Source organism: Vulpes lagopus, chromosome 7, assembly GCF_018345385.1.
Source record: "Vulpes lagopus strain Blue_001 chromosome 7, ASM1834538v1, whole genome shotgun sequence".
NCBI lineage: Eukaryota > Metazoa > Chordata > Mammalia > Carnivora > Canidae > Vulpes > Vulpes lagopus.
This window is the reverse complement of record NC_054830.1, coordinates 121,172,210-121,244,298: the sequence shown is the minus strand read 5'-3', so window position 1 is coordinate 121,244,298 and position 72,089 is coordinate 121,172,210.

The window sequence follows — 72,089 nt, the reverse complement described above, 5'->3', positions numbered from 1 at the left end:
TGTGCTTAGATGTAATTAAAATTAGCAGTATTTGTACATATGACTTTGAGATTAACATAGCCAAAAATGTAAGTTACCAATGCAATTCATTCTGGTTCCTTTTAAACTTCAATATCTATCAGCTGATGTCTTACTCTTTCACAAATGTTAATTTTTTTGCAGAGGATTGAATTTACAGTTTTGCAATTTAATTCTGCTTGGTTATTTTATTTAGGCTTAAAATTGGTGCCTATTTATTTGTGGCCACAGTCTTTGTTGATAGTTTATTTTTCTCACTGGTTATTAGGAATAGATTATCCTGATAATTTGTACAATGTGAAATATCTATAGTCTTAAATAAATCTGGCACCAATAGGTAGATATTACTTTGTCTTAAGAAGGTAAAATTAGTTAAGTGTAGGGTTTAACAAACTACTTTAATTAGTTATTATTTCACCATTTTTAGAGCAGATTTATCTATTTTACGATGTTATCTCTTTTATTTCTAAAAACTTGCATCTATCTTGAATATTTGTTATATTCTCTAAAGGTTTCTTTTGAGAGGTCATTATTTGACCAGGACATAAATGGAAGATTTGTACATCATTCTATTGCTTCACATTGTGTTTTATAAATAATACTTTTAGCATGTCTGATATAATCAAATATTTCATGATTTCAACATTTCACAGTAAATCTTGAGTTTCAACAACTTGCCAAAAGTTATCTTTACAGTGTATACATTTGCCACTAAATTTCAAAATAATCTTAACTCTGTTTATTATCTAGGGTAGAAAAAAAATATGGTCCTTAATCTGTTAAAAATTAGTAGAGTTGAGGACAAAAAATCTGGTCTTTAATTTGTTAAAAATTAGTAGAGTTGAGGACAATAGCATTAATCAGCACTAATGTGTGCATAACACCTTACTGTCCACCAGAATGATTCTTACTTGTGTAAATGCTTGACTTTAAATAGACTCTCAGTCAGGGATAAGAAACCAGGAGTACTGGTGGAGTCCTATATCAGGGTGGAAAACTTCCCTATTTTTTATGCCTTAGGATTTAGGATTTAGGAAGCTCTAATCTAATCTTAGCTTTTAGGAAGGCAAATCTTCCTGTTGGTTAAGAACAGTAGAAAAAAATGCAGTGGCATCAGTGATCCGGAAATATTGACACCATTGCTCTAAGCCTCAGTGAGCATAGAATTGGCTTTACACATTAGTTCAGTAGCTTGTTGGTGTGATTTCAGGCATAGTAAATCAATGCTTTCCTCAAATTACAGTCTTCTGCTCATTCCTTAGTTGTAATCACCAGAGAGACAGTGGATCAAAATATAAGACATAATGACTTGTTAAAATTTAAATATAACATACAGGTACTGTGTCTCTGCACTTCCTTATTTTGCTCCATTATTCATTTTCTTGTGTTGTCATTAACATAATCCTCAGCCACTGCTTTTGCTTTTCCTCTCATGATATCTTGATTTTCTCTGTCTATTCAGAAATTCCTAGAGATTCTATAGGACAGATATTTGCCCAAATAATAAAGATCTATAGCTTTATAAAAGAGCAGATGGTATGATTTCTGTCTCTTGACTTTTATAAGAAAAAAAATTTTGCTTGTGACAAAACTGCTTCTCAATCCCCCATTAATAATCTGTCATGTTCTTTTTCTCTACTTAAATGTAATAACTGTATCTTTTCTTTGATGAGATATACTGGCTAACAGGGCTCACGATTCACAGATGTGAAGTTAGGGGAAAATGATATGAATTTATTACTCGGAAAAAAATAAAACAATAGAACGATTTGGGAGAAGGGAGAAGGTGAGAGAAAATGCTCACTGACACTGCAGTGTACCCTCTTTTCCTTCCTTTGTCCCCAGATAAATTTAGGGATTGGTTATATTTAATAGCAATAGTTTTATAGTTTATCTATGGAGCTTTTGGTTTTGTGTTGGGAATTTTATTTTTAAACCACTTGAGCCTTTCTCAAACCTGAGATAATCTTTTTTTTTTTTTTTAAAGATTTTTGTTTATTTATTTTTTTGAGAGAGAAAGACAAATAACGAGAAAGAGCATAAGCAAGGAGAGGGAAAGGCAGACTCCCTGCTGAGCAGGGAGCCCAATGTGGGGCTTGATCCCAGGACCCTGAGATCATGACCTGAGCCAAAGGCTGACTTAACCATCTGAGCCCAGGTGCCCCAAAACCTGGGCTAATCTTTGCTGAACAGTTGCATTCAAGGAAACCTTGCAATGTATGCAATGGTCCTTAGATCTCTAACCTCTGTTTGTGCCACAATGAGCTCACACCTTGGTTTTTTATTTCACCTGCTAAGGACATTTTTCTTCACCGTATCCTTTGTTAATGTGAATTACACCCCAGGACCTGACTTGAGGCATCATCCTGCCCCTTTGACTGTGATATACCACCATGTTTATCTGCTCTTCTCTGATGATGTTTTATTGCTCTGTGGCAGATTTTTTTTTTTTTTCAGTTTAGGCACTATTAACATTTTGAGCCAGATAATTCTTTGCTGGGGTGGAAGGTGTGGAGCTCTCTTGTCTGTTGTAGGATGTTTACATACCTGGGCTCCCACCACTCCTCAAAAGTGGTACTCTCCCTTGCCTCACAGCCCCAGTTACAACAATAAAAAATATTGTTGGACATTGTTGCCAAATGTGCTCCTGAGGCGAAAAAAATTGTCCCTGGTTGAGAACCTATGCCCTGTGGTGTTATTGAAGTTTTTCCTTTTGCTTGGTTTATTCCATGCAGAAGCTTCTTATCTTGTAATTGAATTTCTTCCCTTAGCTCTTCCAATCTTTCTGCACCAAATTCTTCAAACACTAGATATGGCTGGGATGTTTTCTTCTCAGCTGGCCAGTGTTAAAGACTGTAGTAACCCACCCAGGAGTTCTGAGTTGGATAATTCAAGTGCGTACATCTTTTTTTTTTTTTTTTCCTAAAGGGTGGAACGGAATCCAAATAGATGACTGCTTTATTTTCATTAAACTGTAAAAGTAGTTATGCTAACAAATCACCTCAAGGTCTTAAGTCAAATTACCTCAAGTTACATCTTTAGTTTCAGACAAAACTCTTAGCATTATCTTTTTCCAAAGGACTTTATTTTGGAGGTACTTGGTGGTTCAGTCGGCTGAGTGGCCAATTCTTTATTTGGGGTCAGTTAATGATCTCGGGGTCCTGGGAGGAAGCCCTGTGTGTTGCTCTGCACTCAGTGGGGAATCTGCTCTAGGATTCTCTCTCTCTATATATATATATCTCTTTCTCTCTGCCCTCCCTCTGCTCGTGCTCTCTAATAATCTCAAAAAATTATTTTAAAAGGCTTTAGTTTTTAGATGTACCACAAAATTGAGAGAAAAGCACAGAGATTTTCCATATGCTCCTTGTCCCCCCACTCCCCGCCACACACACATAGCCTTCCCCATTATCAGCATCCTGCACCAGAGTGGTGCATCTTTTACCAAGGATGAACCTGCGCTTGCACATGGTAATCACCAAAAGTTCATAGTTTACCTTAGGATTCACTTTTGGTGTTGTACATTTTTTGAATTTGGACAAATGTATAATGACATATATCTATTATTATACAGACTATTTCACTGCCCTGGAAATCTCTTTACTTTGCCTGTTCTCACTTCACAGTCCTCCCCGCTGCCCCACCAGGGCTCTCCAGCAACCACTGGTCTTCTTGATTATCTACATGGTTTTGCCTTTTCTAGAATGTCATATAGTTGGAATCATACCATATGTAGCATTTTCAGATTGGCTTCTTTCACTTACTAATATGCATTTAAGTTTCTTCCACATCTTTTCATGGTTTAATAGCTATTTCTTTTTTTGTGCTCAATAATATTCAATTGTCTGGGTGCTCCATAGTTGATTGATCCATTCATATACTGAGGGACATCTTGGTTGCTTCCATGTTCTAGCAATCATAAAAGCAGCATCTTTTAAAGTATATAGATTGTGTTATTATCCTGTCTTGCCATATGAACAGTGGTTTGTTTTGTATGCCAAATGTTTGGGCTTGGATTTTACTGATCATTGATGCAGTTATGGGTCTTCTACTTTCAGAATATTTCTCAAAAACCAGTTTAAGTCATAGTCCACTTTTAGAGTTTTTAGAGATTTTAACTGCCACAGACTGAAATGCACCTAACAATTGGGATGCCAGCACTGTCTGTGTGCTAAGGGTGCAGGAGGCAGAGGTTCACAGGGCATGAAATCACTAGAGATGGTTCCTACAAAGATTTCTGAAGGGAAGAAAAGCTCTCTCTCTCTCTCTCTCTCTCTCTCTCTCTCTGTGTGTGTGTGTAGGGAGGAACAGAGGGAAGAGAGGCTTGTGCGTGTGTGTGTGTGTGTGTGTGTGTGTGAGCATGTGAGTATATGAAGGGACAGAGGGAAGGGAGGCTTATTTTTCCAAAGGATCTAAGCTTTTCTCTACTTCTTTTCCCTGCTGTCTCTTATATATTATGGGGTTTTTCTAATAATTATGATTGTGGCATGTCTTCCTGTACATAAATAATGGAGGAGGATGTATCTATATTTTAGAGGAGAGTGGCCAGTTTTCATTGCAGTAAAGGTTGGTCAAATATCTGGAGTGAAAAGCCAGAAAAGCCTCTGGATATGTAAGTGGGAAAGGAAAAAATGAGACTGAGGATGCAGAAAGAAGAAATTGTACCTAATAGCTATTGAATATGCTATAGGAAAATGGACCCAATTAGTTCTGACATTTAGAAAGAAATGCTTTCTTATTCTATTTTTTTAAAAGCATACAGAGTGTTTGAAATGAAGTTGTCTCACAGTCCAGGCTTTTAAATTTCATATATATCTCAGAATGTTATCCCTTAGGGAAATATCTTAAATACTCTAAAGAAATGAGTCAAAGCATCAAAACACATTACACACTGAAAACTTACGTCCTAGTTTAAAAACTGTGATTTTCAAATAAACTCTCGATTCTTCTGGATATAAGTTTTAAGATTAAGTCAAGCAGTTAGCAACATAAGAATTATCACTCTGTAAGTATCAAGAGTAACAATAATATACTCATCAGAAATGTAAATATTAACTCAAGTTCATCGGATTAATGTTTATCCTAGATCAAGTTCATTGGATTAATGTTTATCCTAGAGCTCTATAAAACAATTCAGTAGATAAAATAATGATCTTTAAAAAGTTGGGTCTGTTAGTGACCAACAAAACCAATTTACCATGAAAGGTTTTAATGAAAAGGTTTGTTTCAGATACCTCATGATTAATGTAATGAATTTTAAAATTAAGAATGAATATATGAAAGAAAAAGAATGAATATATGTGTGTACATATATTAAATATATTTTTCAACCAAAATAATTGAATACAGTCTTCTCTCATAGCAACCTATAACTTCCAGGAGATTAATAATAACAAGAACTCCATAATGTAATATTAAAAGATAATAAGCAGTAAATCAAAAGGAATCTTGTTATCAAATAAACCTAAGAGAAACCAAATTATAAAAGAGAAGAAGCATCAAATGAAAAAGTAATTCTGTAAGAAGACAAAATATAATAGATATAAGTGAACATTTGAAACAAATGTAAGGGATACTGGGGTGGATCAATGGTTAAGCATCTGCCTTTGGCCCAGGGCATGATCCTGGAGTCCCGGGATCGAGTCTCACATCAAGCTCCATGCATGGAGCCTACTTCTCCCTCTGCCTGTGTCTCTGCCTCTCTCTCTCTCTCTCTCTCTCACTCTGTGTCTCTCATAAATAAATAAAATATTTTTTTAAAAAGAAACAAATATAATTAGTAATCTCATAAAGATAAAAAATACGTAATATCCATAAAAGAAAGAAAGGCTACTAATAAAGAAAAAATTTGGAATCTTGAAAACTTTAAATTTTGCTGCAGGAGTAAAGAATGCAGTGAAATAAACTTTAGGAGAAGGATTAAATAGTGAAATGAAATAAAGATGTTATTAAACTGGAAGCCTGATCCAGGGAAATGCATTGAAACTGCCACTAGAATTTTTTCAGTCCAAACTGCAAGAGACTAGAAGGAATAAAAGGAACAAATTAACCAAGAAACAACAGAGGAAAATATCCTAATGCTTAAGAAAGACATACAAGGGCTTTCACTGGACAAGAAGGAGTAACAGCAAACATCCTCTACCATAATGAAAGTGATATTTCGGTACATCTGGAAAATATAATCAGAAAACTGAATAAATAGAAGACCTTATCAGCAAACATCAGGGAAATGTCAGAGCAGTTTCAAAGTGTTTATTGGTATTACCAGAATCTAAGAAAAAAAAAACAACAGAGCAGTAGCTTCCATAAGGGGTACCAAAAAATATAACACTAAATAATTATGCAAATATAACATAAAAGACAAAAACAAACAATCAAGAGAAAAACAAATATAAATACCTTCCTGACAATAGACTACGTAAATTTCTGTGTAAAATAGGATAATCACTCCACAAGGAAAAAAAAAAAAAGCGAATTACCAGAAACAAAACAAAACCCAACGGAACAAAACACTTGGAGAGAAAGTAGAATAGAGAGTAATAACAAATATAAAATAGAACTACAAATTAGTGATCCCAGTAAGTGGGTATTGGTGAAATCCTCTAAAGTCAGAGGTTCTCATTTCATTAAAGAATAGACACTTGCAACAGGTGTCACTCTGTGCTTTTTAAATGAGGCATACCAAAAAACAAATGAGTCAAAAGATTTTAAGATGATAGCACAGGAAAATGTAGGTATGAACAATGTTTGCAAAGTGATTAATTATGGGAATATTCATATTAATATATGAAAATCACTTAGAATATACAAAAGGAATCCAGATTCCATTCACAACTGAGTGAAGACACTAAGAGATTGTGTAAGATTCTTAAGAATTGTGCAGTCCCTGTTCCTGTGAGGAATTAACCAAATCTTCACTGAGGCACACAAGACAAGATTTGAGTAGATGATGATACTTATGGTACTGCTTATTGGGAGGATTAAATATATTGTCTTCCTAATGTACTGTATAACTTCAAATGTGCTCTCTAGCAAAAGTCTTTAGTGGACATATCAATGTGCTAATTCTTAATCTTATGTTGGAGACTGTGACCAAAAAGTAGATGCATGTTGTCTCCCAGATCAAAATGTACTATAATATTACCCAAAAGATAGGTTTGTGTTTGCTCAGACTCTAAATGTCCTTTTTTATTCTTTTGTTTTGTTTGACTCTATTTGAGTTCCCAAAGACAGATTCTGAGACAGTGTAGCTTGCAAGTTGTTTATTTAATACCCCGGAGATGAGCACTTGAGGAAGACGGCAGAATGAAGGAGCACTGGACAGAAGGAAATGGAGAAAGTGATACGAGCCCAACAATCGCCTCAGTCCACACCATGGAAAGTTCTGGAGACTGAGGGCTCTTCATAGTTGTCCTGACTTGTGTAGTAATGGTCTTTATCCTCTCAGTGGATAGGCTTTTGGTGCAGACTCCCCAGATGGGCCATGCCCTTGGGTGCTGCCGTCCTCTGTAGCTGAGGCAGCCTCCAAGGGCTGACATCTGATATTGCCTCCCTGCAGCTGGACAAGTACTTCCTTCACGCCATGTCTGGAAGGCACAGTATAGTGTCCTCATAGAATGTTAGTCACTTATTTGCCAAAATTGTACTATGTCCTTTCTTCTCCACTAGAAAGCATAAAAGACTTGTGCCCTATGAAGATTTTGTTCAAAATGTCTCTCCTTACTAGTGACTTAGGATGCTCATAGCTCATGTTGTGGTAACAACAAGCAATGTGCAGTCCCTATTATGAAAACCACTGCAGTCTCAATTTTTAAATTGCTTCATTCTATTTATAAAATAAACATAAGTTCAGTGAAGAAGATTAGCAAATGAAGGACAGAAAAGTCATCACAAAAAAGTAAAAATTCTTCCTATATACATTAATGGGAACGTTTTTCCGGAGTAGTTTCATCCATTCATCATATTTTCCTATAATACAGTTAGTTAACAATACAGGAAAATATTATTTGATGTTAATAAATAGATAAAATTTTTTCAACTTCTGTCCTGCATGTAGTATAAACAAGTATGTTTTATTTCATTAGTTCTTGTGTCAGGAATTGATTCTGCTGTTACAAATTTACAAATCAATAATTATGGGCATAGGTGTTTGCACCTAAGTCATATTATTATTTTATTTAAACTGGGAATGACCATTCTGTCCTTCTTCTTTTCTTTTTAAGATTTTATTTATTTCTTCATGAGAGGCACACACACAGAGAGGCAGAGATATAGGCAAAGGGAGAAGCAGGCTCCCTGCAGGGAGCCTGATGGGGGACTTGCTCCCAGGACCTCGGAATGATGCCTTAAGCCAAAGGCAGACGCTCAACCACTGAGCCACCCAGGTGCCCCTGTCCCTTTTCTTATTTAAGTGGCATGCTCAGGAGTGAGTTCATTTTATATCTTAGAACTAAAGCATGCAAAATAGACTCATGCCCAACCAGAAAACAGAAAAACTATTCACGGTCAAGGTGAGAGCCAAACAGAAGTATCATCACCTGCAGCCCTTTGGCTAAATAAAGCCTGTTCTAATCTTATGGAAATTGTCTATCTTTGGACTACCCATGTATTATTAACGAAGCCTAATGATTGTCACTGTGCTAAAATTGAAGCTTACTTGTATGGTTTTATGCATTACTTTTTCTTTTAAAACAGCAGAAGAGGAAAGAAAAAAAATCCAATTCCTTTTAAAAAAGATTTATTTATTTCAAAAAGAGAGAGAGAGAGAAAGCAGGGGGAGGGGCAGAGGGACAAAGAGAGGGACAAGGAGAGAATCCCAAGCAGATCTGCTGAGTGTTGAAGGCCTCACGGAGTGGATCACACAACCCATGAGATCATGACCTGAACTGAAATCACAAGTCAGATGCTTAACTGACTGAGCTACCCAGGCATCCTCCCTACCCCCCACAATTTCCATTTCCTTTTCATTCTGACAATGCATGATTTAAAACTCCCTTTTCTCTGTTCCTACTGTTATTCCTCACATCTGGTGTGTATTAAACAACTCTAGGTCCCTGGCCTCTAACTTTCTTGACAGAAATCTGATAGCTCATTCTTCTCTGAATTCTCCATTTATAGCAAATAAAGAAAAATAGCCAACTTCCCCTAACATTTTAGCAGTCTTTACTCTTCTTTCCACTGAAAAGTCACCTTGTTCCCGATGTTTACTTAAATGAACTATCTCATAGTTATCCAACTGTCATGGTCAAGAGTCCTGATGTCATAGTTCTTCCTATAGCAGGCATATAAAAAGGAGCAGGATATAAACAACTTCATAATGAAACATGAAGCTCCAACTGAGATAAAAAGAAATCCTATCTTAAAGGAGACAAAATAAATAATAGGATTTTTCTATTTGTTTCCACAAGTGATCTATCAGTTTACATACATGGTTGGTGATTATAGTTACTGTGTGTAATCTATTTGTCCTAATGGAAGTAATTTGAGTTGATGAAAAGGGGAAGGTTCTACTTTGATAATGATGAGATGTAGTTTAGAAATGACATTTGTTTTCAGAAACTGGGTTGATTCTGAGCCTTTCTGATAACAAGTGGTTGCTAACTTGTTTGCTGAAACCCATTGAATGGAAGTGCTTTAAAAGTGGGGTCAAATCACTGCATGCAGGTTAATGTTGTGGTTTTGGCAGCGGTGTAGGAAAATTAAGGCAGCCAATGTGTTCTTGTGATTTCTCCATGAATACAGGAAACCGGCTCCTGGCCATCGTGGTTTCACAAAATTTCCCAGGCTCTCCCTCCTCACCAGGAATCCAAGGATTGATGTCCTTGCTTATTTTGGCTCACTTGAGATTTTATCCCACAAGAAGGATTGAGGCCTCCAATTTTATGATTATCAAGGGCTCTGGGCTGCTTTTTATAACTCTCCACTCCACTCATTTTATTCTTCATGTCTCTTTTACACATTTCCCTCCTATTTATCTCATGTATCTTCATAATGTGGGCACATAATTTAGTTTCTCAGAAACAATGAGATAAACAGTGTTTACCAGTGGTTGGATCTCATCGCAGAGCACAAATATGGCAAGGGCTTAGTCCTGGCTTAGGCTCTGCCGCTAACCTGTGTCATTGTGGTCAGGACCCTTAAAGCTTTGGCACCCAAATGGGGAGCACCACAAAAAGCAACATATGAGCCTTATAGACTCTTTGTCTAATGCATATGCTTTTTGTGTTTTCTTTGTGCTTAGCATTTTAATGAAATGGAATAAATAGGAACGCTCTTTATTTTATCATACACTAGGAACTGTGAGTTTTATTTTTAATCCAGGACTTTGAGGGCAGCATTTATAATAGTTATCATAAAGCTCTTTGCTTTTGTAAGACCACAGGCAAATGATAATGTGACTGAGATAAGTTAGCCTTTAACCTTTTATCTCTTTCCGACTTCGAGATTTCATACTTCATATTAGTTCATTTCCCAGGGAACATAGTGCATGAAAAAGGGGCAATTGCCATGAGTTTAATAAGGGATTTAAGAAATATATCAGTGGAAATGAAGAGGGGAAGGTGAATAATTCTAGGGCTAGCTGCTCCTCTCCATAGACTAGAAGGAGAGTGAGAACCATCAGGTGGTTGCACAGGATAGGCGGCCTTTGGCAGAATTACACTAGCATTGGCAACCAGCTGCCTCACAGGAACTGAACTGGGGAGATAAGCTCCCCAAAGGTTTTCTCCTCCCACCCTTTGGTCTGTAACCAGGAGCTCACTGTTCAAACATAACCAGACTACAAAATGCGAGGGTCTGGTGGTTGTTCATAGAAAACATCCTCATCATACACAGAACATGGTTTAGATGATTAGAGAGGGGACATGAAGGGCCAAATGAGTAGTGGTCAATACATCTGTAAATTGAAGCTTTTAATCCTGAAGATCTCAAAGTTTCTTTCTCCTCTGTAATTCTACCTGTTTTCCTGTGTAGCTATGTGCTGCACCTCACATATGTTTATGCAGTTTCCTATATGGTCTTCTTTTAGCATATTAATTATGATTTACCATTTCCATAATGCTTTATTGAAAAACTGTTTTGAAGTTTTTGTGTCCTTTGCAATTTTTTTTTGTTTTTAATATGGATATCTCCCATGTAAATGAGAATACACAATACACAAACACTAACCCTGTAAGTTTGGATTAAGGATTGTTCAACTTTTTCTTTATGGTCAGAGAATAAACTGAGGATCTGATTCATTGTCCCATAGAATTGTTAAGATTGAAGCATTGTTATTTTATTTGACTCTATAAATCTGTACTGCAGGAATGAGTTTAAATTCTGGGAAAGACTGTACGGGTAAGTTATATATCTGAGAATTGGGGATGAATTCAACTTTTGAAAAACATTCCTTATCTGTAGATTTGTCTCTGGATACAGACACATACACACACACACACACACACACACACATATGTTTACATTTATATTCATATGTGTATATATTTAAATGCATAAATATATGTATATTTATACATATATATTACATATTTATGTTTATGTGTTTATCTATATAAAACAATGAGCCATCGACTCTTTGTTTTCTGATTAGTAGAAGTAGCAAATAGAGATTTTCTTCCATGGCATTTATGAGAACATTTTGCTAGATTGCTGTTCTGATGGGAAGGGAAAAATTAAGCAATTACATTTTTGATTATTGTAGGATATTCCACTGGACATGTTGCATATGGAGAGAATATACACTTAAGGAAAGGGCAAAAACAAAATGCTTAACTATATAGGGATTTCTATGCCATAGCAAACCAATTATTCACTCAGCTTTAATTTATACCCATATAGCTGTTACTCTCAACTCAGAAATTCCAGTAGAACTGCAGTCCAATGAAGACATGGTGGGAACTTTCACTGAAATGTTTGTGATTTGTTTCTGTTGGACCTGGTTATGAAGGCCCATTAACTCTGTGGCTATGTGTTCTATCAGGTTTTTCTACTTTGTGATTCAGGAAATTTCCCCCTTCAAAATGCCTCCATTTGTATTGTTTTGTCAGATCCTGCTGAGAGATTTTCATACACCCAAAATGGCAGTTGTTAGGATTAATTTTCAACATTAACCTAAAGAAGTTTGGGAGCTGTAGCTAGAAATTTTCACTTTGTTCAAAAGAATATGGTATTGGAGGCAAATCTAACTTTTTGAGACACCCTCTTAAAATTGGAGTTTCCACTTTTAACAATAGTCAGTTGTTCCTAATTACAAGTTAAACCAGTTGTAAAAAAAAATGCAAATATGAACCCCAAGTCTCAACCATGGTTCCTCAAACACCAGAGTAAAATTGCATTAACTTCTTGTTTGTTTGTTTTTTTCTATAAGGTGAACTCATGTTTTTTGATCATTGAGAACTGAATTAGTCTAGAATTATTGAAATATTTGATTGAATTAAAATTATTTCATTATTTTGACAGATGTATGTCATGAATTTTAAATGACAGCATTTTCTTTCAATTCATCACATATACTCAATCCTTAATTTCATAACTGCCACACAGTAAAAAAGTAAGTAGATATTTAGTGAAAAGATGACACTAAGTGACAAAAAATGAATGAATTTGGCTAAAAATGATATTCTTTATATTTCTTTTTTCTAAATATCAAAAAAATTAATGCTTAGAAAAAATACTACACAAAGCTAAGACACTGGAATAAGCATTTAAATTAAGCAGCCTTGTATGACTTAGAAAACGTCCTACACATTTATATATAACTGTATGTTTCATAAATATACCTTATGATTTAGGTTAAACATCAGATTTGGTCTTTGTTTTCTACTGGTGCTAAAAAATAATGGATATAATTAGTCTTGACCCAACTTGATCATTTTATTAATGAAACTTTAAATGATTTACTCACAAAAGAATGAATAAATATGCATATATTTCTTTTTTTGATTATTTTCCCCAGAATAAATGCAGAGGTGTAGAATTTAATTTGAACTCATAATTTTCTCCTTTGTCATATTTACTGTTTTGGTTAATAATAAGTTGATTTTGTTGCTATTTCTCCAGGGGCTCTCCTCTTTCACTGGGATAGAATTTGATTGGATAATATATGAAAAGTTAAAATATCTAAAACTAACCATGGCAAAAAGATCAATTTCCAGTATAATTATAATTACCAGAATTATGTTTTTCTCATTTATGTGTTCTTCTGTCATGTTTTCCTTTAAATTTTTATTAGTTAAGTACCATTTCTAACATTATCTTTTGACAGGATGAACAACAAAGTGTCTCATAGAGGGGGAAAATTGCAAATAAGCAAGTCTGTACTATATTTTTACTCTTATAAGAAATAATTACCTGAAAATAATAAAATAATATCCAATGAATACTGCTTTTTCATGATTATGACAAAGTGTTTTACCAGGTAAAGGCCAAAAATTCTGTAGTATAGTACAGACTGCAAATATAAATCAAATAAACCACAAAAATAGGACTGCTCCATGAGGATTTTCATATCACTTAGTGATACATTATGTCTATCTTTTGAACATGAAAATGACTATTTGTATATAAAACATTTTCAGTAAAGTCAATAATGAACCAAAAATACAACTTTTCCAAACCTATAATTTTACTGAATTACTTGATTTGAACTTTATACATAGATATAGTGGTATATTTTTCTAAAACTGGTAGCCAGTTAAACACTATTAAAAAAAAAAAAAAGCTAGAACATAAAAAAAAAAAGTTTCCACCTTTTAGGAAAAACAAGACTTGGGTCATTAGACTTTAATAGCTTTTAATGTCTTGGGACATTGAAACAATTACCACTTGGAGAAGATGATTTAGCTAGCTGTGAAAGCAATTCAGGAGTGGCTAAATAGTTACAAATGTTTTTCAGATTTGGTCCATGAGTTTAATGGCCATCTCTGGACAGATGATCAGCCTTGATATTGGAATTGCTCTGCATGGTACGAGGCTTGTCCTAGAAAAGCAAGCAGAATCTTTTGGTAGTACTCTTACCAAATGTAGAAATATTTAACACTGTCCCTTTGGATTTGGTCTGTGAGTTTAATGTCTGTCTCTGGACAGATGATCAGCCTTGATATTGGAATTGCTTTGCACGGTATGAGGCTTGTCATAGAAAAGCAGGCAAGATCTTTGGGCACTCTTACCAAATGTAGAAATGTTTAACAATGTGCCCTTCCATCCTCTCACATGAGCACATATTCAAAATATAGGAAAGCTCAGAAGCACAATTTCAGTTAGGTTAATGAATGTGATTCTAAATCCTTAAAAAGCTAGTTTCAGCGTGTGCCCTTGGTATATGAATCTCTCCAAAGGATAATCATTCTAGTTCAGTCAAAATCTGACATCTGGTGTGTTTTTTGGAGGGAACATTTCCTGAACATTCTGAGCCTCCTTCCAGTGTGGTGTCAACATACTACTTTGCCCCAAAAGTGGGTAATGCAGTAGCTTTCAATCAATTTCTGTTTGCAATTGAAAATCATGTATTTCTTACATGTTATATATAGCCAATCCCCCAGAATATTTTCTTAAGATAAATAATCAGATGCTAGAGATTAAAAGAGCAGTGGAAATCATCAAAAGATCCTCCCCCAAGGGGCTTGAAAAATATCAGAAAGGGAGACAGAACATGAAAGACTCCTAACTCTGGGAAACGAACTAGGGTGGAGGAAGGTGAGGTGGGCAGGGGGTGGGGGTGACTGGGTGACGGGCACTTAGGTGGGCACTTGATGGGATGACCATTGGGTGTTATTCTATATGTTGGCAAATTGAACACCAATAAAAAATAAATTTATAAAAAAAAAGCTAATGAGCACATCAGTGCCCCTAGATTGGAGGCTGCTGCAGTGGCCAGGTCCACATCACAAAGCTAAACATGTCAGTCTGCACTTAAGGGGAAACACCTGTTAAGGAAACTAAGCCACACCAATCATAATCCACCAACTCAGAATTAGTTAGTTTAGCCTTACCCTAGAAAATAGGACCTTGCTATCACTATAAGGAAATCCTAACATCCTAGCCAATCAAGCCCTGTTTCTGCATTATCTCTCCTAAACATTCTATAGAATTTGGTCTTGCCCAAAATCTTCAGGAGGAGTGTGCCATTATTTGTGAGGAACTGTACTCCCCCCAATCCATGGGTTGTTTTCCCTTAAATAAAGGACATCAAACTCATTACTCAATTGTTTTGGTTTTGTCATTGGATAGTTTTCCCAACCAGATAGGACCTTAAAGACAGCTATTAAAGATTTTGGAGCTGGCTCCTAAATGCAAGCAAATCTACCCACAGAGCCCTATTGGTTGGTGCCTCCTTGGCCCTTCTCCTGGATCTCTGGTAAACTCTCTTATTTTGCATTCTGAGCTCTTCGAGTTTTGTTTATCTTAATCCTCCTGGTGGAAAATTGGGGTGTGTGAGACCCTAGATTTTCACAGTGAGACCTAGAAGGCCACAGAGGAATTAAAACTCTTTGGGTCTATTAGTACATATGTGTCATGCCACACTGGAAAATTTACTATGAGGAATAATAATAGACTTCTAGAAATTACAAAATGTACTTATTTATACATTTGCCCACCCACAGAATGCTGGTATAAAAGACAATTCACAATTGCTTACTTTAGTGATTCTAAAGGTTAAGAATTTTAATCAAGGTGTGCCTGGGTGGCTCACTCAGTTAAGTGTCAGTATCAGATTATTGGTTTTGGTCCAGGTCATGATCCCGAGGTCCTGGTATCAAACCTTACATCAGGCTTCCTGCCACAACGGGGAGTCTGTTTCTCTCTCTGCTCCTCTCCTCTACTCATGGTCTTTCTGGCATTCTCTCTCAAATAAATAAAATAAAATCTTTAAAAAATAGAAGAGTGAAAAAAGAACTCTAATCAATACATGTGATTAAAACTACTTAGAAATAATAAGGGTGAAAGGAAACAACAGCATACGAAAAGTAGGAAGGAAAGTAAAATCACTGTTTTGGAATGAGAGGAGGAAAAATATAGGACAAAATCTGAATGGATATCAAAAAAGTTGTAGGAATTTTATGGAAAAATAATCTTGGCAAAGGGATTTTATGTGAGGCCAAGCTGAGATTGAATGGATTTCCTGGATTTAATTATTTCTTTTTAAAAAGAATGAATATTGAAGGTACACTGGTATAGAATTAGAATTGGGTTTTGTCAGGCAGCCCCGGTGGCGCAGCGGTTTAGTGCCGCCTGCAGCCCAGGGCGTGATCCTGCAGACCCTGGATGAGTCCCACGTCAGGCTCTCTGCATGGAGCCTGCTTCTCCTGCGTCTGTCTTTGCCTCTCTCTCTCTCTCTCTGCATCTCTATGAATAAATAAATAAAAAAATCTTTAAAAATTAAAAAAGAAAGAATTTGGTTTTGTCTGTGTCAAAAAGACAAATTTTTCTTAGATTGTTGGTCTCCCCTTCATATGAAATTGGATACAAAGGTTTTTTCTTTAACTTTTAAGTACTGTGCCTGGACACCAATACCAAAATAATGTAGTATGCTTCATGTTGGCTTTCTCACATCTTTGGTTACTGGGAAAACCCAGCCTTCTCAATATTAAAAAAGCACAGTTTTGTTCAGAGGCATATAGCCTTTCGTATTTGTCTCTAATATCTCTTGTCACTTTGGAACTTGCATCCTGTGAAAGCCAAAACAATGCTTCATTGACTTGTACACTCAAACCCATCTTCCAGCAAATATACTAATAACATTGGAAGATGAAATTTAGGTCAGAAAGGAAAACAAAAAACAAATGTGTATTTGTAAAATGTGTTTAAATGTAAGAAAAAAAATAACCAAGACCTGTACCAGTCTTGAGTTTTTTGTTTTTGGGCCTGTGGCAATAGTAGTGTACTGTCCTCTATACACTGGGACAGAATATATTTCTGGGGCCCAAATTCAGACAGTGGAGGAACTGACCCTCAGAGTTGGTACTGTGAGGATTGGTATCCTGAAGCTGATATAGGATAAAGAAACCTGAAGGAAAACCAGGAATAGGAATATTCTTCAGGGATAACAGCAGATTTGTGGAACCCTCCATCTTCCTTGGGCTACATCTAATTTCTGGCCCCAGCAGTGGGTGGTAGGAGAAGACAGGGTGACCCCTTGGAGCTGATGAGAACAGCACTTCCTCCCTGCTTTTGCTCCCGGTATTGCTGTAACTCTCAGATATAACTTGAGGATGCAAGAGCACGTTTTCTTCCTTAGGGGGCATTTGGTAGGCCAATCAAAATTTTAAGATATTTATGTGGCACTTTGTCAGGATTAAATCTTACGGACTGAGTAAGCAAACCAGAGATACTGTTGATACTGTTGAAAGTTGTAATAGTTTTGAGGAAATGGCTTTGTTCAGAAACACAAAGAAGTAAAGTTTCTGAGCTTTAAACATAGAGACATCGAATTGATTGGGTTTTCTTGCTTGCTTCCTTGCTTGCTTTTTATACTACAAGGTAGTAAATGGCACCTACTAGTTCTATGTTGTTATGAAGTATCTTGAAATTTCCCAATCCAGAAGGACTTATTAATAATCTCGATATAATGAAACACACAGTAAGGTGTCTTGGATTTGTTACCATGTGTATGTATGTGAATGTGTTCTCTTGTAATGAAAAAACAGTCTTTCCTCAAAATTCATTCCAAATTTCCACCTAATTCTTACCTAGCCTTGAAGTGAAAACATTGAAGAAGAGAATTTTAGCAAAAGTACTGCATGCAGGGCAGCCCCGGTGGCTCAGCGGTTTAGCGCCTGCCTTCAGCCCAGAGCGTGATCTTGGAGACCCGGGATCGTCCCACGTCAGGCTCCCTGCATGAAGCCTGTTTCTCCTTCTGCCTGTATCTCTGCCTCTCTCTCTCTCTCTCTCTCTCTCTCTTTCTCTCTCTGTGTGTCTCTCATGAATAAAAAAATAAAATCTTAAAAAAAAGTACTGCATGCATAGATTTTAAAAAGGGAATGTAATATATTTTAGTGGTTCAGTTCTCAAATGTTTAAGTCTTAGAAAATGAATGGGGAAATGCACAAGTTAAAAGTTCCTCCCCACATTACTATGACAAGAAGTAAAATTTAGCAAAAGCTGATAGATGTATGTCGTTATCACTAAATATTAAATACCACAATTACACTGAAAAGGCAGGAGTATAATGCTTGGTCCATAAAAGAATTGACTGTTATCATTAATGTGATTTCGAAGAGATCTGTCTCCTGGAAACTAAAGTCATTTGAACCCTAAATTTTTACAAAACAATTTTTACATGTCGAAATCCTAAATGCTCAGGATGCCTGGGTGGCTCAGTGGTTAAGCGTCTGCCTGCTTTTGGCCCAGGGCATGATTCTGGAGTCCCGGGATCGAGTCCGACATCGGGCTCCCAGCGTGGAGCCTGCTTCTCCCTCTGCCTGTGTCTCTGCCTCTCTCTCTGTCTCTCATGAATAAATAAATAAAATCTTAAAAAGAAAAAAAGAAATCCTAAATGCCCATGTAGCATTCTATGATAATTTATTCACAAAAATCTTATTTTATTAGAAACATATCAGACAGTATATAAGCAATTTTGTTAAAGATACCTTTCATCATAAAGGAATTTGATGTCAATTATTCAAATCGAAGAAAACAAAATACTTAGTTGATTAAAAAAAATGGAATCTTAATTGAAATTTGATTTGGACCTACAGTAATTAAGGGTAGCTTTAAAGGGGTGCCTTCATTGTCAGGAAGATCCCCTATGTAATCCACAGTACTTTTCAAATGTGTAAATACTTTCCTAGCCTTGTATGCACATTTATAAAATGCACTTGTAGGTGATTATCATATTGTAATGTGTTTATGAGGCATCTTTTAAAGTCATGTTTAAATATTTTCCATGAATGCATCCTTTGAAGAAATAGAGGTTTATGTTTTGGTTCATTTTCAAACAACTAAATGCTATTTTAGGACAAATTTATCTGAGACTCTGAAACTCTTATATCTTGTATTTCAATTTATTTTATACAATAGATTGAAGTCAAATTTTTTCCTTCCTGACTCATTTTATCACTCAGATTCCTGGAAAATCTCACCTATCCTCATGTTTGCAGTCAAAAGCTTAGTCCAGGAGAACATTTGACAAAAGGTATCATCAGATTAGAAGATCTTTCTGTCCTTGAAATTCATTTTACTCAACATTCTGCTAAGTATTGCCATCCTATTATCTCATAAGATTAAAATCAGCATCTCTGAAGGAGACCACATTATCTTTCCTCCAATGTAATGATATTTCCACCTTTACTCTTTAACCCTTATCACAGTGAATAATATCTTGAGGTCATCCTGGACTGTTTTTCTTCTTCACAGATAACATCTAAGCAGTCCTCATCTCTGTAGATTCCAACTTCCTTCCATGTGTCCTTTCTTTTTTTGCTTGAACCTTGTAGGTAGCTCATTATTTTTTAACTAGAATCCTGTTTTCTGTATGCCTGAGGCTAAGCATTGAGGTCACTGTTGGAGAAATTACACAGAAACATCCAACTGGATCCATAATTAGTTCATGGTCATCAGCTTTGGATCCCACAGTCTCTATAATCTGTGGCTACTGGTCAATTGTGCCTGTATATGTATGTCAACTATTTCTATCTCCAAATTTCAGACTTTCTTTGAACATTCATTTTACCATAACCCCAACTCTTCGTTTCTGACTTCACTACCTACTTATAGAGAAAAGAGAGGATATGTGCTAATAATTCTATCATTTTCATGGTACCAAACAAAAAAAACAAGGTATGTATTTATCCATCCTATTCTCCTTCCTATAAAAAAATCTATGCTCTTTTTATCATCTAGAATTGATAATTTTATTATCTCCCACCTTCTTGAAGGCCTTATACTCTCAATCCTCGATTTCCTAAATGCTAAGTTTTCCCATTATTTTAAAATTCATTCAAGGTTCTCCCAATAACAAAACAAAAACTCAATTTAAACTCTCATCCCTGTTCAGCTGAGCTCTTTCTTTCTTCACAGCATGCGTATTCAAAAGATACTCTGTTTTGAAATTTTTATCTCCTCACTTGACTTTCTCTTAACTGCCCTTAAATTTAGTGCTATTCTCATATTCAGTAGTTACTGAAACTGCTCTTGCCAGAGTGTTTATGATCTCCCGGATCCTCCCCATTCTCTACCTTTCAGTAGTGTCTAACCCAATTACCTGCTTCTTCACTTTGCTTCACTTCCCAGAAATCTCTTGACTCCTGCCAAACTGAGCATCTCTCTGTTTTCTCAAGCTCCTTAGGCCTTGGTACACAGTTTTCCTGAGCCTGGGAAAGAAAATCCACTTGTAGGGAAAACTTCAGCTATCATAAGAGGGCTAACACCATTATAAATTTTTATGATTGGTTTGGTGATAACAAGTATAGAGTCTGAGATAAATCACATCCCAACTCTGAAATCTTAACTACTAATAAAGACTATGAGCAATACATAGTCTAAGCTTGTTTAGCTGTCACTGGCATTTACCCAACAAGTGTTTATTAAAGTTTGGGCACTTGGCACAATGTGCATTAGGGTAGAGAGTCTCTATAAACAGACCCTGTGGGGCATCTGGCTGGCTCAGGTCATGATCCTGTGATCCTGGGATCGAGTCCTGCATCAGGTTCCCCATAGGGAACCTGCTTCTCCATCTGCCTATGTCTCTGCCTCTCTCTCTGTGTCTCTAATGAATAAATCAATAAAATCTTAAAAAAAAAAAAAAAAAGAAACAGACCCTGTGATTAGGATGGAATCCTGGGCAGCCCAGGTGGCTCAGCAGTTTAGCGCCGCCTTTAGCCCAGGGCCTGACCCTGGAGGCCAGGGATCTAGTCCCACGTCGGGCTCCCTGCGTGGAGCCTGCTTCTTCCTCTGCCTGTGTCCCTGCCTCTCCTTATGTCTCTCATGCATAAATAAATAAAATCTTAAAAAAAAAAAAAGATGGAATCCTTCCAGGAAGGAAAGCTATATTCATATGAACCAATTTTGTGTATGCTCAGATAACATGAAGTCCATTGTTCAAGACCATCTCAAGGGCAATGGTAACTCAGAAAAACCACTGGTCATGGTGTGTGTTGGAGTTATCTATCAACCCACATCTTTTGAATTTATAGTAATCTGAATTTGTAGTCCTCCTTACTTAGATCCCAGGATTTTGAAAGTGCTGCTTCATCTGTAAACATCCCTGGAATAATGAAGGGGCCCAGGGCTAGACTTTGAAGTCAGACAAATATGAGTTTTATTCTTGGCTCCCCCTGTATTGACTTTATGAGCTTGATCAAGTTTACTTAATCCTTGAGTATTGGTTCTTCTCCTATAAACCACTACATGTGATGAGCTCACTGGAAGGCTTCAGACACAGGTTATTTCATTGTGGTGAACTGGTTTCCTGAGTTGATCTCTTTCTTGCCATCCTTAGGCTTCTCTTGGTAGCTCCACGTGTGCCAACATCTGAAGCGGCATCAGCAGACATGCATTTTTTAAAAGATTTTATGTATTTATTCATGAGAGACAGAGAGAGAGAGAGAGGGAGAGAGAGAGAGAGGCAGAGACACAGGCAGAGGGAGAAGCAGGCTTCATGCAGGGAGCCTGACATGGGACCGGATCCCGGGTCTCCAGGATCAGGCCCTGGGCTGAAGGTGGTGCTAAACTGCTGAGCCACCCGGGCTGCCCAGCAGACATACATTTTAATTATAGATGCATATACATTTACATTCACACACACACACATATTAAGGAATTAGAGATTAAGAATTCTGGGTCTAATCCTTCCTCTTTGATTAATTAAATGCATGACATAATTTGAGGTATTTAGCAATCCTGAGTTTTCTGACATTTAAGTCTCAGAAACTGGATAACTACCAAAGGACTCTGCTAACCCTAATATGGTGTAAGTTATCAAATCTAAGTAGCTCATTTATGTAGGCACAGAAGAGAATTTTATATATAATGAGATCAAAAAGAAAAAAAGAAATCAAGTTTTCTATTGTTCTGCTATAATTACAATCTTGATTTCTATCCATATTGCACAAAGTATCATTGTAATTACAGATCTCCAAAACATTAAAAACAGTGATGCACACTCAATAAACTTCTGTTTATGAAATCTATCACAATGTTATTAGATTAAAATTTCATTGAAATTTTTCATTCGGTGATATTTTCATAAGTGGTAAATTGAAAATAACACCCATTATGTTAATTTGATTCTTAAGATTGGTTGTCTTTCTATAAAAATATAATAATGAAACACTTTACTTTAGAAAGTGAAAATAATGTATCTGACCTTCAATTTTATGATTATTTAATTCAAGTAACATCAAATTAAATTTAATGATCTTTGAAGAAAGTAGAAAATACATGTACTAAGAAGATACATTGCCATCTTTATTTATAATTACGTATTCCCTTGACAGCATCTCAGACAATAATTTTTATTTATTTTTATTTTTTTACAAAGATTTATTTATTTACTTATTCATGATATACAGAGAGCGAGAGAGAGAGGGAGAGAGAGAGAGAGGCGGAGACACAGGCAGAGGGAGAAGCAAGCTCCACGCTGGGAGCCGGATGCGGGACTCGATCCCGGGGACTCCAGGATTGCACCCTGGGCCAAAGGCAGGTGCCAAACCGCTGAGCCACCCAGGGATCCCTGACAATAATTTTTATATAGCATTTTATAAACATGGCATTGGAATTACTGTCTTTTTATTCTTTTCTATGCTATGCTCCCCTAAAATTATATCTAAAAATTGTATCAACTACTAGAGGCAGTTTCCATTAGATCATTATAGTTTGAAAAAAATTGTGGTGCCACATCTCATTATGTGATCACCAGCTATAGCTCTGAAGGGCTGAGAACTTTAACTCATACAAAGGCTAGCTCTGGGGGAGGCAGAGTAAGAAAAACTGTCTGCATGTTAGGATATGGAGGGGACCAGAATTAGCTTTATGTATTTATTACAAAAACAAAAGTTCTTCCAGAGTTGTTTGCTCCAAAGGATCTGTAGTAGATTTCTATTGCTACCGTAACTACTATAAACATAGCTGTTTACTACAAAGACAGTAGCTTAAAGCAACATAAATTTATTATTATTTTACCGTTTTCGAGGTCAGGAGCCTGAAAGGCTTCACTGGGCTAAAACCAAGATGTCATCTGATTTCCTTAGGGATGTTCTAGGGAGAATTGGTTCCTTGGTCTTTCCCAGCTGTGTTTCTTAGGTATTAGCTCCTTCTACTGTCCAACATGTAATGCCTTCAGATCTTTCTATGACTTTGGAGCTCTTTTTTTCCTTTTATACACTTTAGTTGCATTTGGCCACTAGAATAATCTAGGACAATTGCCCATCTCAAAATCTTTAACTTAATCACACCAGAAACTGCTTTTTCCCTTTTTATATCAATGGGTTTCAGTGATTAGGACATGGGCATCTTTGGTGGGCCATTACACCTGCCTAGAAATATGCATATCAAAATTTCAGTATCAGAAACACATATGTGCAGATATTTGAAAATGACAAAGGGCAACAATGAGGTATGGTGGAAAGAATATGGGCTGTAATGCCACTTACAGCAGGTTTAGACCGCAGGACTGTCATTTGCCAGCTATAGAAACTGTGGCAAATTGTTCATTGTCTCTAAGTAAGTTTCATCATTTCTGCATGGAGATAAAATATAAACTGAGAGATTCTTATGAGAACCACAAGTAGAATACCTAGAGCATTGTGAAGTGCTAGTTATTGATATTATTGTTACACAGATTAATCACAGTCATTCATACTGTGAATTACGGTTCACATTTACAAAATTTGACTTTAATAACTGTCCAAAATGACAAAAATTACCGTTCAGCTACTGTCCTTCTCGGTTCAATATTAGATACTGTTGTTGCTAGTTATTTAAGCATATCTGTACAATTTAAAATGAGTAAAGGGGTTAGCATTTAAATATGAAGATCAGGGGAAGGTCAGTGAAAACTATGACTTTTGGATAGTTAGGCTAACCCTGACTTTATCAGTAGGGCTTTTTATCAACGTATACGGTAGGAAAAGCTGTTCTAAGACATAAGGCAGCATGAAAAGTAGGCACACACGTATGAATGTACATACATGTGTGTCGTGTGTTCATTTTAGATTATCCAGTCCTAGATGAAAATGCTTTAGTTTTGGCTGATATTTAGATCATAAACTCATATAATTTGGAACTTACTCTTTTAATAAGAGTGGTGACTACAACATCTGACGCTGTATTAGTTCACATTTTATGTGGGCTCGGATTAAAATGTAAGCATGTTTTTGAAGCAGAGCACAGCTGCTTTGGGAATCCATAGATTTCTCTTTTCCTCAGAGCCACATGTTTTTATTTCGTAAATATCCACTAAGAAAAATGAGAATCATGGTTGAACTATTTAGTGTGTTACTTGAAGTAAAAACTACCCACACAAAAAAGGAAGAGGGAGAGTAGGAAGAGGAGGAGGAGGTAGTGGAGATGCAGAGGAGAAGAAAAAGCCAATACGCACACTAGGATTCATGTTTGCATCCACCCAGCCAGCTATCTGTTTTGGGCCTCTGTTCTATCCCAGTGTTCTAAGCATAGGAAGACTTAATAAACGAATGGACTCAAGAGGGGGGAAAACAGCATTGTTTGAGAAGGGGATTGCTGTTTGAAATGAGAAAGCCAATGTAGACACAACAGAAACAGAAAGGCCTGACGTGCAGGACACGTTTGTCATTTAATAGAACTAACATCCAGGTGACAGTAGAGGTCCTGCTGTGGAGGTAGGTGGAGTGCACGCTACAGAACATGCATAAGCCTTGCTAACCCGTTCACAGACTTGGTCCTGACTGGCAGCTCTCTCGTCCCACTATACCAGCTCATTCTTGAAGGCTTTCCTTTATTGCCTCTCTAGGCTAATCCCACCTGTCTTATCTGTTAAGCTTCCAGAACACCTAGCTTTACTTTCCCAGCTTTGGATCAGCACACCCGCTTGTCTTCCAGCCTCTCTGTATGGGTGCTCAGCACTGCAGGAGAAAGCCACATGATCTCGTGAAACTGTGCCTCTGGTCTCTGGTAACAGCTAGTTCCTAAATAATGCATTTGCTCTGCACATCACAGCAGGTTACTCTCAAATGCCTTGCTCTGTAGTCCTTACCCATGTTTTGCATGTGCTTTGTTGCACATTTTTTAAGAATGTGTGCATTTTTTAACGGGTGTGTGTAATATGCATACTGCTCAGTTATATCACCAGAGAATAGCTGTTTGTTCCTGACCTTCATGTATTAAATTTTATAGTATATATTCTTTTGTGTCTGACTTCTTTGGTATTTATGTAAGAGTGGCAATATTTTTTCACCCATGAATGTTTGGAAGAATTCATTAGTCCAGCATGCCCCGGACTATTTGTGCCTGGAGCTTTCTTTCTGGGAAGATTTTACTTTATTTTATTTATTTTATTTTATTTTATTTTATTTTATTTTATTTATTTTTTATTTATTTTCTGGGAAGGTTTTAAATTATGAATTCAAAACCTATAGTAGATATAGGATTATTTCCATTTCTTTTTCTGATGTAAAATTGTTTTCTTCAAAGAATGTATCTGTTTCATTTCTATTTTCCAATTGGCAAAAGTTTGAGGTGGATTACAGCTTTCCAAGACATGGTCCGTTCTGGTTACTGCATACTCTTTTATTTAGTTTCTTAATATCTTAAACATGGTTATTTTTAAGTCTTTAAGGTTTAAAGTTTGTATTCTCTGTGGGTCAGTTTGTATTTATTATCTTACCTCTTGATTGTCAGTCACTTTTTTCTTCCTTCCATATCTAGATGTTGTTGCTATTATTATTATTTGTTGTTGTTGTTGTTGTGTGCCTATCATTTCAAGAAATATGTTGGAGAGGCTGTAGATTATGTAATTTGCACCTTACATTGGCTGACATTTTTTTCTGATAGATAATTAAATTGCCCTTGGCACACCTGAATTCCAAGACTGGTTTTTAATGAGTTTGTTTCTGTTTTGTCCTATTTCTAAAGCATGTCTCTTGTAGGGCTTTGTATTTCTTTTTCTCTTGATTGAACGTCTGGGACGTTTACTAGAATTTCTCCATTTTGATGATGAGGTTTGAACCCCAGTGTCTCTTCTGTTTTGTTTTGTTTTGTTTGGGTTTTTGGCATTAATATCATACTATTTTAGCAACTATAGTTTTATAATAATACTACTTTATGATACTGAAAATGCACCTTTGTTCTTTGTTTTCAGTATTATTTTGGCTATTCTTGGCCTTTCAGTTTTCTTCTACATTTTAGAATCAGGTAATAAACTTCCCCATAACCCCCCCCCCCAAAAAAAAAAAAATTCTGCTGGAATTTTAATTGTTACTACAGTGGACTGGTAGCCCAATTTGGAGAGAATTGCCTTCTTTAAAATCTTCCACTCCATGGAAATGGTCTATCTTTTCATTTATTGTGTCTTTTCAAAAATTTCTAAGTAATTTTTACAGGTTTTCTGCAGTAATACTGGGTAGATTTTATTAAATTTATACCCAGTTTTGGATGGTTTTTAATGATAATAAATAAAAGTGATTTTTTTAAAATATCATTTTACAACTTCATGTGACTGGTACCTAGAAAGAAAATTGATGTGTATATATTGATTATGGATTCAACAACTCAAAAATTGTGAATTCTAACAGTTTTTCTGCAGGTTACTTTCCTTATTTTAATATATACATTTGTCCAGCTGAGTATGTTAAATATCTTTTTTCCTTTTAATTTTGCTAGTCATAGTTTGGACTTATTAATATTAAGCTCTGAATAGATTCTCCCATGTAATATTTGAACATAAGACACTTTTCTCTCATCCTCAAATCAATGTAAAAGCTTACAATATTTCTCATTTGTTAGGTTATATCATATAGTTTTTTATTTTATTTTTTTTTTGTTTTTCTTGTCAAGATTAGTTCATGAATATAAGGAATTTCACTTCTATTCCTAATAGCTAATCTAATTTTTTTAAATTTTATCATGTATATATATTGAATTATTTTAGAGGTTTTTATTATTTATTGGTATGACTATATTATTTTATTCTTTAGTTTCTTAATATGGTAAATCATTGATATTGGAAATGATGAACTTAGGGACTTGAAACAAACTTGCTCATGGTATGCTGTTAGATTTTTTTCAATAATACTTAATTTTAAATTTTGTCTATGAGAGAGATTGATATATTTACCTTTTGTTTTTTGTTAAAGATTTATTATTTATTTATTTATTTATTTATTTATTTATTTATTTATTTCAGAGAGAGAGAGAGAGAGAGAGACATATCAATCACACACACAGAGGGAGAGGGAGAAGCAGAGTCCTGGCTGAGGAAGGAGCCTGATCGGGCTCAGTCTCTCAGGACCCTAGGATCATGACCTGAGCCAAGGACAGATACTTAACTCCGTGAGCCACCCAGATGCCTCAAGGTTATCCTGTTTTCTTAATGCATTTGTCATTCTTTGATGTCATTGTTACAGTAACTTAATAAAAAAACTGGGAAACTTCCCCTCTCTTTATCTTTTTTAAAATTTAAATTAAATTAGTCCACATATTAGTCCATCATTAGTTTCAGATGTGGTTTTCAATAACTCACTAGTTGTGTATAACATCCAGTGTTCATATATTTGTCTTTCCAAGATTAAAAGATTGTGTATAATATTGGCATTCTGTTGCTGAAATATGAGATAAAAAACATAGAGAAGCCATTCACTTCTGGAGTTATACCTGTTGGCAAGCAATTAATTAGAGATTCTGTTCATTAGATAGAGGACAGTTGTGATTTCAAATTTTGGGTAACTTTTCATAAATTGTGTTTCTTAAGGTATTGAACTCTTTCACCTATGTTTTCAAAATTATTGGCATATGACTATTCACAAAGCACTCTCTTCATCTTTGGAAAGATCTGTCCTGATATTCATTTTTCATTCCTAGTATTATTTGTCTTTACCTTTTGAATTTTACTTTGATCATTCTTGGTAGGGAATTAGAAATTTTATTAGTTTTTCAAAGAAATAACATTGGTTTTGTGGTTTTTTCCCCTATATTACAAATTTTTACTTTTATCTTTATCATTTCTGTGTTTCAACCATCATGAGTACAGTTTTGTTTTCTAGTTCCTTGAACTCTGTCATTAAACCATTGTATATTGCCTGATTTACAAATGTAAGAGATTTTCTAGCTATTTTAAACATTGCTAGCTGAAATACAGTATGATCAAATTGATCAAAAGATAGTTCTGCATATTTTCAGTTCTTTGAAATATATTAAAGCTTATTTTATGGCCTACTATCTGGTGTATCCTGGTAAATGTTCAAATATCACATGAAAGTAATGTGTGTTCTGCAGTTATATGGTGAGTGTTCTACATATATCAATTAAGATATCATAATGTCTGTTTAGATACATTTTATAAGTTGATATTTTACCCTTGGGATGCCTGGCTGGCTCAGTTGGTAGAGCATGTAACTTTTGATTTTGGGGTCATGAGTTGAAGCCTCACAATGGAAATAGAAATTACTTTAAAAACAAAAGAAAGGGATGCCTGGGTGGTTCAGTGGTTAAACGTCTGCCTTCAGCTCAGGGCATGATCCTGGAGTCCCAGGATCGAGTCCCACATCAGGCTCCCTGCAAGGAGCCTGCTTCTCCCTCTGCCTATGTCTCTGCCTCTCTCTGTGTTTCTTGTGAACAAATAAATAAAATATTTAATCAAAATAATATCTGCTTTTTAAAATGTGTATTTGTTTCTCTCTTCTGTTTTGCCAATTTCAGCTTTATGTATTTTGATACTGCTATTCAGGGACCAGAAATTGATAATCTTTATATCTTCCTGATGACCTGGCATTTTTAAAAAATATTTTATTTTTTTATTCATGAAAGGCAGAGAAAGAGAGAGAGAGAGAGAGAGAGAGAGAGACAGGCAGAAGGAGAAGCAGGTTCCATGCAGGGAGCCGGATGTGGGACTCGATCCCGGGTCTCCAGGATCACATCCTGGGCTGAAGGTGGTGCTAAACCGCTGAGCCACCCGGGCTGCCCTGGTATTTTTAAAATTATAAATATATTTCTTGTTTTCTCTATAATTTTAAAAATCTAACTACAATATTCTGTCTAACACTTTTTGGCATATATTTTCCCAACTACTAACATTAAAATTTCTATTCTTCACATTTAGGTGAGTCTCTCTTCAGACATCTGTAGTTGCATTTTTAAATCTGTTGATTTTGGGATTTTAATTGGCATATTTACATTTAGCACAATCAACTGATGTATATATGATTTTGAAGCTACTACATAATATTTGTTTTCAGTTCAAATTTATTCCATTTTCTGTTTAAATTCTCTTTCTCTCTTTCTTTCTTTCTTTCTTTCTTTCTTTCTTTCTTTCTTTCTTTCTTTCTTTCTTTCTTTCTTTCTTCTTTCTCATCACAGTGTGATTGACACTGATGCAATGGGATAGCCCTTAATGAAGAACTTTGTTATAAGGTTTCTGGGACAGCTTTTGGCTGTTAACTCTTGTGACATGGCCTCAGCTGCAGAGAGCTACCTCCCCAGTTCATTATCCTTCCAGTGACAGCCACACCCAGTGACTAATGATGTAGGACAAAGACTTGGCCACCTCAGCTTAACTTGGGACATGGCTGAAAGATCATTCTAGCTCCAAAGTTCTTTGGGGTTCACAGTTGTCCTTGAGCCTTTAGTGAAGCTCAGATCCTGTCTGTCCACTTCTGCTTTTTCCGCCTTCCTCTCATGGCTGCTGTTCACTTCTCAATGAACAGCCTGCACACTAAAATCTACTCCAGGGTTGGCTTCCTAGGGAAGCAGGCAATTGGAATAAGCCATTTCAAAGATAGGGGTTTAGGAGAAATGAGAATACTTCATCCAGTCATATGTGAAGTATAGTTAGTCCCTGGAAAAAAAAGTAGTTGTGCTATTGTTGAATGGTCAACTCAAGGATATATTAGTTAGGCAAAGGGAATGGATTAGCTGGCGTAAGGTACCATGTGTTTGAGAAATATGAGGAGTGAAGTAGCTCCAAGGACATTGGAATTGGATACCTACTGAAAGAAGGTAACTAAAAACAACCATGAATCACCAACTTAAAGCAAGTTTGAAAGTCAAAGGACCTCTTTGGTTACTATCTACTGAAGCAGATTTAAAAGTTTGGTTACTGTGTACTGAAGAGAGAGGATGGAGGAAGCTGAGCATGTGGCCCAGAACACATAATTCCTAGAGTAGCTAAGCAACAAAACAGTTGTTCATTAAATGGTTAAAATTAACAAGCAAAGCAGGTCTGCTATGCCAACACCAGGATCTAGCTTCAGGAAGTGTGGGAGCCACTCAGGTGAATGCCCTGAAAATCACAAATCCTCAATTTCCACTGAGCCTTATAAAACTGCACAAGTAGTCCACCCCTCCCCATTAAAACCTGTCACCCAAGCTCTGGCACTATACTAGCACTCTGGCTTTGAGCTAGTATAGAAGTCTCTGCCCTACAGGAGGTGTCCCATTCAGGCTCTCTCTTTTCCTTCCCAGTTGGCCAACATAACCAAGCTTAGCATGACCAGCACCTGCTAAAAGAGGGAGTGGTGTGTCTATAAGTACAAAACAGTGCCTGATAGAGATAGAATGTGCCTATAGAAGCTGAGAGAGGACATTTAACATTGTTTTCAAGGGATCCAGCTTTTCATTTACTATGATCAGAAACATTTTGACATTTTCTGCTGTATCACCAAAAATGGATTTGTGGCCATTTTAAAATATTAAATATTCTAAATGTACAATAATAGATCTAGAACTATTTTTATTGTAGCTTACATATGAAAGTGCTCTTCTCTGTCCAGGTATTTAATGAGAAGGAAGTATATTTCTTGGTTTTGAAGAATCTACAGTGTGAAACTGAACAAAATGTACTTTGTAAGCCAAGAAAACATAGTAAGCTAATCTCAAGCTATTATTATTATTATTATTATTATTCATGAAAGACACACAGAGAGAGAAGCAGAGACACAGGCAGACGGAGAAGCAGGTTCCTTGCAGGGAGCCTGATGAGACCCTTGATCCCAGGACCCCGGGATCACGACCTGAGCCAAAGGCAGATGCTCCACCACTGAGCCTCCCCGCCCCCCCCGTTCCCCTAATCTCAAGATTTGAAAAAGATCTTTTGAAGTATTTGTCCTGTGACCCTGTGGCCTTGATAATAAAGGTTGAATTAGAGTCAGCCAGTTATCTCTTCTCACTTATGCCCCATCAATCAATCAATCATCAATCAATAAAAAGTTGGAAAACCATTGAGCACATAAATCTAATCTCAGAGAGAAATCTTCTTGTGAATTAGAGGTTAATTGACAGCACTCTGCAATCTGTCATCCCTACCATCCTGGCCCAGCATGGGAAATAAGTGTATTTCTATCCTGCAAAAACATCCTCAGAAAACTTACTTGTGAATTCTCCTTTCCTAAGTCTCCCAGAATTTAGAATTCAGAGATTCTGTCCCCTTAGGTATGATACATAACTTTTTAAAATTCAAACTGATATTCTTTCTTAAGTTTCCTGTATACATATTATATTTATATTGAAGCTGTCTTACCTAAATTTCCAAACATTGTGTAGTTTCTTTGTTAAGCTTTGGGCTTCCTGTCTTTTTTTTGTTATTTTTTAAAATTTATCTGAGAAAGATAGAAGGAGAGCAAGGGGAGGGGCAGAGAGAGAGGGGAGAGAGTCTTAAGCAGACTCCTTGCTGGGCTTGGAGTCCAATGTGGGGCTTAATCTCATGACCCTGAGAAGACGACCTGAGCCCGAAACCAAGAGTGGGATGCCCAACCAACTATTCCACCAAGGTACCCCTCTGTCCTTCTTTTTTTTTTTTTTAAACATAAAACTGTTTTTCATCACACTACACTGTTGGATTCCTTTTCAAACAGAGAAACAGAGCTTTAGTCTAGTCTCATCTGGTAGCACCATCAGAGATAATTCAATGATGCATTCTCATCAAATTTAAATTTTATCTTACTTTAACTTATCATTACCAGGAGGAGGGTGGGGATAAGATTTTAATCCAGTGCAAAGAAAAAAAAAATTTTCTGATCACACTCTCCATTTATTAAACCTTACCACTTATCCTTTGTTGATAATGTATTTTTAGAAATGTTATCTAAAAGAAACCATACTGATCTGAGGAAATCCCTTTGTATGTTACTTTAATTTCTTTGAATTCTGCCATCAATGAGATAGGTTATGTTATACTGAGTAATTAGATCCACTAATTATTGAGTATCAGTTGTTAGGAACTGTATGTGAGTCTTGATATGAAACAGCACTAATTTTTATAACCTAAGAGGGCATATCAGTATAATTCATTTTATAGATTAGAAAACATAGTTTCCTAAGTAACAGACTGATAAAAAGTAGCCATAAATGTGTCCAATGGAGCCAAACCCCTTTATCTTTCTACTTTTTCACTCCAATGATATCACAGCAAAAGTATCCTTGAGGCCCAATAATGCATGTGGCCAAGACTGAAATTTTTAATTAAATGTCACAGCTTCTAGTATATTTTATATTACGTTCTAATGAGATTGTGAAAATATGAGTAGCTTTCACCTTTTAAATCATTCCATCTATTTTTTTATTAACTTATCTTGATAATAGTAGAGCTTTTTTGAATCTTTTGTTAGATATAAATTGTAAATCAAAGATAGTCAGAGATGGAGGTAAGCTCTATATGTAGATAACCCTTTCAAAAATAAACAAATAAACCATCAATGTGTGTGTGCTGTTACCATGGAATAAAATGTGAGGTAAAGAGTGGGAAAAGATTAGATAAGTGTCCTTACATTCCAAGAGACATAGAGCTTAAATTTCATAGAAGAAACCAAGGGAGGCATTTGACAGAACCATAATATGGTAAGGGTTGCATTTTTAGAAAAGATTTTATTCATTTATTTCAGAGAGAGAGACAAAGTGCATGGGAGAGCACAAGCAGGGAGGAGAAGCAGAGGGAGAGAGAGAGAGAGAGAGAGAAGCAGACTCCCTCTGAGCAGGGAGCCTGATGTGGCGCTTGATCCTAGGACCCCAGAGATCATGATCTGAGTCAAAGGCAGATGCTTAACCAACTGAGCCACTCATGTGCCCCACAAGTTGCATTTTTGATGAAGTATTCTGACTGTACACTGGAATGGGTGGGGACATCAGTTGGGGATATTGCAATAGTCACGGTGAAAAATGAAAAGAATATGGAAAGTACTAATGTGTTTAAACACTATTCACAACAAATTCCTATTAAGGTGGAGACTGTGCCCTGAAATGCATGCCTTTTTAAAGGCATGTGAAGGGTAAATAAAAATTTAGTGTTCAGTTCTTCTCCAAAATGGAAAATAAAAATTGGCTTTAAATATCTCAGATCCTAGTCAGTTTGCTCTTATGGTGACAGCCTGAAAAAAAAGTCTGTAAACATAAAAGACTCTGGGTCAGAGAGAACTTACTTGAAAGGTGGTAGTTTGTAAGTTGGCTCCCAGGAGATGCATAGACAACAAAATTAATGCAGCATTTGCCTGGCATAAATAGTCATTTCCCCTGGGAAGTAGGCAGTTGTATATTTACAGGCTGTGTTTTCATAGACAGCAGTTCATCTCTTGGCACTACTTACTATCATCCATTCCAGTATGGAAGGGTCAGCATTGGATTTTAAACACCAGAATGTGACATTTGATTTTGGGTTTACAATGATTTCTTATTTTTTGAGATACTTGAATACAGTGTATTATTTCAGTGCCTTATGTGTTTAGGAGAGAATCCAAACATAAAACTCCAAAGAATTCTCCAAGATTTAAATGGGCACATTTCTAGTTCTTTGAAAGAACCACTTAAACGGTAAAGTCATTACTACCAAATAAAAGGCAAATAAGACATCTACTGATATAAATGGATTTCTTCAGTAAAACATCTATCTAATGCACTGAGATATTGTTACTGCAATTTTTTTTTAGATATGACAAGACAAGAAAAATAAGTTGGGGTTGAGAGAAGAGGTGAAAGGAAAGACACAAGGAATTCTCAAATATATACAACAATGAAAATTGATATAAATTTGAAATGATATTTTCTACCTTAGAAATAGAAGAGAGGCTTATATTTTCTATAATAAAATGAGAGTTTATGCCAAAATTTAAAAAGGTTGATTTGAATAATGTTTATACTTCACTATCTTTTTCTTAAATCAGGCCAATTACCACTGATAGCTGAATAGAAAATTCAAGGCTTAAGTTATCTATGTGGGACTCTAGAAATAAGATCTATCATAGTAACAAATGTAGACTAGTGTTTCCAATTCTCCTATGGCTTTAAGTTTAAATGCTGCCATTTTCCATATATCCACAGTTCATACTAAGCATCATTCTTTGATTTGTTTTTAAAGATTTTATTTATTTATTCATGAGAGACACAGAGACACAGGCAGAGGGAGAAGCAGGCTCCATGCAGGAAGCCTGACATGGGACTCAATCCTGGGACTCCAGGATCATGCCCTGGGGTGAAGGTGGCTCTAAACCGCTGAGCCACCTGGGCTGCCCTCATTCTTTGATTCTTTAAAACCTTTATCTTAGATGCCTTATTAGCACAGTGGGTAGCATGTCAATCTCATAAAAACTTTATCAATTTTGTGTTAATAGTAATTATGCCCAGTGTATGTTTTGATTTACATCTGTGTCAGTTTTTCTTAGTCTGGAATGTTTCTGGATAGATGTAATACAGAATTTATTAATGAAGCTTACTTGATTATTTATTTTTAAAGATTTATTTATTTCTTTTAGAGAGAGAGTGTGTGTCAGTGGGAAGGGCAGAGGTTGAGGGAGAGAGTCTCAAGAGACCCCTTGATGAGCATGGAACCCAATGTGGGGCTCTAATCTCACGACCCTAAGATCATGACCTGAGCCAAAACCAAGAATCAAATGCTTAACACACTGCACTGCCCAGCCATCCCAAGCTTGCTTGATTCAATTTTATTTTTTTATTTTTTTGCTTGCTTGATTTTAATACACTTTCTTATCTCTGCTTTGTTTTGTTAGGGTTCTATCTGAATGTGTAATCTATTTGATTCCCATGTTCATTGAAACCTCCAGGAAAAGGATTTTAGTGGTGCTCCTGAAGGTTAAATATTTGATCAAAGGCTTGATTAAAACACAAAACATGCTGATCTAATTTTAGATAATGACTGATGAATTATGATGGAGGACAGAATCTGAATTTAAACATACTTCCTCAAGCTAAAATGATGATTAAAAACTGAAAGGTGCAATTTAAGATGAATAAGCATGAAGCCCTACATTCAGGTTTTAAAAATAAAATTCAGGAGTTGGAATAAATCTGCTAAATACAAAAAACAAGACTTAGAAATTTTAGCTAACTGCAAGCTGGAAGTATCCTCTGAATTCCTGTAGGGATAAGAGTATATTTCTGTCTATTTGATCTGTATATCAACCACATTTCTTTTAAATGGTCTTGCACAAGGCATGAACAGGTACATGTGTAAGCATTAAGAAGAAAGGAAAGAAATCTGCATTCTTCACCTCTGGTACTTGGTTTCACATTTTTTGGCATGTCCGTGTCTTTCTCTATCAAGAGAAGAGCTAGATTAATTGTGATTAACATTTCTTTTAGCTTTAATTTCCAATGTTGAATATGAACTTATGTAACACACCTGTGAATAAGACTGGTGTGTATCAAAAGAAGGCAATTAGAATAATGCTGGGATTTCACCTCTCATAAATCATTTGAAAAACTGCCTGTATAGTAAAGGGAATGGATACATCTCAGGAGCCACAACATGAATCAGTGGATGAATACAAAAAATTGTGTTTTATTAACGCAAGTGACATCTACAGCATTCATATAGTCTGACCATCTACTGGGAAAATTTTAGACCAAGGGCTATGGTTTGGATGTCCTTTAGGATATTGACCTAGTTTTAACTTACCTAGCAATTTTGTCTTATCTTTTTAATACTCATGAAAATTATGTTTAGTGCTCTTGAACACAGCTTTATCATTTTGAGTGCCTCATTAATGAGCTAAATAACATAGTGGTTTATGTTCATTTTATATTTTTATGAAACTCATGTTGTAAACTTTTGTAAAATTTATATGATGACATTACAATTCAGCAGATACTTTAATTTTATTTTCTAAGACTCTTGTAAGATCTTTTCAAAGCATTTCATTTTCTTTCAAGTTAACAACTTTTTTCTTTTTCAATCACATTTCATAGGCTTATGTATTAATTAGAATTACAGTAATAACTTAAACTGCATAATAGAGGTTGAGATAAGTACTTACTTGACTATAGGAACAGGAATCCATTGGATAATAAAAGAATACACAGTATAGAGAAGTCTATAAGTTGTGGCTATATTTATGTTTAAAATAAGAATTATGGTGAAATCATATGGTATTTGTCTTTCTCTGTCTGGCTCATTGTATACCTAAAAGTAATAAAACACTGTATGTCAACTACCCTGAAATTAAAAAAAAAAAAAAAGATGATAGGAATGTTTATCTGATGAACCAACCGGTCATTGGTGGTTTACTAAGGAGAGTAACAGTTTTCACCATAGTACTCATATAAATAATAAGGTCTCTGTGTGCCTGATTTTCAAGTCTTTAAGGAAAAGGTTTGATTAATTCTTTTGCTCAGATCGATTTATTCTAATGTGGCACATTTCTCCACTGTGTCTGTTATCTGTAGTTGCATGTCCAATTGAAGTTTATGCTTATGTTTGTGTCTAGACGGGTTGTTTATTTTCTAGGGGAAGGGATGAAAAACGAGTGGCAGAAAGTCTATTTAGCAACCTTTATGAGGATCGCTTATCACCTAGGAGCAGAAAGTATTCCTGGACCAAAAGGGATAAGGGAGCCAATTGTGTTTCAAAGGCTAAACACTAGCAGGGGATACTCAAGGCTGGTTTTCTAGCAAAAGAAGGAAGAGCTTTTTGGATTTAAGATTAAGGTGGAAAGTTACTTGAAACAAGAAAACAATACAGACAACCAAGGATGCATATGTTTGCTGCCAATGTTTCCAATGAAACTGGATGGTGCTGAAGTCCTGGGGGGTTGCTACAGGTGCCAGAGAATATAGCATTCAGCAGTGGTTCTGTACCTTAGCAGGAGAAACAGGAGTTACAGCAGGAGGATCAGTGATAGGAATGTACTCCTCTTGGGAGGGAGAGTAATGGATGTGGGCTTTGGACTCCAGTTCCTGAATGTCTGGAGATGCTCTCATCATCCATGGGAGAGTAGTGTGGCAACAGGGTAAGAACCAATAGGCTGGACTCCCTGCTAGTTTGGCTGGTGAGGGCTCCAGTCCATTTTAAGTTACTTTAGAAGAATGTGAGTATCCTGAGTATGGTATAGCCTTTCATATCCTAACATGTCATCCTAGGACAAAAACTTAAACTAAAGAAATCAACAAAAATGATAAAAATTCAGGCATCCTTGAGCAGGGATAAGGACCTTATTTGACAGAGAAGAGACTGTGATGAAGTGGTAGGCCCAGTCCCTCTACAGGCAAATCATAGCACTGTGAGTGAGCAGCTTTATAACTAGTTATGCTTAGGGCATAAAGTGCATAAGAAATATACAGCCTATTATGGGGATTAGTGGCTAAGGAGAAGTAAAATTGAGATTCTTTTGTCTCACTGTATTTAAGAGATGTAGGAAATGGCCTCATAACTTCTTGACATAGTCTATATTATATTTCTTTAAAAGATTTTGCAAACCCCAGATAAGAAAATTGGTCTTCCAACTGTACTGGTTTATTGCCTCCAAAAAGAGTGAGATGATGAATCATTTCCCCTTCAAGTCACTTTTTTTTTTCCCAAAATAACTTAGGAATTTTAAACTGAATGCAACTGATTATAATAAAGGCATTAGTTGTTTAATGCAGCGATTTTGCGTGTGCCAACTTCTAAATGCATAAAAGAATGTGGTCTTGAAATATGGAGTCCTCACTTAGGATATCCACTGTGTATGGAAATGAATGCACTTAAGGGCTAAACAAACAGACCCTTTTTGTTTGTTTGTTTTTTCCCTTTCCAAGCAAGGGAGAAAGGAAATGAATACCAGCACAGTTAACATATTCTATTCCATCATATTCTCTTGTTCACAATTTTAGTTACGTTTCTTAACATATACCAAATGGCAAATAATTTGGGACACATTATTAGGTATGATCTAAAAATTCTTCTCATTAATAAAATTGCAAAGCCATCTGTACATAATGTGAGAGGTAAATTGAATTGACAGAGTAATTTTATTAGTGATTTAATTTACCTAGCACCAGTGTTTCTAGAAGCCTCTGGGTTTTTTCCACCCTTTATTTCTAAGCCCTAACTCATTCCCTTTTGCAATACCACTATATTAAAAGTTGTTGAAATAAACTAGATTATGTATTTTATAACTGCATGGAATAATGGTTATCCAGCTAAGAAAATAAGTCTTTTTAATAGATAATGCCATCCTGTTCATGTTTGCTGAAGTTTAATGGCAAAAGCAGCAGACCTTGAAAGAATGTTGGTGTTCAGGAAATTTCCTTAAATTGGAGTCTTAATCCAACTGTAAACTGGTCAGGGAAGCACTGAAATGCAGAGTACCTAATAAATATGTTGTTCATCTATGCATTTCTGTGGGGATTTTTTTTTTTAAGGAGAGATCTTCTTTCATTGACCATGTTAAATTGGTTATCAGTCATTCTTAGCTAAATATTATAGATAAGGAATCCAGAAAAATGGTGTTAGAAAACATTGTTAAAGACTCAATGAATTCCTTATGTAATATCAAAAAGATATTACATAATACTATTATACAATAGAAAGAAAATCACTCAAAATAAGAACTTAATATTTTATCATTACTAGGCAATCAACTAAACCTAAGTTGTGCTATTACTCCCTAATTCTGAAGATCATACCTTTAGTTTGCATGCATTTTGATTATAAACTTCTTAATTTCTGAGTCTATTTTCACTGACTTCCCAAAAGCATGTATCAAAAAACAGTTATGTGACCTTGTATTGTAGCAAGATGACAAACAGATGCAAACAGAAATTATAAAAAACAATTGTAGTCAGTTCCCAAAAATGCATTTGGTTAAATGCAGATAATTACTGATTATACAAAGAAAAAAATATGTTTTTAAAGAAAATGATTCAAGAGAAAGTTGGTTATAAACAATAATCGCAACCTAAGAGCTTCTTAAAATGTGCCAAGTTAATGGAAAAAAATTCTTGATCTCAAAGCACACAGTGGCGCAGCGGTTTGTCCCCTGCCTTTGGCCCAGGGCGCGATCCTGGAGACCCGGTATCGAATCCCACGTCGGGCTCCCGGTGCATGGAGCCTGCTTCTCCCTCTGCCTGTGTCTCTGCCTCTCTCTCTCTCTCTCTCTCTGTGTGTGTGACTATCATAAATAATAAATAAAAAAAAATCAAAGCACACATAAATAGACAAGGAATAGTGACATGGAACATTAAATTTTTATAAACTCTTCCAGTATTGGATGGTGGAGATATGGATGGTGATCAATCTACAAGTAGCCATCCAGAAGTTTTCGTATTAGACAACATAAACTCTCTCTATATAGTCAAAGTTTAAATTTTGAAGGAATTGTATGTTGTCCTCTGTTACTATTTTAGAGCAAAGAAAAAGGCAAAAGACATTTTATATCATTTTATTAGGCCAGTTTTAAATACACTAAAACTAGACAGACAAATCAATGAAGAATAAATTTAGGCAAATCTCAATTATGAAAATTCAGTGCAAAAATAATAAATCAATATATACCAATTGGAATGTTGTCTCATGTACTAGGGATATGTCACATCTAGTATGAAGTCAAGAGGCAAAGAAACCCATCATACTATAGAATCATCGCAAATGCTGGATATAGTATTAGGTACATTTATATATGTTTCTCAGTGATGAAAGCAATATACTTAAAGAAATCATTTTTCAAGAAAGAAAAAGAGTTACAATTTTCACCTAATTATTTCAAAGTAGACAAAACAGAAACTGATGGATATATAAGGGACAAATTCATCACCATAATCGTGTCCTAATGCTAAATACATAAAGCAGACAAAAATATTTGGTAGTTGTATTGTCAGTTTGAATGATATGATTAATATCTTTGATCACTGCACCCAACAGTTTCTGAGTAATCATCAGTTTCTGAAAACTGAGTAATCATCTACAAAATAAATTATATACAAGTACCAGAGTAAAAATAAATTTTACAGATCAAGTATCACTTGTGACACCATCTTCAAACAAGTTGCAATACCTGAGGGAAGAGGGTTGGAAAACCAAAACCACACTATTATTTGACCTCTGAATCAAATAAAAAGAGTAATGGAAATAAATAAATAGGTAAAACTCAATGAACATAAAAACATAATGTTAAATTTTTTTCTGAAATTGTCAATAGAGAGCAATTTATGACCTTAATTGCTCATATTAGCATAAAAGAGAGGGTGAAAACTTGTGAGCTAAGAAGACTGGTTAAGAAATTAGAAAAAGAAGAGCACATTAAAGTCAAAGGCAGAGGAAAGATAATTAATGAATGAGAAATAAAAGAAACATTACAGAACCATAATAATGCCAAGGATTTAGTTCTTTGAAAGGTGTAATACAACTGGCTAATTAATTTCAGGAATGATTAATGGGAGAGAGAAATGGAAGGAGAAAGAAAGAAGAAGGAAGGCAAGAGGGAAAGAAAGAAGGAAGAAATAGAAGGGGGAGAGAAACAAAAAGCAAATGTGGTGAGCTGGCTGGATAGCACAGTTGGTTGAAGTGTCAGACTCTTGGTTTGGGCTCTGGGGGATCAAGCCAGATCCGTGTTTCACGCTCAGGAGGGAATCTACTTAAGACTCTCTCTCCTTGGATGCCTGGGTGGCTTAGCAGTTGAGCATCTGCCTTTGGCGTAGGTCATGATCCTGGGGTCCAGGGATCGCGCACCCCACTGCGCTCCCCATAGAGAGCCTGCTTCTCCCTCTGCCTCTCTCTGTGTCTCTCATGAATAAATAAAATCTTTTTAAAAAGGAGCTAGCCACTGTTATAAAACAAACAAAAAGACTGTCTCTCCCTCTCCTCTGCCCCTCCCCCCCGCACACATATTCTCTCTCCCTCTTTAAATAAATAAATTAACTAATTTTTAAAAAAGCCAATGTGGTAGTGTGATAAAATGTTACCATTTGAAGCCTCAGGGTAAGGGATACATGGAATTCTTTTGCACTGTTGTTACGGTTTTCGGTTTTCTCTAAGTCATGAATCATTTCAATTTAAAAAGTTACCAAGTTACAAATTTTTGCAAAGGATTATATTTTGTGATTTTAAACTCACCTCAATTTTGTGTTTCATCTTAGAGATTCACAGAAGCTTGTTAGTTGATGATTATCATCTGTATAAAACATAACCTAAAAACAAGGATTTAAAATTAAATCACAACATTTAAAGATCTGATATCCAGAAGGAGCATTGGATATGCAGCCTTGTTCAGGACATTCAAAAAACATAAAATAGGAAGCACTGCTCAATGGCATTTTGTCAAATATTTTCACAGTTGTAATAAGATTTGTATAATAATACATGAGAAGAAAGTGATTTGCTTTACATGTATTTTACATTAACTGCCTTGTTCATTAAGAGCATTATGAAAGGAATTTTTCCAACAATGTCAAGAGTAATTAGGTCATATTTGAATGGGTAACTCCAATCCTTTGTTCTTTGCCAACTGTTGCTGTCTTCCTGACAACTCTCTAGGACAAAAATATCCCAGAAATCGCTTATAACTTGACCATGCATAGGTAAGGTTTTGGTGTCTCTTGGGACATTTACTTGTTCATTTCAGGGCTAAGCTTTCTAAATTCACAGAACCTCTATGAGTGTGGCAGAAGAATGAATCAATTAGTCTGAAGTTAAACTGTGTCAATAGCCAGAGAAGTGTCCCACGTAGAACAATCATGAAAGAAATAGGCACTTTTTTCTGATGTGATCCAGAAGACATTCATAGTGAATACATCCCTTCTCTACCTTCATTACCGTGGGTCTATACACAAAGACTAATGAATTTGAGGATAAAAAGACCTTCTTTTCAAGTTATATGCATTAAGAAATACAGTGGCATAGTTACCTCATAACCTGAAATGAATTATGATTTTTGCTTGATAATTTTTTGATTTTCAATACATATTTCTTAAAATGAGACTAGAAGAATATTACTGTTACTCTTTATTACACTAAAATGCTCACTTTTAAATCAGCAATGTGTTTTACTTTTTTTTTTTTTTTATTTTTTTTAGGTGGGGGAGAGGGAATGGATTTAACCTGCAGACATTGAAGGCATTTGATTCCTGTGAATAATGTGAAGGTTCCAAAGGGTCCACTTGTACTAGGTTTTCCTTTGCTTGAACACCTGACAGCCCACATATTTACTCTTTAATAAATGAAAAGCTTCTTCAAGATACAGTTACATTGAGAGAAGTTAGCTAAGCCATTTTCAGTAGCTAAACCCTGTGTTCCATTTCCAATGATGGATCAATAAAAGAGTAACCTGATACATTTGAAGAATGTTTTATAAAAGACATGCAGCTCAATCGCTTTGGGAAAACCCTCACATGAAGAGAGTTGCCAGGAGGGGATATTTAGGTAGGTAATGCTATGAGGACCCTGCATATTTATTTTCTATTTTTATTTTTTAAAATATTTTATTTATTTATTTGAGAGGGTGGGAAGAAGAGCCAGGGAGCACAAGCAGGAGGAACAGCAGAGGGAGAGGGAGAAGCAGACTTGCCACTGAGCAGGGAGCCTGATGTGGGGCTGGATCCCAGGACCCTGGAATCATGACCTGAGTCAAAGGAAGATGTTTAACCATCTCAACCACCCAGGTGCCCCTGAACCCTACATATTTAAACTACAGTTGTGAGGTGCAGGCAAGTTTTAGATCAGATACTACTAGGATGAGATGCTGATGAGGTTTGCTGGTTGCTGGTTTTTATTGTAATAAACAGCCTGCATATCTTAGTGACTCCCAACAGCACACATTTATTCTAATCTATGTCACATGTCAGTTGAGGGCTGGGTTGTCTCTGTTCTCTGTTTTGGCTTCTGGAAAGCATATTTCAGGGGTAGTACATATGCAGCTCAAGCTCCCTTGAGAATACCAGACACAGGCACTAAGGCAGGCTCCTCATAAGTGAAGAGGAACAGAAGTGCAATACACATTTCATGTATTTATAATTTACACAAGTCATATACTTGGTTGCAGCTCTCACTTGAGGGTGAGGATTCAGTCATTCTCAGCATTATTTTGTTGTCACCATGGGCATTGTTGAACTTGATCTGAGCCCCATGGTCCCAGAAAGCAGCAAGGATTATAAAATCTCCTCCCATCATGCATATTCCCTGCTCAGACCCTTCCCATCCTTCCTCAGGACTTCCATCAGACTCCTGGAGGATGTTCTGGTTGACCTTCCTCTATAAAACCCAGGTTCCCTTCCTTTTCTTTGAAATGTTTTTCATTATTAGCCTGGATAGAATCCTGTCCACACTTTTTGTCTCTTACGAGTAATCACAAATGGCAGGATAAGCACAAAATATTTCACACTGGTTTTCCTTTAATCATCTTTCTCAAGGAGAGTATTTGTCTGGCTGAACCAATCTTCAAAAATTTAGATAAATGGAAAAAAAATTAGATAAATGGAAATTAAAGACCTATCTAATGATAGATTTCCCTATTTTCCTGCTTATTCCTAGAATTGATATTTTCCATGACTTCTGTCTGATTTCTGCCGCCTAGTTCTAACCCATCTCTCCAGCTTCATGCCTCACTGGGGCAAGAGACACTGCATTTCCAGAACACTGCTCACTTAAGCTTTTTTAAAATTATATTGCTCTGGATTCACTGAATTATTTGTATTTTCCCCAATCATAGAATGCATCAAAACTTTGCCTTCCTGAAAATCAGAATACCTATTGGTATAAAAACCTAATATACATTTTTATGATTTTTATTAAGATCTGAATATATAAACTAACTTACACTCTCTATCCCTGATCCTTTTCTGTTTGTGTCTTAGTATTTCTTTTAACTATCTCACGAGTGTTGCTGGTGGTAACTTCCTTTATGTGAGAACGCGATTTGTGCAGTCCTTAAGGACCATGGTTCTGACAAAGTATTAAGTCTGACATGGTATCTGGGAAAAAAAAAAAAAAAGAGGTTTCTTAGCTTGTAGGGCTTTTCTTGAACTCATAATTAATCGTTAGCTCACATTTCTGGTTACATGCTTCCTCCTTCCTCCGGTGATCTGTACTCAGGGAGCTCTGAAAAGCTGTCACTAATTGCCTGGGACATCTCACCAGAATAGTGAGAGATGGAGCAAAGGGGTGTTCAAATGTCACTCAGAATGAAGGCTTTTGTTTGCATTTCCAGACTCTTGCTGCCCTGAAGTAAGACATTTAAAATTATCTTCCAAATAGTAAAAGTTGTTTCAGAGTTACAACTGGAATTTTTTGGTGACACCAGATATGGATTAAGAATTAAAATTTAAAAAAAAAAAAAAAAAAAAAAGAATTAAAATTTAGAGCCTAACTGACCTGCTCACACGGGAGCTCATAGAGAGAAGGCTGTAGGGTCCACAGCAGGCCAGGGGCTGGGCCTCTCAGTTGAACTGCTTAAGTGAGAATTCCTTGCTGTCACTGGTAGGTAAGCACCTCCAGTAAACAAACAAGGGCAATTAATTGTTATGAATGTAGACTTTGAAGCACTTTAAACCAGTGGTGAAGAGATGGAGTGTCATTCTAATCCCCACAAGGGCCAAAAGCAAAAATAAAATCATGGGAAGAGATTGTGGATCTTTGTCCACCTCAACAGACTGAACATCGGAGATGAGTCTGTCTTTTTGATTTACAGGGATAAAGATGATTCTGCAAATATAAATAAGTTGCGTTTTCAAAGCACTTTTGCCTTCAACAGAAATGCAGCAATAATTTAGCCATCTTAGAGATAGTTTTTTAAACTTTAAGAAACAGTACGTTCGTAATTGCATACAATAGAGCATATATGACATCTAGGTATGATTGGTTGATTAATTTTTAAAGATTTTATTTATTTATTAATGAGAGACACAGAGAGAGGCAGAGACATAGGGAGAGGGAGAAAGGAGCCTGCTGCGGGACTCGATCCCATCACCATGGGATCACAACCTGAGCCAAAGGCAGACACTCAACCACTGAGCCACCCAGATGACCCATGAAATTATTTATTAATGTTATATCAACCTGATGAATATACCAATTTATTTCTAAAATGTCCTAGCAATATGTAGTCACACCAGAAGAGTTTAAGAGATTACACTACAACATATATTTAGATAGTCGTTGATAATCTAAAATCCCATTTTGGAATTGAAAGTTTGATGAGTGGTGTAGTAGAATCCACTTATTTTATAAATCATAAAATTTTGGCTCAGAGACAATGTGTGCTTCATCCAGGTCAGACAGAGAAGGTGTCTATCCCATTTGGAAGTGGAAATCATCTAATGGCCTTTCAATAAAAGCATTTGAACGATCAGCTTCTTAACAGAGGCTGGGGTTCCAAGGAACAGAGGAAATCAATCAGGAATAATTGAGTCTTTAATTTGACCTTTTGAAGAAGCCATTATTTCCCCCAAATACTATGAATAAACATGAGATTTCTTTATTGAATTAGAATTTATAGAAAGATATAAACAAAACAAGATGCTCTGTGTTAAACTACTATTGAGAAATTGAACTCTACGGTGCTTCAAAGAAGTCACAAAGTCAAGCTTAACAGTGGAAATACTAACCAAAAAAATTAAGGAAACAGATGAATCTGATTAAATAGAGAATTGCTCTTATTAAACTTTCTACAGAAGCTCAAAACCTTAGGTCTGAGAAGTACACTCCAGGTTAGGTTCCTAATATTTAGGGTGTTGTGAGAAATTAAGAGCCCATAGAAGATTATTTACTTGTTCCGGTAAAGCAGCTTTTATACCATCAATGATCAGTTTTTCCATAAATTGATATTTCTCTGCCATATTTGTTATTTATACCATATATGTGTGTATTGTGTATGTGTATATATGTTTTTTCTACACCATGTAATTTTTTTCTCTTAATCTCAGAATGCTGTTCCATAATGGATTTCAGTTGTGTTTGAAGTTTGTACAGAATTTGCTTTAAATTCAATTGTGGTCTTAAAATGACCTCAAATATTCTGCTGTCTAATTTATGCCAAAGTTTAAGTCATTAGGAAGAAAAGAGATGATTTGGACTTCTGAGAGATCATGACAAGCAACACAAATCATAAATGTTGGAGCAGCTGCATTTGGTATCAAGGATATGTAGTAAAGGAGAAGGGAGGAGTGTTTACTTGGCATTTACTATGTACCAGATTTTCTATCAACCACTTTTCATAAATTGTCTTACTGTGATAATATTTTGTGAGACATGATATTCTCATTTTATATTATCCTTAAAGAGGTCAAATGATTTTATTGCCATTACAAATTTACTACTGGTAAATTACTGCAGTTGCTCACTGGGAGAGGCGAATTTTTTAGGAGCAAAACAAAGAGTATTTGTCATTTTTGAAAATCCCCTGTGGTGTAAAATCAAAATTACTGGGTATCTTTTTTAGTTTAGTTGTTGTTGCTGTTTTGTTATTGTTGTCATCGTTTAAGTTGGGAGGGTGGGAGTGGACTGGGGAGGAGCAGAGAGAGAATCCTAAGCAGGCTCCATGCCAGTGCAGAGCCTGATGCAGGGCTTATTCTCACCATTCTTAGATCATGACCCTGAGATCATGACCTGAGCTGAAATCAAGAGTCAGATGCTTAACTGACTCAGCCATGCTCGCACCCATATTGTTGCTATTTTTTTTATGTCTTTTGGGTTTGGTGATTAGCCACAGGGGAACATTGTTAGACTTCAAGTGTCTTATTCTATTCAGATTTGGAATATCCTTTCTTGTAGTATTTCTGTGCTTTCTACCTACCTTACTACTCTGTGGTTCCATCCAACATATTCAGTATGATTTGACTTTTATCATCATAATTTTCCCAATTTGCAGAAAGTTTCAATAATTGAGTGTCTCTGCATCCATTTGATTGCATTTCAAATGTTTATTTTTGGATATGATGTCAAATGTTGACCTCTTTGACAATGCAGAAGCTCAATATATGCATGGGCATTGTTCTTGCTCCAAAGTCATAAGGAGCCTAAATCATTCAAACCTTCAAATTGGCTTCTTGTTTTCTCCTACACTGCAGTTCCTAAGACTTGTGTAATTCCAATTCACTTCTCATGAACTGATTCCCTTCCTTCTTGTCCAAGTCACCAACCTCTCCCCAGCAAGAGGGCTGGTGGGCTCTTCCATTTGCAGTTAAATGTCATCCTTTGCTCCCTACCCCCCACCCCATCCCAGTCACTTGTACACTGTGTGTGGAATATCATTTTAAAAAATTTATCTCAAAGATAAATGTCTGGTTTTCTGTTGCCTAGTAATTAAAGGCAGCAATTATAGCCTGGTGACATAGAGCAGGGACCATCAATGTGGCTACATGGGTGCAAATTCCTGTTCTGTCACTATCTGTGAATTGTGGACAAGTTGGTTAGCCTCCTAGGGTTTCCTCATCTGGGGATAAAATTAGTACCTATCTCATTTATTTGTTTTGAGGATCAAATCAGTTACTCGTGACAATCTCAAGCAAAATAATACTCAGTGAATTTTACTCTTCAGTGGTAGACATGCTGAAAATCTAGGCATGGGAAGAAGAGTCATCACTTTTCTAAGATGTTCTGACCATCCTTCTGTATCCCACCCTCTTCATAATCTCTGAACATTGTGCCCCATTCAGAGCCACCATTTGTGAACCTCTCCTCCATGTCAAAATCTTCTATAAAACCTTGAATTGCCAATTTCTACAGCATGTTAAATCAGTAAAAATCATCCAAGAGCTGCATACCTTTCCAAAATATGTTTTCAATTTTCTTTCTCACTAGTAATCTTTTTTCTTGACTTTTTTGGTTTTATGTTTGTTTCTTTATTTTTTTTTCCAGTAAGCTCAGAGAAACCTCAGTAGGGCTAGGAAAAAGGCATGTCTGTTCATTCTAACATAATTAATGCTGGAAGGCCAAGCATTTACTATTGTTAGTTCAAATTTTTTACAAGTATGTGTTAAGTTGTATCACATTGTTTTAATTTGCACTTCTAAGATTAGTAGAGAGTTGAATGTTTCACATAATGCATGTTAATGTATGTATTTATATGAAGAAGAAGAATATATGTTAGTATTTTCTTATATGAGTTATTTGTTCAGATGCATTGTCTGATTACCTTTTAGGGTTCTGACACTGTCATAAACCCGAATACATAAACCCTTACATTATTTTAATTTTGTTTCCAATGCCTTCTTCTTAATATGCAATTCAAATTTGTAGAAAGAGATGAGGATGGCCAGCTAAATAAATATAATGTGCTATGCTTACATGAATAATGCAAATTAGTACGATCTCTACTTTGTCTTTTTTTCCCCTCATCTTCCACCTAAACTACCAGAATTTCACTGTTCATGGATCCTACTAGATTTCCTATTGTTCTTAATGCTATTTTATATATATTTCCACTCTATGTATCTATTAACCAAATATTACTACTGCATTAATTCAGGAGAGTTGTAATACTTCTTAAGCAAATTAATTTATAATAATGTGTTCATTTTGGTAATGGATATATTTTTATTTGAAGAAAGACATTAAAATTTTAAGCCAAAGGAATGACTAATGCTGGATACCTTGATGTTGGTGTAATATTTCTATGTGTAATTAGATGATAGTGTTGTATCTCTTTTCTTCTGCTAAGACTACAGATTCTGGACTCAGATGATCTCACACACTCATTAATTATTTCATATTGGGTGAAGGTATCTTTCTTCCCTGTGATTCAACTTTTCTCTAAAATAGAAGTAACAATAGTGCCAACTGTATAGGGTATTTACTGATATTAAAATGAGCTAATGTTTACAAAAGTCTTCGAAGAGGTCCTAACAGAGGGTAACATGATACAAGTAATACCAGTTATTAATATCATTTATTGCCTACTGATTTTTTAAAACTTTTAAGCTATTTAATCCTGTCCTTGAAAATATTTTCTAACTTCAATTAGAATTCCAGATCTCAGTATTTGAACATGCCGATGCTAAATTACTTCCATTGGAGCTCATCTTCAGTTTTCTCTTTTCCAAGTGGTACTGAGCAGATGATCAGAGATATTGGAAGCCAGAGAAAAGCTGAAAAGGTGACAAATATTTGGACTGCCAATGGTATTTTTTCCTGTTAAAAGGGCTTTTTCAGTAAATATGAGATCTCAGTAACAGTGCCACCAGCAATGATTTATGGCAAGTGAAATTTAGCCTAACCACCAAAGCCAGAGTTTGTATTTCCAAGAAGACAGATAAAAGGAGTGATGAAATTATATTCTAAGCAACATCTATTGTCCTCTGCAACAGTACAGCTATGGAATAAAGCAACATGTTCTTACTCATCCTCATAGACAGCAAAAACTGAGTACTTTTATGTGCATTCAGAATTAAGGAAATAGTGTATTTAAGCAGCAAGTTCTCATTCTCAGTTGCAGCTTACTTTTCAGAAGGCAGGAATACAGTACCATATACATGAGTTTTAAACTTCAGATAGAAAAAATTAAAGAAACTAAAAAAAATTAAGTAACATGATAATGACTGGACAATTTCTTTATACTAGAAGGTCGGAAACTCTTCTCTAAAGATGTCATTTAAACTGATGCCTGAAAAATACTAGAGTCAAATTTTAAAGCTTTTTTTCTCCATGAAGTTCACTAGTACATAGTTTGGAGACTATCTTTGGGAATCCATGTATTTCTTCTTAGGGACAATAAATAAGTAGATTTAGTTAGTTAAAAAGCATTTGCTTTCAATTGTATTCATTGTGAGTCTGATTGACATAAATAAGATAGATTTTTTTTTCTCAAAGAGTAAAAAATCCACACAAGACACCAACCATAGGGAAAAAAAAGGTAGTCAGCTGATCGACGTAGAGCTCAGTATTTTCCTGTGTCTTGTTTGATCTTGGATTTTTTACACCTATCCACTTCTTTCACTCCTTATCCACAAGCGTTAAGGGGCCTGGAAGTACAGCAAGCTATATTCTAAAGAGGTTTTTAGCTAGGGAGGTTTTTAAGTCAAAACAGGAGCATGATAAAAGGATAGAATTATATACTGGCTGCTACACCTGAGTGCGTATTCGAGTTACCTTGGACATTTTTATAAATATATTTTTTAAGATTTTATTTATTTATTCATGAGAGACACAGAGAGAGAGGCAGAGACATAGGCAGAGGGAGAAGTAGACTCCATTCAGGAAGCCTGATGCAGGACTCTATCCTGGGACTCCAGGATCATGCCCTGAGCTGAAGGCAGATGCTCAACCACTGAGCCACTCAGGCATTCCAATTTTTACACATTTTTGATGGCCATACTGCACATTAGCTGATTAGGTTAAAATTGGCATTGGGGCAGGTTCCAGGCTCCAGGTTTCAATGGCTTATTAGGTGATTCTGGTATCTAGCTAGCATTGACGACCATTTTCTAGTCTAGAAGGTTCCATGCAAGAGTTTTAGTTTATATATTCTTAATTCCCTTGAATACTCCTGTATGTGTAGAAAGGCACAACATCATGGCAGACTTTATCAATACTACTGGATTATGTATCTTATGTATCTAGAAGGTGCTTTTAAAAGAAAAACATGGACATAATCCAAATGTCCATTAATTGGTAAATGGATAAACAGAGGATGTTACATCTATATAACAGAATATTATTTGACAATCAACAGAATGATATGCTGATGTATGCTATACCTACATGAACTTTGAACATATTGCATTAAGTAAAAGAAACCAATAACAAAGACTACATATTGTATAAATTATATTTATACTAAATGTCCAGAAAAGGCAAATACATAGAATCAATAGTAGATTGTTGTTGCCTGAGGCTGGATACAGGAATGAGGGTTGACTAGCAACAAGCATAAATGACTATTTTTGGGTTAATGGACATGTTCTATAAATAGATTTTATGACGCTTACACAACTCTGTAAATGTATTAATGGGCATTGAATCACACACTTCATATAGGGATATTTTGTGCATCTAAACTATACCTTGACAAAGCTCTTTAAAAAAAGGAAGATTAATGTTTTTCTTTCATTTCCAGAGATCTTTATTTTATGACAATAATATAATTTTAAATAATATTAAGTAAAAAATGACTTTGGTGTAAAAGATAAATATCTTATCAGATTTTTTATATTTCTGTTTGGAACTAGTTTTTATTTTTTATTGTATTTTTAATAGTTTTTTATTTTTATTAATTTTTATTTATTTATTTATGAGAGACACAGAGAGAGAGAGAGAGGCAGAGACACAGGCAGAGGCAGAAGCAGACTCCATGCAGAGCCTGATGTGGGGCACAATCCCAGATCTCCAGGATCACTCCCTGGGCTGAAGGTGGCACTAAACCGCTGAGCCACCAGGGCTGCCCGAAACTAGTTTTTATAACAACATTTTTTATTTGCATTTTGCTCATTTAAAAAATCTTAAAGTAGAAGAACAATAAAAATTCGAAAACAGGGATAACATTATCACCAAGCAAATTTAAAATTCCATGATCATTACCAAATGCTACTATCAACCATTATAAAAAGGAAATAAGAATAAGGCAGCTACTTTTTCATATGTAATAATACAAAGAAGTCACAGATTAAAATACTGTTTTTTTCCATATATATTAATTTTCCAATTTTGAGGTTGTAATGTGAGTATTTCTGCTTATGTTATGGGATATGGATTTATGGGTTCCAGTATTCTACTAATTATTCAAACACCAAACAGTAAGACCAGCTCCGAAAGACAGTAAAACAGTAATTATAGATTAGATTGTTTTTAAAAAATATTTATTTGGGAGACATGAGAAAGAGAGAGAAAGCCAGAGAACAGGAGTAGGGGCAGAAGGGTGTAGGGAGGAGCACACTCCACTGAACAGGGAGCCCAATGTCACAGGACCCTGAGATCATGACCTGAGTTGAAGGCAGATGCTTAACTGACTGAGTCACCCAGGTGCCCCCAGGTTAGATTATTTTGTGAATTTGTCATCCAGTTAATCTGCACTAGTTACAAAGATGTTGGCAAAATCTATCCAAGTTTTCTGGGATATAGTTAGAGCTAATCTAGGTAACAATGAAAGAGTGCAAATTATATGCTCTAGAAGGGCAGAAATATAAAAGAATCTGCCATAAAAATGTAATGTAACTATTGTGGTAAAATTAAAATAATTGTTGCATTGGTGTAAATCACTCTCTTACAGGATAATATAGACATCCTACCCATTGGAAACCTGTGCTGTCCTGCTTGAATCCTTGGCTGAATTAAATTCAGAGATGAGTGAGGAGCTATGGATTTTGGCTAAAGAATAAAATGTGAGTTCTTTAATATAGGAGATGATCAGAGATAATGAAGCTGATCAGTGGGAGGGAAATTGTCAAATGTTATGTGAAGGAAATTGTTCATGATATTTCCTGGGGCTAAATTTTATGTATAATATACACTTAAATGTAAAAGCAAATATTTAATGATTAAGAGATTGACAAAGACATCCCATGTATGAGAGTTTGCACTCTGATCACTCCAGAGAAGATTGTGTTTACTTGGAAATTTAGAGAAATAATGAGTTTAAACAGTGTATTACCATAGTATTATTTGAGAAAAGCTATGATTTGTCTAATTATGGACCTCAAATACAGCATGATATATTCCTTGTGTGGATGTTCTTTGTCTTTATATTTGAATTATCTGATTTAAGAATAGCTGATAATAAAAATCTGTATCTGCAAAGGTTTGTAATTATTCTTCTTCAATAGTTAATTCATGCTCTATTAACACTCTTTTTACACCAGATTTTGATGGAAGTTCCAGAAAAAAAAGAGTTGTTAATACACATTTCTTTTGGGTTATGTAGCTTCAACTGAAAGAACAGCAGCACTTGGCCTGTGGAGATGTTCTGTATGGAGACTGCATGTGTCTCTGCATGTTTGAGGGGAAGAATCTGTGTGTGTGTGTGTGTGTGTGTGTGTGTGTGTGTGTGTTTCAGTGTACATTAGTAGCCAATCATATGGATACAAAACCTGGTAATTTAAATAGGCCACTCAGTACTGAACATAGTACACAGTAAGTTCTGAATAAAACTTACCTATTATTATCCATTTTAAATGATCATATTAACATTTGTAAAGCAAAAGAAACTCACCTTATTTTTTAATTTGCATTGTTTTTATTCACAGAGTAGTTTTTTATCTATTTTTCACAGATTAGTTTTAAAAAGTGATTTATAATCGGATTTTAATAATGGACTCTTTATTAATGTGTATAATGTTAGCAAATATGTCTTTATAAACATATGCATATATATTTGTATACACACATATAAAATATATTATACAAATTATAGAACACACTTTAGTCTGAGAATATTTCAAATACTGTTCTTTTTTTTAAGTACTGTTGAAGCTGGTTCTTTGCTACCTCCAGAAACCACTACTTAGCTTTTATCACTTTCTTGTTTTTCATTACATTTTGCTAGGCTACATTAAACGCTAATCAATATATTATCCAGTTGTGTATATTTTAGACATTTTATAAATGGGATACTATTATAGATAGACACATTTATTTTTTATGAAAAATTAACTTCTTGAGATTTAGTCATTTTGATAGGTGTAGCCAGTTTGTATATTTTCCCTAGTGGACAGTACAATACAACCTGTCCCATTAACCGATTAAAGGAAATAAATCATACATACTCTGGCAAGAACATTCAAAATGAGAAATGGAAGAAAATGTCTTTGGTCCATTAAGAGGTCTCTACAAATGCTTATTCTATGCTTTTCTTATAGAGTGAAAATATTCCCTTGGGGAAAAAGGCAAATAAAAGAATGTCCTCTAGGTGCACCTCTGTTCAGAATTATTCTGAAGAGAATAACCAGGGCAGTCAGACTGGGAAAAGAGACAAAAGGTATAAAACAGGAAAGAAATAAAGCAATCAACACTGTTACTATTTGTATCTAGAACCACCTCTTCCGACTATTGCTAGTATGTTTTCTGGCCTTCTCTTTGCTTTTCTTATTGTGAGGTTGGGCTTATTTCTAATTTATTTGTTTCCCCTTTCCTACCCTCATGTTGGTTTGGAAGTTATATATTCTGTGTTTATCAACTTAGTGTTATGCTTGGAATTGAAACATGCACTTTAATTTAGTATTTAAAGTTATACGTTTAACCATATCTAAGTTTGGGCATGATTTTTAATCTTCTTCCCCAAATAATTAAGGCCTTAGGGAAAGCTTTAACCAATTTTCCACTGGTCTTCCTTTACTGTATTTGAGTTATGTCTAGCAATGTTTATGTCTTATCTTTTATTTCTATCTTGCATTTTTGATATTTTCTACATTCAGAGTTCTGCTATGTAGTTTCTTGGCTCATATTTCTTTCTTGTAACCTACAACTTCTTTGTCAGATGATTTTTCTTCTTCCTGAAGTACAAATTTGGAGGTTGTTTTAGCTAAGATCTATTGGTAGTAAACTTTCCCAGCTCTGTTTTATCTAAAAATAGAGTTGCTTAACAATCATTTCTGAAATACAGCTTCACTAGGAATATACTTCTGTACTGAAAGCTGTGTTCAAGATGAACGTCCTGTGCACTCTGGCTTTCTGTATTATTTTAGAAAATTCGTTCTTGGCCTCATTGTCATTTTGTGGGGTATTTGTCTTGTCTGAGAGCATTTAATGATTTCTCTCTGCATTAGTGTTGGTAATTTTGCTTCAAATTGTCTAAGCTTTTATTTCTTTTTATTATCTCATTAGAAATTTATCAGACTTATCAAATCTAAGGCTGAGTTTCCTTCAGCAGTTCTAAGCCCATTTCAGGCATTATTATTCTAAATATTGACTCTTTTACATTCCTTTTATTTTCTCTTTTGAATATCTGAGTGGATGTGTATTACAATTTCTCACTCTCCCCCTTGGATCTATTACTTTTTCTTACAAGGCTTGATGTCTCTTTGTGCCTCTATCTGGATGATTTCTTCAGATTTGTCAGGCAACTCATGAACATTCTAAGTTGCCTATTCTCCCTTATTGTCCAGTTCATTGGATTTCTAATTTAATTATTACCTTTTTTTTTTAAGATTTTATTAATTTAATTGACAGCACAAGTAGAGGGAGCAGTAGGCAGAGGGAAATCAGTTTCCCCACTGAGCAGGGAGCCAGATTCAGGGCTAGATCCCCAAGATCCTGGGATCATGGCTGAGCCGAAGGCAGACACTGAACCAACTGAGCCACCCAGGCACCCCTAAATATTACTGTTAAAAAGAAAACTGCAGGGACACTGGGGTGCCTCAATTGAGCATCAGACTCGATTTCAGCTCAGGTTATGATCTCAGGGTCTTGGGATCCAGCCCCATGCTCAGCTGGGGGTCTGGTTGAGATTTTCTTTCTCCCTCTGTCCCTCCCCCCATTTGCACATGTACACTCTCTTTCTCTCTAAAATAAATGAATGAATGAATAAATGAATGAATCTTAAAAAGAATTAAAGAGAAAGAAAAATGCAGGCCCAAAATGGCATCACTTAGGTTATGGCCCCAAGTCAATAACAAAAGACTTAATACCTAAACTCACTACAGTTTTACCCCACAGAAATGTAACCCATAACCAGTCAGAAAGGGAGTTTCCAAGCACTAGAAAATTTACTGATGGATCACTTCTGTTCCCGTTAGGAGGGTGACCTTGCCTAAAACAATGGATTCTTTGCAAATGATTTTCATCCATGTCCTTTCTCCCTTTAAAAATCTTTCCTTCTCTGTAGCCTCTTGGAGTTCCCCCTACTTGCTAGATGGATGCTGCATGATTCATGAGTTGGCTAATAAAGCCAATTAGATCTTTAAAATGTATTTGGTTGGGCTTTGTTACTTAAATTTAATGTTACTTAAATAATTTAATGGTACTTAAATGTTTAATGGTACTTACTGTTTAATGTTTACTTAAATAATTTTTAATGATACTTAAGTAATTTTTTTTACAAGTTCTAGAATCTTATATTGAACTGCTTATTTTGGTTCCTCATTCATTCATGAAGTACTCCGAACCTTCTTTTATTTCTTTTGAGCATATCTAAAAGCCTTTAAAAATAATTTATATCTGATCATTTCAGTATACACAGTTTGCTATGTTAAAATCTGATACTTGCTTTGGTAATATTTTGTCGGTGAGCTGCAGTCTTCATGTGCTCATTAATTTTTGACAGTTTCTGAGCTATGATCAGAACTTATCTGCCCTGGAACTTTATCTGTGGGAATTATTTCAGGGTTTAGGGTTCATCTCTCCAAAGATGATTTGTATCCCTGCCAACTACAAAGGGATGCTTTCAATGTAGGCCTGTTGAAATTGTTCCATCCTTTCTGTTTTTGCTTTTGTTATTCTGTTTTGGCTTAAGTCCATATGGAGTTAATTCTAGTCCCTAACTGGAGTAACAATAAATTTGTGGTTGTGTTCTCTCAGCCAAGGTGTTGTTTGGTTTGTTTGTTTGTTTGTTTGTTTTCACTGGTTGTGCTCCTATAGAGCTAGGCCAGAAACAAGTTCATTAACTGTGAAACTAGACTTCATTTCATTCAGTGAAACAGTCGCAACTGTAGGCCTGTGGATTCCTCGGTCTGACAAACTTTCCTGTGTATACCACAGTTTATGTCCTGGCTCCTGATAAAGTTTTAGTCCTTAGAAGTCCAAATTTTAGGTTCCCTGAAATGCATGCCAGTTCCACCACTTTCTTAGAATTATTATTTTCTCATGGTTTCTGTTCTTCAGTATTTCTCTTAGTTGCCCACAGCTCAATCATGCATTGTAAGAAAAATGTTTTTGGTACTTTATGCAAACTTGTAGTTATTTTATTTTGAGGATATTTCTCAAAAATGTCAGGAAGGTTAAAAAATATTACTTCCAGAGGCTTACTTGTATTCAGGACTGTTTTTATAAGTTATATAACACGGATATAAATTGCTTAGAATTTTCTTTTATTTAGATTTTAGCACTTGAACTAAGGACCAAGAAAAAATCTTCATCATTTTTTAATGTATATTCATGTATACACACACACACACACACACACACACACACACACACTCCAAGTGAATAATAAATTCTATTTTTGGACTAATTTTTAAAAAAGATTTTATTCATTTATTTGAGAATGAGAAGAAGCATGAGTGAGAGAGGAGCAGAGGGAGAGAGAGAAGGAGGTTCACTGTTGAGCAGGGGGTCCAAAGCAGGGCTCACACCCAGGACTCTGGGATCAGGACCTGAGCCAAAGGCAGACACCTAACTGACTAATAATCCTGTATTTTTGGAACTTCTTCTGAAAAGAGAAAATTGAGTGTAAAAATGTACTTGTCTATGTATTTATTTTCAGAATTGCTAATAACATTTAAAGTGAAAGCATTTCAAATGCTCAACAAAGAAAGTTACCATGATGCATCTGTGAACCAACTATGTTTCTGCTTAATAATTATAATGTAGAAATACTTCTTTGTGACCACCTATTGTTGATGAAAAATAAAATACATACAAAATAGGACAATATTTTATTAAGAGAGCCTATCACTGCAGAGAAAAACAGTAATATCATACCAAAAATGTTCATGATTGTTCATGTTCTTTAAGAAGTTGTTGGCACATTTGTTTTCTTCACTCTGATTATTTATGTTTTACGCATTTTGTAAAACAAACTTGCAAAAACTCATCCGAAATAAATATAGGACTTAAAAACACACACACATAGTGAAGTAGTCTGGGCAGATCAGAGTTAAGGGCCCACAGAAAAGTTAAGAGGTAACATTGATTAGGCACCTGCCAGTTGTAGCCAGGATACAGTGCCATAAACACCGCATTGTCTCCAGCCCTTTGAGGACAGAATTTTATTACCAGTTTTACATATAACAGCATGAGTTTCAAGGACCATACAAACCATATAACATGTAAGAAACAGGGCACATGAATTCTAATGTAAATTTACATTTAGTCTATTATTTTAAATATAAAAATTTATCTTTATACAAATTGCCTTTATGTATAAGTAGTGTCTTATAATTAGATAGTGTTGATGGTATTGTTTTGCCATTATTCTCTGTGACTGGTGAGTTAAAATCTAGTTTTTAAAAAAGTGTTACAGATTTGGATTAAGTAGATTAACTGATTTTGGCCAAAGATGAGTCCAGGGGGGATGATATGAATATGTGAAATGAATTTCTTACAGGCATATGCCTTTTGTAAAAATAACTTGTGTTTCTTATTTATTCAAAGACAAAAGGGAGTCTTGAATAACCAAGAATGCAAGCCTGAGAATGTGAGGGTTTCAGCTGTGAGTGCTAAGATGGTGTCTGGAGTTATGTCAGGGAATTGGCTTCTGCAAAGTGATTTCACTGCTTTGAAATGGGTTCCCTGACTGGAGAGTGTTTGGAAATATAATCTGTAGCACATGGGGCATATTTGGTTAAAAATGAGGAATCTCAAAAACAAGCGTCTTCAGATGTATTTTTTCATGACTTCAGAGTATGGGTATTGAGCCATTCTATTGAGCAAAATGGCAAAGTTGAAATACATACCGTATATTGGCTACTACAGTGTTATTAGTAAGAAATGTCATAACAAAACTATACAGTGATCCAGTGTAGATAACACGATAATCTTATCATTATACTAACAAAAAATATATGTATTTGAAATTTCTCTGGTTCTATCTTTCTAACGAAAATGGGAGCTTGTGGAAGTCCTTCATACTTTTCCAAAGATACTTTTCGGGTGTTCAAGTTCTTTTTACTGACAGTAAATTTGGCAGTCCAGTCACTGTAAACCAGCCCTCCACATCTTTTAGATACAGGAACTAGAGAATTTCCTTGATATTAGGTAAATAACAGGTGCTGATGTCTGACAGGTTAAGTGGCAGCCTCTCAACAATTTACTTCTGCTATTCCTGAGAGTGACAGGAAGTTATAACTCAGCTTCTGTGGCACACAATCTGTCTTCCTGGACCAAGAGGGCTTTGTGCTGTTGCTCAATGGGCTGGCAGGTGAGCATACTGTCCTCTTGCTCCCTGAGGATCCTTTTCCCTTCTATCTCCTCATCTGGCATGGTGTCACTCTTTCCTACAGGCTCCCCAGGTGGGCCTGATTAGGACAGGCTTCTCAAATGCTCAGAATTGTTTTCTGGGTTATCCGATGGATAGTAATATCATCTCACCTGGGGAATAATTCAGGGCAAGGCATGGTCCAGTGTAGGGAAGCCAGGATGATTTTCTTCATCTTTACTTCTTCCTAGCAAAGTCCGTTCCTAAATATTGATTGTGACCCAATGTCGTCTTTTGACAAAAGAGTTTCATGTCTCAAATTTTGAAACAAAAGAAAATCAAATAAGATTTATAGCTAATTTAATTTGATTTTTGGTAAAAATAAAATCAATCTAGATAATGTAGATGATGTTCTTTAAATCAGGATATCTGGTAGGCTAATTTTATATTACAAAATTGTTTTGATCTTTATAGGTACTATATATGGTACAATAAATTCATAAATGCAGATAATTTGAATAATTTATTTTAGTATTTTGAAGATTATGTAAAGAAGAGGTGCTAAGTTAAGGAATATTAACACAGGGGTGCCTGGATGGCTCAGTTAGTTAAGTGTCTGACTCTTGATTTCAGCTCAGGTCATGATCTCAGGATCCTGGAATCCAGCCCTGAGCTGGCTCCCTGCTCAGTGAGGAGTCTGCTTGAAAATTCTCTCTTCCTCTCCCTCTGCTTCTCCCACCACTTTATCACACTCTGTCTCTAAAATAAATAAATAAATCTTTAAAAAAGAAAAGAATACTAACACAAACCCAATTTGGTATCACTTTATACATTTCAAAACTCCGTAAATGTATCTAGACTATAACTAGAATGCCACATATCTTTTTAAAATACTTTATTTAACAGAAAGAGAGAGAGAGAGCGCACAAGCAGGGGGCACGGTAGGCAGAGGGAGAAGGAGAAGCAGACTTCCTGCTCAGCAGGGAGCCCTATGTAGGACTTGATCCCAGGACACCAGGATCATGATCTGAGCTAAAGGCAGACACTTAACCAATTGAGCCACCCAAACACTCAGAATACCACATATTTGCTTGAACATGGTACAAAATTTCTTTAAAGTGTTTGTAGGAATTTTATTCTATAGTACAGATGAACAAGGTGTTAAATCACTGACAGAAAGCTCATACTTCTCAGTCAGGTTACTAGGAATTCTATAGGCTGGTGTCATTATGTTGCTCCACTGTTTGAGTTTTCCTAAAATATGTGTCGGAAGGTATTGCCTCAGTCTACTACATGGTGTGCATGTTCCGGTATTCACATTATGGCCATGTTTCATCTCCCCCAAGTGATGTAAGACCTAAAACTGAGGCCCAGTATTATATGCTATTAGGAAGGCTTGAAACGGCCCAACTACAAGTTTACCTCTCCATTATGCTTCCACAGATAAAGCCCATCATCAGACAATCTCCTTATCAAAGGAGGCACAATTTCTATTTATTCCCAAGTAGTGGGGCTCAGTGTTCTACCATCCACAGAATAATTCAAGCAAACCAACTGTTTCCTCCCACATCAAAGCCTGCCTCCCAGGTCCCCTGCTTGTTTCTTTGTTCCCAAGTATAATCCCAAGTGTGTGGCCTTCCATAACATGCCCTGTCCTCCCCAGGCTGTGTGTATATAAGATTAATAACCTGCATGGATCTCATCTGTTCACTGTTGCTTGTTGTGAGTTGCTTTACCCCAAAAGCCTCGCATGAGTATCCCTCATTAGCAGAATGCGTAGATTGTGACTAATGCATTCTTTGTCCATACATCCTTTATGCTCATTTATCATTATTGTTCTTCCTTTTAAAAGAAATCGTCTTCACACAGTGTAAGACACAATCATCTGTCTTCTCAGATACCAAAATAAGTCCCACACCCCTACTTTGAGTCCTTGTAATGTACTACCTGGTCTCCATTTGGGACCAATATGACATTGTGTCTCCTTATTGCATTGAGCTTGTAATATCTTTGAGACCAGTCATTGGGTCTATTGCTTCTCTGTTCTGCACAGTTCTTTAAATTGAATATTTAATCAGCTCTTGTAGAACCAAACTGATTTGGGGATAATAAAGCCAGATGGTTTATTTCTTACCCTGGACCTTGCCTTCACTTCTAATCTGAGCCATCTTTTTTTTTTTCTTTTAATCTCACTTCTGCATCAAGGGTGTAAAATATTCTCCATGCTGCCAGAAAAGACTTTTTAAAAATGCCTGAAAGTGTATGTTCCATTGCTAATATATTAACTGGATTTCAAAATTGCATTTTGAATATTAGGGACAGAATAGTTTGGTGTTATAAATGAATATTTGGTTCATTATCATTTTTAGTTTTTTCTCTAGACTCTTTTTCTCTCATTGGCTCCAGATTTCATTTCTTAATTTCATTTCTTAATTATGTGCAAACACCAGGCTGAGTCCCTAAAGTATATCTATTTTTCTACATGCTTTCCCTAGGTGAATACATCTTGCATTTAGTCTCAGCACTTCCTGGAGCCCCAACCGCCTACCCGAAATGGTAGTTTCATATCCACTTTATATATAGATATATGCATATATATATAGATATATGCAAGGATGTAACCCAGTTAAAGTCTTCCTTCCAGGGGTGCCTGGATTGCTCAGTCCATTAAACATACAATTCTGGATTTTGGCTCAGGTCATGATCTCAGGGTCATGAGATTGAGCCCCAATTCGGGCTCTGCACTGGTGTGGAGCCTGCCTAAGGTTTTTTGTCTCCCTCTTCCCCTTCCCTTCAAAAAATATCTTCCTTCCAGAATTTACTCTTATTTCCTTTTATATAGCTTGTCTCTCATTTTCTGAATTTTCAGTCAGAACCTAACCACTTTGCTAGTTACATAGCCTAAAACTTTGAAATTATCTTTGATTCTTGATTTGCCTTTTGTTTTATATACTATTACATGAACAGTGAAGCTTATTGGAGAAAAAACAAAGACTGGAAAACAAGATTTATTTGGGTATTTATTCAAGATTTATTCGCTCCTTTCTGTTTCACACATAGGAGTTATTGGAAGGCAGAATATAACTGACCCTGGAACAACATGAGGAGTAGAGGCACAGACCCTCACAGTCAAAAAATCCACATGTAGGGATCCCTGGGTGGCGCAGTGGTTTGGCGCCTGCCTTTGGCCCAGGGCGCGATCCTGGAGACCCGGGATCGAATCCCACATCGGGCTCCCGGTGCATGGAGCCTGCTTCTCCCTCCGCCTGTGTCTCTGCCTCTCTCTCTCTCTCTGTGACTATCATAAATAAATAAAAATTAAAAAAAAAATCCACATGTATATTTTGACTCTTCAAAAAGTTAACTACTAATAACCTATACTGTTATTCAGAAGCCTTACTGATATACTGATACTATAGTCAACTAACACATATATTATATACTACATCTATTCTATACTAAATTTTTACAGTGAACAAAGAGAAATGTTACTAAAAAATCATAAGACAATACATGTACATAAGGCATGTACATAAGACAATACTTGTACTGTATTTATTGAAAAGCTTCTGTGTATAAATGGACCAGTGGAGCTCACACCTGTATTATTCAAGAGTCAACTGCATATATTTTATTTATTTACATACAGTGTTTTCATTCACTCACACGTGGATGCCTGGGAAGAAGGAGAAAGGAAAAGTTTTTATTTTTGTGTTATTTTCATTTGTCAACTCAAGTAAGCTTCCTTGATTTGATATGATTTACAAAGCAATTTTAGTCAAATGTGAAAACTATTTAGTTTTTATAAGCTCCCATCTCCCTAAAATTAATTGCTTCTTCAAGGAAGAGTAGTAATTACTGTAATTAAACTACGTTTCATTAATAAAACAGAAAATAAGGATGATAATAATAAGCAGGGATTTGGTTTATTTTCTTAGATTTATTTTGAAATGACTGGAAAACAAGATATTCATAGAATCATTTTTGGTATACTTTTTGTCTTCTTTATTGGCAACCAGGGAACTAGCAGTCAACTAGAAAGCATAGATAGAATATGGACAAATTTGAAATGGAACAATGCACTGTGAAGTGCAATTTAAAGTGTGACATTATTTTGGCAAGCTTGTCTTCTCAGAAGCAAGCACAAGAGTCCATACACAAATATGCCAATGGTAGAGACTTTGCTTTATGAGACTTGCAAATCTCATAAGGAACTCACACATGTATCTCAAAAGCAAGTTAATGATTTTAACATAATTTCATTGGAATGTATCTGCGGCAATGTTTCCAATTATCAAGTGTGAATCGTGTTCTCTGTTTCATTACTGAAAAGTGTCTGCAACATAAAAAGTACGTAATAAACTTTTTTTCAGGGATTAAACATTACACTTGTGAATGCACCAAGTTAATTTGATAAATAATTTAATAAATTTCAAAGGAACACGTAAGATAGATTTTTCTACAAAGGGGAAATCTTTAAGGACACCTATTTCCTATGATTGCTTGGAGATAATTAGGAATTAGAATAAAGTGTTATTTGTTGTTCAGCATTAGTTTTATTCACGACTTTACAATTGAATCATGGACTTTAGTAATATGTCTCCAAGGAAAACAGAATAGATCATTTAGAGAAAGTATCTGAAGAAAGATTTTAGGAATATTGAGAATAGCAAAAATAATCACAAAATCATTGAATCAAAGAACATGACTTAATCTTTCTTTATTTTACTTTTTCTTTCTCTCTTTCTCTTTTTCTTTCTTTATTTTTCTTTGTTTTAAACTATGGATTACTGATAAAACTGAAAATAAAATGAAGACTGAATTTGAGAACTTCCCAAACAGACAAAACCATTTAAGCCATATAAACAAAATTAAATCTATCCTATTCCATGAATACAAGCAAAACTTAGGTTATTTCTCGTAAAAGCCTCTGATAATCATAAAAGAAACTTCAGTAGTCTTCCTGAAAATGGTGTGAGATAATCCCTTTTAACCAATCCCCTGCTGTATGGAAACCCCCACTGCAATAACATCATTCTGAAGGGAAGACAACTTAATTATTTTCACTTTTTTAAAGATTATTTATTTGAGAGAGAGAGAGTGTATGTGCAAGGACGCAAGTATAGGGGGAGAGGCAGAGGGAGAGGGAGAACCCTGCAGCCAACTCCTCATTGAGCAGAAGACCCAAAGGGGACTCAATCCCAGGACCCCGAGATCATGACCTGAAATCAAGAGCTGGCTACTTAACTGATTGAGCCAATCAGGCTCCCTGTCATTTTCACTGTAGAAGCTTTCTTGTAACTTCATTCCCCTTGATATTATCCTCTGAATGTTAAGGCTCCCAGTTTGGGAAGTGTTATTTCATGCACAGTAAACTTTTATTAAACATTATTTTCAGAACTATAGATTCCAGGGTAAATCTCTCTTGGATCTTAGCTCTTCCCTCTTTGTGTTTTGAACTCCCAGAAGTTATTATGCAAACCTGCATTTTCTTTATTGAAGTGCATTGGTAAATCACCTTATTCTGTTCAAAAGGGAGGAAAACACATGATTCCCTGTGTTTTAAAATAGCTGTTAAGAAATACCCCCCATAGTGAAAATGTCTTAGGGAACCTAAAGAAGAAGATGATATAAAACTAGTCTGCGATTTTCCTCAAAAATTCCTGCTTCCTATATGTGTGCCCACCTATGGACCAGGGTCTTGTGCCTTTTTGGAAAATGGTTGAACTTTTGGACAATTTGGAATTATAGTGGCTACTTTGGGGAATCTTTAACTTAAGACAATCCACCTGTGGAGGAACTCTTTCGACAAGAGAATCTCAAACCTCTGTGAGACAATGGAACACATTCTTTGATTGGATTGCAGAAACTTATTAGACAAAATGACTCCAAAAATCTTTAAAAGAATCCTTGCAGCATTCACGTGACCTTAACTTAGTCCATCTACCTGAAATACAATTTGGATTCTGCTCTTGTTCAGCTTTGTATTATTTACCTGAGACATGATTAAAATTGTAAAGCAAAAGCTATGTGATCTCTGTGTCTGTATGTATGTTTATGTATATGTGTGTATGTGTATTATGTATGTGTATACTTTTAAGAGTTCTATTTAATTGGTGTAAAGAAAAATACTCATAAAATATTACTAAAACTTTAAGAAGTATAAAAACTAATCCAAATGTTTTTCAAGTTCATGTGATCTGGGATAATTTTTGATAAATAAAAACTAATTTCATTTTGTTGATTTAATAAAAACAGGCATGTTCTCAGAATTGTCAGTATTAAATATAATACAAGCATATAACTATCTTTATCTCTGTATCAATCTTCTTTGTCCATATGCCTATTTATTTGTTCATTCCTTGCTTTAATTTAAAAACTACCACAACAAATTATATATAATAGTGAAGTGTATCCCGTAAGTATTTGGAGGAACAAGTAGTTGTAGAAAGGACAGGTCATTAGGGAAGTCCCTATATTTTTCATTACTCTCAAACTTTTACAATAGAAGTACATTATCTTTACAATAATACAGATATAAACAACTTAAAACAACCAAATCATCATTTCACTAAAGAATTGTTAAAAATAAACAAAAGAGGGGCACCTGGGTGGCTCAGCGGTTGAGTGCCTGCCTTCAGCTAAGGGCATGATTCTGTGGTTCCGGGATCGAGTCTCACATCGAGCTCCCTGCATGGAGCCTGCTTCCCCCTCTGCCTCTGTCTCTGCCTCTCTCTCTGTGTCTCACATGAATAAATAAATAAAATCTTTTAAAAAAAATAAAATAAACAAAAGAAAGCAAATGGAGAAATCCAAATAATGCATCATAAAGGCAGTGAAAATGAAAAGTTAAACCCAGAGCTTTTTATTTGAAAACACCAATAAGTGGACAAGAAATATATTTAAAAATAGAGTTGAATATGATGCTCCTAGAACAGAAAAGATTATTAAAGTAAATGAACAAAAACTGTTTTGTAGTAGCAAACACACTGTACTCATCTTGTAAATTTGTTTTGTGTTTATTTAGAAAGATCATAGAAGGCCCTTTTTACTGATAATAGCCCTAAGACATGTAGCATACATAATAGTTTTAAGATAAATAATGAAAAGTCAGTAATGCAGAAATTCAATCCAGTTAGAAGCTGTAATCTCAGGGATGCCTGGGTGGCTCAGTGGTTGAGGGCCTGCCTGCCTTTGGCTCACTTTGTGATTCAGAGTCCTGGGACTAAATCCCTGCATAGGCTCCCTGCAGGGAGCCTGCTTTTCCCTCTGCCTATGTCTCTGCCTCTCTCTCTATGTCTCTCATGAATAAATAAATAAAATCTTTTAAAAACAAATAAATAGATAAATAAATAAAATCTTATTTAAAAAAGAAGTTGAAATTTCAGAACTACACAATTAGTACCTGCTAATGGTTCTCATTTTGAGGCAGAAGAAAACCAAATGCATTTTAATTCATGAAGACTCAAATAATCCTGAAAATTGGCACCATATAAATCTCAACAAATTCTGAATCATATGTAAGTAGAATGTGCAGGAAAAGAAAAGTTTACAACACAGTTTTTCACCTTTTGACCCATTTATAATGATTGCAGGCATTCAAACCACATATACTTAAATTGGTTTTTGCATCATGGGAGGCTCAGCTGAAGAAGCTCATACTCCAAGGGTGCATGTAAATCTGAATTATATCTTTATGTAACCCAGAGGTTAGATTGCAAATAGCCTACCTGGAACACTGAGGACACATGCAAACCAGATCCATCTGGGCTAAGCTCAGCTGTTGGCACAGATACAACAACAGGGAATACCATTTCCCAAGGTGGCAACTGACTAGCGCAGGTTGAACGAAGTAATGGATAATCTAAATAATTGGTAGTAGCTACATGCTTTTGTTTGAATTACTTATTTGGCTGAGTTTTTTTATTGTGTTTTGTTTTCATGATGTACTGTGAAATACTGTTATGCCCAATTAACTTAGATTGCCAATTCTTTTTTTTTTTTTTTTAACTGTTACGACCAGGTACCCAGGTCTATAAGTGATTTCTTTATTCTTGGTGTACCTCTTAAGGTCTTAGCGAGCTTATTCTGTCAGTAATCAAAGATGGAAGAAAGCTTCTAATAAGAGGCTGAGCAAGATTTATGCTGAGGTAGGAGTATTAACAAAGCGAGTTTAGAGTACTGATATTAGTGTAATCACATTTGTTATGGATCACTCTGGGCCAACTGCTGGAACAATGTATGGAGGAAGCAGGGCTGCTAAGAGTCATGGCAGTACTTCCAGATGAAGCATCTGAAGCTATTTCTAGGACAGGTGTCATAGATTTTAGTCATCAAAGTCTTACATGGGGGGGACAATATAAGAGTCATTAAAGCTAGTCTATCAACAAGATGAATTCTCTGCTATTCTGTAGACCGTGAGTGTTGTTATCACCTGCGAACTTATTGCAAATGCAGGATCCTAAGTCCAAGCCCAGACCTACTCCAATCAGAATCTGAAATATTAAAACTGTCCAGATTATGTACATGTCTATTAAAAGTATGAGTGTAGTCCTATATATCTAATATGCAACAGATATTTGGCTCATACCACCAAAAACTTTTTGAAGCTTCCACTGTTTATTCTTCATTCATTTGCCAACCAATAATTAAATGTCTAAGATCAGTTCTCTGGTCTTAGCACCATTAACAATAGCACACACTCCTTCTAGAGCCTGTTTTCCCAAAACATATAGATATGTGAATTAGTTGCTTTCCTTTTCCCATTTCAACTGGCAGTGATGCTAGGTTTCAGGATATGTGTACTTTGACTTGTGGCAATGTTATTTTTTTCTTCCTATTGTTCAGAAAATATAGCACTTTGCTAGCTTATTGCTTCATTTGGAAAATACTTTTCAGTTGTATGTGTCTGTCTAATTTCCTCAATGCTATTATCAGAATGCTTTTGAAGAAAGTTGGGTTTGGCCTGAGTCAGCAAGGGTTAAGAGGTTTTAGCACATGTTTCTTGGTCAGGACCCACCCAGTGGGTCAGACTGTGCAAAGGAAATTATTGTGTGAGTCCTTCAGGGAAAGTGACCTCACCTACAAACCATGAGTCTGAAGGCAATGCAGATGACATGACAATATACAGATCTGTTATTACTGGTACCTGTACTTGCAAGTTGGCCAACTTCTTGAGGCAAGACAAGCAATATCTTTGGCTTCTAAGTTGCTCTGTTTTGAATTCTCTTCACACTTTTGAGGGGGGGCAAAATTCTTTTCAGGGGATTTAATTTAATTTAATTTAATTTATTTTATTTTTTTATATTTTTAAAGATTTTATTTATTAGTTCATGAGAGACACACAAAGAGCCGTGACACAGGTAGAGGGACAAGCAAGCTCCCTGTGGGGAACCCGATATGGTACTCGATCCCAGGACCCTGGGATCACAACCTGAGCCAAAGGGAGACACTCAACCACTGAGCCACCCAGGTGCCCTTTCCAGGAGGTTTTAGATTAACTTTTAATTAATCACTTTCTTCTTCAATATCTCTTTCCTTTTCTCATCTTCTCCTAAACTTTAAGAGGATAGTGTTGGAATTTGTGATGTAACGTTTTTCTCATTTTATTTACTGCCTGAACCATAAGTAAGCTCCTGCTTATAGGACATAGAAATGGGGTATTGAAATAAAAATGAAATCAATCAATTTTTTATTTGGGGTTTTGTTTTTGGTAACTGTGATTTAATAAAATCTTCTATTAGAGAAACCTTTAATAAATTCATACAGGATACATACTTTTTTAAAATTTTTTTTTATTATTCTTTTTAGGATACATACTTTTGAAGTATAATATTCATATCATTTTATCTCAGGGTATTAAATAAAATCCAGTTGTGAATTTAGAGAAGGCACCAAAGGTGGGACTTGTTATTAATTATGGCCTGAGTTGTATGCTAGAAAATCAACTCTCAGGAAAGAAGGAAGGAAGGAAGGAAGGGCAGGCGGTGGCGGGCGGCAGGCCCTAATTTGTAGTTTATAGCATTTAGTGATGAATATGGTATAAATATTTCATTGTACTGATTTCAAACTACCAATGGTTTAACAAACATCTTTCAAATTTCCTGAAAATTTAACATTCACACCTTGCAAGCCAATAGAAACCTATTCTTACACACATCTGGCTGTAAGAACTGCTCACCTTCATTCTGAGCCTAGAGAGAGTTATATAGGAGACAAGTCCAGAAAAATTTGCATACATTTGTGTACAATGAGTTTTTTTTTTTTTTTAATCATCATTTCTGGATACCTCTTTGTTATTTTAAAATAAGGAGCCTGAGTGGGGGATGGGGACGCCATGCCCCTGAGTGGCTCAGGTCAGTTAAGCATCTGCTTTTAACTCAGGTCACAATTCCTGGGTCCTGGGATGGAGCCTCGCCAGCATAGGGCTTTCTGCTCAATGGAGAATCTTCTCCTTCTCACTCTGCCTGCCACTCCCCCTCTTGTGTTCTTTCTGTCAAATAAATAAATAAAAATCTTAAAAAAAAAATGAGACTGAATCTTTTAAAATGGGCTTCTGGTAAACTTATGCAAAGATAACATACTTGTTAAACTAGGACACAAAGCAAACGTGTGATCTGATCTAGGTGCAAATGCTCTTTCTTCTGAGGCTGTTCCTTATCTAACATTCTTGAACACATAGGTCAGACACACCCTGTCCAGTGTTTTTGATTCCAAGATGTGGAGAAATTTGAGAGACACATGAAGAATTGTTTCCCAATTCATAAATGCCAGCATTTGAGGAATTCCCTAGAACTCCCATTTAACTTTTTGTATGTTCATGGGTAAAAGTGCTATTTATCACTCAAGACAAGTAGCTTTAGAGTTGATTTTCAATTTTAATGGTATTTAAATCAGCAATGGTATTTATCTCAGCAATGTTTTACCCCAAAATTTGAAAGCAGATTACAGATGTCAGTGAATGTAACAACACTCAGAAAAATGATTTTTAGGCTTTTAAAAATCACCCACCATATAGAAAATTTTAACACATCTTATTTTTGTAAAATGAGTTAGATTAGTATTGGCAAACAATGTCCAGTAGGCCAGATCAGGTCCACTGCTGGTTTTTGTAAACCATTTTTTTTTTAAATACAACCAGACACATTTGTTATGTATTATCTATGGCTACTTTTGTACTAGAATGGTAGAGGTAAGTAGTTGTGACAGAGAATGCATGGCACATGGAGCCTAAAATATTTACTGTGCAACTGTTTACTGAAAACTTTGATGACTTCTGATCTAGAAGCCACAAGAACCAAATAATAATAGAAATTAGAATATTTCAGTTAGTTAATTTTTTAAAAAATGTTTTATTGATTTATGCATGAGAGACACAAAAAGGCAGAGACATAGGCAGAGGGAGAAGCAGGCTCCCCGTGGGCAGCCTGATGCAGAACTGGATCCCAGAATCCTGGGATCATGACCTGAGCCAAAGGCAGATACTCAAAGACTGAGCCACCCAGGTGCCCCAGGTCCGCAGTCTTTCTGATGATTTTAGGAAATAGGAGATAACTAAAAATAGAGCTTAACAAATGACACATAGTCAGTGAGAAATACTGGTCAGTAACTGACGTGGGCAGAAAGGTCAATTTATAGCAGCTCTAGAAAGGAGATGAGACCCAAGCATTAAAATCCAGTTGCCAAAAAAAAAAAAAGCCAGTTGCTTTGATTTCAACATTCCTTGACTAGAACTAGTAATAATAATGCAATTTAGTTTTGTCCCCTATCCTCTTTAAATAATCTGCTCTGTGTTTCTTTATTTATTATTGTGTTCCGCTTTGTTCATGTTGTCTAGCTTTGTCATCTATATTCCCAAAGAATACCCTTGAGGATAAAAACCTTATTTGTGAAACTTATTTTCACATGACACTGCAAACAAATATCTATGTGATAAACTCATGTGTGAAAACAGTGAAATGGCATAGAAAAGTCTGTATTGGGCATCATTAGTTTGAAAGAGCTCTTAGTCCTATTGTGTTAGTAGCATAAGCTAAACCATAGATACAAACTGTTGATAGACTCAAACACAATAAAATTTCTCATTTGCAAAAATATTTCAGCACAAGTGTTACTGGTTGACTATTGGCTTCTCTCTGCTTGTCTTTGAAGATGGCTCCTCCCATCTTGTCAATTCCTCATCTCCCATGTGATCATCCTTTTCTGCATCTAGTAAGAACAGGGAAAGACAAAGGAGGGCTCAGACCTGCTTCTTCCAAGTCTTACCCTGAAATGATACTCATCACTTCTGCTTACATTCCATTTGCCAGGACTCTGCCACACAGCCAACTTTATGTATGTGCAAGGCACACTGCGGATGCCTTTCAGTTGGATGCCCAGGAAGAAGAGAAATTCAATTTGTGGTAAATAGGCAGGAGTTTCTTCCTTAGCCAACATCAAGGTGGCTTATTTTTCAAGTCTAAATCTCTGCAATTATGATACCGTTTTCTCTGACATATACCTGTACTCTATGTACTTTTGAAACAGACTAAGCTTGAGTTGACAGCCACCAAATAGCTTTGAAAGCCTCAGCTGAAATACTATTTCTAGAAGCTTCTGTGCAAACCTTCCTTTCCTCCAGGGTTCTGGAGGGTAATGGAGGTTCTTAATCAGGGCTGATTTTTGCCTTCCCTGCAGGGGATATGTGGCAATGTTTAGGTGCATTTTAGGTTGACACAGTGAGGGAATAGAGTTACTGACATGGGGTGAGTGGAGGCCAGA